The sequence below is a fragment of the Hyaloscypha bicolor genome (genome assembly GCF_002865645.1).
Source record: "Hyaloscypha bicolor E unplaced genomic scaffold K444scaffold_98, whole genome shotgun sequence".
In the NCBI taxonomy this organism is placed as follows: domain Eukaryota; kingdom Fungi; phylum Ascomycota; class Leotiomycetes; order Helotiales; family Hyaloscyphaceae; genus Hyaloscypha; species Hyaloscypha bicolor.
In genome coordinates this window covers 324,153-396,241 of record NW_020194600.1, presented here as the reverse complement: position 1 = coordinate 396,241, position 72,089 = coordinate 324,153, and the positions used below count along the sequence as shown (strand labels likewise).

Genomic DNA, 72,089 nt, shown 5'->3' with positions numbered 1-72,089 from the left:
TTACTATTACTCAAGCTATAGAATAGGGCTTATATACTAAAATTAAAGTACTTTAATAAAAGCAAGAATTAGTAGATATAATTAACTAATATATCCTATAGTTAGAGTAATATAAGAGTACTTTTAGGGATATCTTATAATTTACTATATCTTATAGAAACTCTATTTATAAGTCTATTTTATCTTTTTTAGTAATTTCTACTAGAGAACTTCCTGAAATAGAATTAGAACCTATTTTTTTTCCTAATATAATAAGCTTTAAGAATAATCTCGATACTATTTATTAGAAGCTACTATATAATATCCTAAAAATATATTTGGACCAAAAAAAGCTTTTTAAAGTCCGGATACCTAACTTATATTATAGAAAGTTCCTTAAGAAATAGAAAATATTTATATTTTTTGGAAAGCGGTTTTTAGGACCTAATCTTAAACTTATAATAAATACTCTTCTAGAGTTAACTCTACTATAAATGCCTTTAGGAATAAACCTTATAATATTTAGAAGGCTATAATAAAGCAAAGCCTACTATTATATAAGATCTATTAGAAGTAATTTAAGGCCTATTTAGCTAATATATTTTAAATACCTCAAACCTATTAATAAGATATCTTTAAGGAACTCTAAGATCTTTATTAGAAGAATAGTAAAATAGTTACTAAATTATATACTCGGATAATTAGTCTCAAAATTAACTAGAACCTATATCCTAAAAGAGACTAGATCCGGACTCTTAATACTACTTTATCTAATTATAAGACTTATTAGATACTTGTATTTATTCTTTTAGGAGATAAGGCAGTATCTATTTTCGAATAGCTTAAAAAAGCTCAGAAAGCAAAATATATTACTTATTCTAAATTAAGAAAAGTAAAAACAGGAAGTCTAGTAAGAGTAACTCTGTTTTTAAAAACCCTAATTTAGTAAATTCTAATTTGCAAAACCATTAAAAAAGAAAGAATAAGTTCCGAAAATTATATAAGAAATCCTTAGGTAATATTTTAGTCTCTTTAAGGCCTTAATAAAGTACTAGTTCTATTTCAAGTATAGTTTATTAGACTTATAAATAGAAAAAATACTTTTTAGGAAATATAAAGTATTTCAAGTATATTAAATAGATTTGGTAAAACCCTAATAAGACTAAAACTATAGAAGAGTTAAGGTATCTATAAAAGTAGGTTAATACTATAGCTATAGAAAAACGCTCTAAAGAAAACTTTCCTAAGAAATAGAAAAAAGGGAAAGCCAAATCTTAAATATTAATAATTTAGGCTATAATAAAAAAGGTATATTACTTTATATAACTATTTAAGTAAGATTAATATAGCCAGAAGTAGGTACCTTAGAGATATATAGTAGACTCAATAATACCGGATTAGATTATAACTTTTTTAATAATAATTAGACTTAAAACCGGGGCTTTATTATCTTAGCTAAATATAACTAAGAATTTATAACCTTTTATAGAAACCAATTTAAGATCTATTAAGCCTATAATCTTAAGATATTTATTATAGATAATTATAATAAGATGTGTTTTTTTAAGCTCTAGTTCTATAGATATAAGAATATTAGCTCTTATAGCCTTATCTTTAGTATAGAATTTTATAAAATAATTCTTATATAATATATAGACTATATTAAGAAATAAGAAATATATATATCTATATGGCCTAATAATATTAAGATCCTAATATTAAAAGAATTTAGTAAGAAGCTTAACTAGTATTCTAAGCTAGTACCTTAAGTCTTATTTTTAACTAAAGGCAAATATAATTATTCTAGATAATAGGCTTTATATATTTATAATAATTACTAGATCTCTATTTTATTATATAATTCTAGTAATACTAAATAGGAGTTTTTAATATAGTAAATTAATATTTTCTAGAAAAGGGCCTTAGAGATATTTATCTATTTCCGGAATAATAAATATAAAGACTTTTTAGAGGTTTTTAACTCTAATAAAGCTTTAGAACTTCCTGATTTTGGTAGTATTAAATACTCTATTAATATAGATAATACGGTTCTATATAAGCCTTTATATAATTTATTAGAGACCTAACTAGAAGTATTATATCTATATTTATAGAATATGTTTTATAAATATTAGATAAGGCCTAGTAAAAGCCTAATAGAAATATCTATTTTTTTTATTCCTAAAAAGAATAGAGAATTATATTTTTATATTAATTATTATAGATTTAATTAAGTTATAATTAAGAATCGGTATTTGCTTTCTTTTATTAATAAGACTCTTAACTAGTTTCAAGGAACTAAGATTTTTATAAAACTAGATCTTAAAAATATATATTATTAAATAAGAATTTATAAAGAATATAAATAGAAAACGGCTTTTAGGACCTATTATAGCTATTTTAAATATCTTATAATATCTTTTGGGCTAACTAATATACTAGCTATATTTCAAATATATATTAATATTATATTTATAGGACTTCTAAATTATTTTATAGTTATTTATTTAGATAATATTAGGTTCTTATTTATTCCCGAAATAAAAGTAAATACTATAATTATATTTGCCAGATACTTACTAGACTATATAAAAATAACCTATTTTATAAACTTAGTAAATATAAGTTTAATATTAAGGAAATTGAATTTTTGGGCTTTTTTATTAGAATAGAAGGTATTTATATAAATCCTAAACGGGTCTATAGTATTATTAAATAGCCAGAACTAGAATTATTTTATAATATTCAAATATTTCTTAGATTTACTAATTTCTATTATAGGTTTATTTACTATTATTCTCAGATAACTATAGGCTTAATAGACCTTTTAAAAGAAATAGAAAAGGGCCAGAAATCCGGTTTCTTTATATAGATAGATAAAATAGCTAAAAGCTTTAAGACTTTAAAAAAAGCTTTTATTATAATACCTATTCTAGTCTATTTTAATTTTTCTAAAAAGATTTATATTAAAACTAATATATTGAAATTTGTAATTACTAGTACTATTTTATAATAAGTTAATTCTAATAATAGCCTGAAAAAATACTAGTATCTAGTAGTATTTTAGTTCCGGAAACTCTCCGGAGCCAAATATAACTATAGTACCTATAATAGAGAGTTATTTATAATTATTAAAGCCTTTAAGTATTAGTATTATTACCTTAAAAAGTTCAGGTTTATAATCGAGATTATTATAGACTATAATAACCTCTAATACTTTATAGAAATAAAATATCTAGAGAGCTATTAAGTATATTAGATAATATATCTTATAATATATAATTTTAATATTATTTACTATAGAGGTACCTTAAACCCAGTAAATAGATCTAGTAAAAGACCTAATTATAAAAAAGGTCTTATTAATATAATTTAGCTTCTAATCTTTTATAATAAATTAAAGAGAGCTTTTATAATTATAATTTAGAGGTTTTTATAAACGTCTAAAAAGTTTCTTCTTTAGAATAAGTATTATTTAATATTTACTATATCTATAGTAGCTAAAGAGAAATATTTATTATAAGACAAGTAAATAAATTATTTTATAAATCCCTTAATTATAGAATTAGTTAAGAAATAAGATATAGGAAGATGCCTTAAAGGTTCTATTACTATAGCTAAGGTAATAAGAATATCTATAACTATATTATTTAATAGAACTAAAGACTTTTCGGTTTCTCGAGTTTTTGAATTAGATAAATATAACTATTAAAAGAGCTATAGTATTAGTTCTTCTATTTGAATTTCTTCTAGATATTATTCAAATAGTTTAGAAAAATAATTCTTAATATTAGAATATTATAAAATAGAGGCTTAGTAAGAAAGATATTAAGAAAAAAGAAATCTGGAAAAATAATTCGAGTCTATTTAGGTACTATTTAAGAATTATTATATCTAATAATTCTGCTTTATATTAAGAAGTTATAAAGCTTTATTATAATAATCTAATAGCTAGATACTATAAAATAGAAAAAACTCTTAAGCTTTTTAGAAAATCCTAATATTAGGAGAATATAAAAAGAAATATTTATAATTATTATTAAGAATATAATATCTATTAGAAAGTTAAAATAAAGAGATATTTATTATATAGTCTACTTAATAGTTTATTATAGCCTGAGAAACTCTAAAATAAGATTTCTATAGATTTTATTATAGGTTTATTATTATATAAGAACTTAGTAAAAGATTTCGATTTTAATATAATTCTTATAGTTATTAACTAGTATTTTAAAATAATAAGATATATTATATATTATAAAACTATTAACTTTCCGGAGCTTACTAAAATTATATAGGAATATATTTTCTTAATTTTTAGTTCTTCTAATAGAATTATTTCTAATTAAGAAATAGTATTTACTAGCTAGTTCTGGTTTGTTTTTTATTTCTATTTAATATATAAATAATATTTAAATATAACTTATTATCTTTAAATAAATAAATAAATAAAAAAATAGAACTAGACTCTAAAATACTATTTAAGATATTATTATAATATCTAAAAAAATAACTAGTTTAAAAAATTATCTTTTATAGAATTTATATATAATAACTTAAAATATTAGGTTTTATAAGATATATCTTTTTATATATATTATAAATACTATTTTTAATTTTTATAGAATTCTAAGAACAGAATTATAAAAGAAATACTAGCTATATATAGGAAACTAAAAACCCTTAAAATAAAATAGAGAAAGCTTAAGAATTTATAATATTATATATAAAATAACCGGGAAATCTACTATAATAAATACTAGTTAGCTAAATACTATTTTAAAGAAGCCTAAATAATATTATTAATAAGAAATATTAAACTTAAAATAGAAAAGCTTAAGCTAAAATTTATAAGTTTATTTAAGATCCTTAAATATATTAGTAATTTAGTATATAAGTTAGAACTATTAAATATATATAATTATTTATATTTAATTTTCTATATTTTTTTTTAAAAAAAATATATAATAAAAAAAAGTTAAAAGCTATATTTATATCTTTCTAAAGAACTTCCGGAATTAGTAAATAATAATAAAAAATAAGAATAGAAAATAGAAACTATTATTAATTACTAATAAAATAATAGAAATAAGAAGTAATAGTATTTAATTAAATAGAAAGCCTAGTCTAAAGATTATAATATCTAGTTATTTACTTTTTCTAATTTTAAAAATTTTAAGAAATTTCTGAAATTATATAACTAAAACTATAATTTAGAATCCAAAATTATCTTTTAATAATCTCTTAAAATTAAAAAGAATTCTAAACTACTAAGAAAAAGGCTATTTAAAAGAAAAAAAAGACCTAAATAGCTAAGAAAAGGTCCGGAATAATAATAGAAATATTCTTTTCCTAAGTTTTTTATTTATAAAGGTTTTCTAGAGTTTTATTAAGATTTATAAGAATTATATTTAAATTATTAAAAAAAGATTTAGAATTAAAAAAGGTTTATTATAGGTAAACTAGCTATAGGTATCTTAAATAAATAAACTCTAATTCCTATAAATTCCTAATTCCTAAAATAAGAATATTAAATACTAGCCCTATTTAGGACTTAGTAAAAAATTAGCTAATATTTTCCGGAATCTGCTTATCTCTTAATAGAATATAGTTATATTATAATAATATTAGTATTAAGGATATTAAAAGAAATAAATAAGGAATTTATAATAGCTATATATATCTTATAGAAAGCCCGAATTTCTAAAGTTAGGTCCCGAATAGCTATAAATATTATATTATTAGTATTTAAAATACTAGTAATAGACTATTTAATAATCTTAGTAATAAGCTCGGTAATAAAATTAATATTTTAAAGATAAATATTATAGTATTCTTTTAAGGAATTAGTAAATACTTAAATATATTAGAAAAAACTTATTTTTAGGATACTAATCCAAATAGTATTATTATTTACCTTATTAAAATAGAAAGAAGAATTCCGAAGCTTATTAGTATTCTTTTAGTTTTCGAAAACCTAATTAATAATATTATTTTTATTAATATAATACTATTTAGGATATATTTCAAGAAATTTCTTAAAGGTTATAATAGTATCTTTCTAGAACCGGCAAGCCTCTAATAAGTAATAAGAAATCTGAAATTATATTAGCTTTAATAGATATTAAAGCTAAAGAACTTACTAATATATAAGACTCAGAATTCTTATTATAATAATTATAATTCTTCTTATTAGATACTATAATATATAAGGTAAAAGAATTAATAAATAAATACTTGAAATATTTCAAGTATTTACTAATAATAGAAAAGAAGGCTATAAGGTTATTTTTATATTTATTATTATAGAAACGGATAATAAAGCCAGAAGAAGATATTATAGAATTAATTAAAAATAATTAAAGAAAACTTAAAAAAGAATAAAAAAAGAGGCTAGAAAATAATAATAGAAAAAGTTATATATATAGTTATTAGAAAAGAAAAAAGTATATAATAATATAAAGAGGTTCTTTTATAGAGATAAAGAACTACCTGGATTAACTACTAGTTTTTATACTAGTTCTAATTAGAAACTAGTATAACTAATTAATATATGTTTCTAGAAGCCTGTAAATAATCTCTAGGACCTCAGAAATATTTATATAGGTTTTTTATATAAATATTTATTAAATACTTTCTATATAGCTATTTAGATTATTCTAATACGAGATCTAATAAATAGTATTAATTTTATAGAATAGTATCTTAGTACTTTAGATCGAGCTAATTAGAATATTCAGATCCCAAACGAAATTATAATTACTAGCTAGCTTTTATACCTGAAATATAATTACTTTTTCTTCTCGCTTACTTAGCCCTAATCTAATTAAACGATTTTTATATCTATTATCCAGATTATATTAGTAAAACTACCTCCCAAGATATTAGAAATTTATATTAATTAAATAAATAATTAATTAAATATTTACTAGAATAGATTAATAGATCTTAGGAATAAGATTCTAGAAAAAAAATATAGTTATAATATATATAAGGTTATATATAACTTAAGAATATATAATAAACCTCGGATATTATAGGTATTAATTAGGGAATTCGATAGTTCTTTAATATCTCAACTAACTATTATTTATATTATATATATTAGGCTTATAAATTACTAATTATATATATACTATTAGGGCCTCTTATTTAGAGAGGGCTTCTCTAAACCTTATAGGAGGAATAGAGATTAGTTCTATACTAAATTTAATACTATAGTTTTATAATATACTAATTTATTCTATTATCTTATTACTTACTAATAAATATCTTATAATAATTATAAAAGCTTCCTTTAGCTTATTCTAAAAAATTAGAAGCCAAGTTATATTAATAGAACTTTCTTTATAATTAGGTCTTTTATTAGATCTATTTACTAGGTTTAAAGCGCCTTTATAATAAATAATATTAAAATTATATATTATAAGATATATTACCTAATATATTTAATAGCTTTCTAAATACTTTATTTCTATAAAATATTAGAGGTTATTATGGTTTATAATAACCTTAATTATAAACCTGGATTTTTTAAGATAATAGTACTAATATTTAAAGGCTTTAATAATTATAAGTAGCTTCCTATTATAAGTACTATAATTATATTTAGTTCCGGAAAGTTTCCGAGATTAGAATATTACTAGATACTAGTATTTTTTCGGGCTATTACTAGAATTAACTTATTATAAAATAATACTAGTAATTATAAATTTTAATATATTAGTTTTAATATAAATCTTCTTAGAAAGGTTAAAATAGACTAGAATAGGTATTATAGTAAAAGCTTTTTTTAAAGTCTTAAAGCTTTTAGTTACTTTATTTATTTATATAAAGAAACCGGATTTCTGGCTCTTTTCTATTTCTTTTAAAAGATCTATTAAATCTATAATTACCTGAAAATAATAATAAATAAACCTATAATAAAAATTAGTAAATCTAAGAAATACTTAGATATTATAAAATAATTCTGGTTCTAGCTATTTAATAATACTATAAACCTATTTAGGATTCGTATAAATACTTTTTATTTTAATAAGGAAGCCTAAAAATTTGATTTCCTTAATATTAAACTTATATTTACTAAGTTTATAAAATAGATTATTTTTATATAGCCTAGTAAGTATCTAATATATATAATTATAGTATTTATTCTTATTTCAAGAATAAATAAGAATATTATTTAAATAAATAATTATGAAATAATCTAGAAGCCTTATAAATATAATAATAATATATATTTAAAATGTGGCTAGTATATTAGCTAGCCTAAAAGGTATTATAAAATATTTAAAATAGCTATAATAAGTCCTAAAAGCCGTTTTCTACTTATATTCTTTATAAATTCTTATTTAATAATATATATCCTTAAGATCTAGCTTTATAAAAATCTTAGCTTCTTAGAGCCAGTTAAGGGTCTTATTAATAAGAGAAAGCAGATACCGATTCTTAATTATAACTTAATTAAGTCTATAATAATTAATATAAAGATATAATTCTTTATTTTTCTTAGAAATAAAAAGAATAAATACTTTTACTAGACTTTTACTAGGCCTTATCTAATATTTATAAAATATATTCTATAAATATAAATATAATACTTCTAGTTAGGTTTCTAATAGATTATATAAAGGCCTATATGGGACTATATTATTTATATTAATAGAGTATTTAATACCGCTAAAATTAGGAAATTCTAAAGCTTTATTAGGATTAAAAACCTCTAAAAAGTTTTTATATTTATTATTCCGGAAATAAATAGATATTTCTAAGGCCCCTTTCTAGAAAATATTAATTTACTATATTAAAAACTCCTATTTAATATTACTAGAACTATATAATAAAATAGAGATCTAATAACTATTATAAATATATAAAGCCTATTATCTAGAATAGTTATATTTGCTTTTAGTTAAGAATAAAACTTAAGATACTAGCTCAGGGTACTAGTTAAGCTTCTTATTAAACTCTTTTAGTATTAGGATCTTAATATTATTAGGCCATATAAGTATATATATCTATTATTTCTTAATATAGTCTATATATTATATAAAAGTTATTTTATAAAATTCTATACTAAAGATAAGGCTATAAGAACTAATATTCTTATACTTATAAAACCAGAGCTTAAAAGAATATATCTCGTTATAATTATTTATAATAAATACCTTAAGATTATAAACTTAATAAATCTTAAATTAGTTCTTATAAAAGATTATAAATTCTTAATTATATTTAGCTAAGGTAATAAAGCCTTGGCTTTAAGCCTAATTATTATTAAAGAAGTTATAATTTAATCCGGTATTACTAAGTTTATTATATATTTTTAAAATACCTATTTCTAATTATATTAATCTTATTTAAATAGTTATATAAAATAAATTTTTTTTTTATTATAGCTAAAATTATTAATATTTAAGATTTAGCCTTTTCTTTTTCCTATTTTTTAAAAAGATCTTTTCTAAAGCGCTTTTCTATAGCTATAATATTAACCTGCTTTTATAAATACCTTAACTTTTTTATAGTTTTAGTCTTATTAGAGTTTTATTAAGCCTATTTAGTATATTTAAAATATTTTATATTTCCTAAGAAGTATTCTTTCTATTTATAAGTCTAATAAACTATACCTAAAATAAAACTAGTACTTTATTAAGGCCTTAAAAAGGCTAAAATATTACCTAAGAATTTCTTATATAATTTTCGGAACTTATTCTTCTTTTTTTAATAGCCTTATAAATTAGAATTTACTAAGTCAGGGTTTTTAGAGATAGAATTATTCTTACTAGACTTTCTTATTTTTACTTTTTTTAATTTAGGATAAGTAATATATTTTATTTTCTGAGCTTTCTTAAGCTATTCGGAAATAGATATTACCTTATTTCTTAAGAGAATAAATATAAGTATCTAATAAGTCTTATAATTAGATAAAGTAGTATTAAGAGTTCGGATCTAATTTCTTTTAGGATATAGGTTCTAGTTAACTTCGAGACTAATTATCCGAGTATATAACTTAGTAATTATTTTATTATTTTTCTAATAAAGATCTCGAAGTTTTTTAAAGATATCTTATTAATAGATTTAAGATATTTAAAGTATATTAGTTAAATAGGCCTTAAATTACTTCTAATAAACTTTATATAATAATAGGCTTTGCTTTATTATAGCCTCTCAAGTATTATAAGGTTTGTCTCTAAAAGTACTTATAGTAAAGTTAACTCTAGAAAAATATCTATTATAAATCTAAGATTAGGTTCTAAAAACCGCCTTATAGGAAAATATAAATATTCTCTATTTCTTAAGGAACTTTCTATAATATAAATCAGGTATCCGGATTTTAAGAAGCTTCTTTTAGTCTAAATATATCTTTAGGATATTATATAATAGCTTCTAATAAATAGTATTAAGATTATTCTCAAAGCTTATTATATTAGAAAAGGAAGTGGGTTTTAATTCTATTTTAGGAAATTCCCTAATAGAAATTACTAAAGAAAATAGAATAGACTTATAAATAGAGTTTCTATAAGATATAATAAACCGTAAGATATTTCTAAGAATATCCTTATATTACTCTAACTATAGAATATATTAGTTAATTATATTTACTAATTCTTGCTTTTATTAGAATACTTTAACTTTAGTATATAAGCCCTATTTCGTAGCTTAGGTAATAGTAACTCGGGTATTAATCTCGATATCTTAATTATTATTGGGATTATTTCCGTTATTATTATTAGCTCTCGGAGGCTCCTGAGAGGCCCTATTAAAAGTATTAGATAAGCCTTTACTATTATCTATATTAGGGTTAATCTAGTTAACTTTTTCTATAGAAATAGCTTTAGTAAAGAGTTATATATTTCGCAGATTTCGAGATATAATTATTTATGAAACTATTTTCTTTAAGAATAAAGAGATTAGCTTATAAGATATTTATTAGTAAGTAATAAGATAATAGAATAAATTAGTAAGTTATAAAACTATAATATTAAATTTAGTATAGAACTAATCTCTGTCTCTTCTATAAGGTTTAGGAAAGCCCTCTTTAAATAGGAGGCCCTAATAATATATATATAATTAGTAATTTATAAGCCTAATATTTATAATATAAATAGTAGTTAGTTATAAAGTCAGAGGGCCTCCGATTTCCCTAATTAATACCTGTAATATTCGAGGTTTATTATATGCCTTTAAATTATATATAATCCTATATATATTATAATATTTAAAAGTCTTTATATTAATATTATAACTTATTTTTTCTAATATATTCCGGAGTTTATTAATAAATAAATAGCTAAAATAATAATATAAATATTATAATTTAATTTTTATAAAAAAGCAAGAATTATAAATAAAGATTTCGAAAATAAAGTCTTATAATATAATTTTTTAAAGCAGAAAAGAGTATTTGAAATATTATATTATAAATATATAATTTCTAATAAAAGTAATAAGATAATTAGTAAAATTATTAAAATAAATTCCTAACTTATTTATATTAGCCAAGCTAAGTAAAAATAAAGTTTTTAAAAATATAATATAGAATTATATTTATCTAATTAGTATATTTATTATTATAGATTTAATAGAAAATGTAAATCTAATACTAAACTAGATATTAATTTGGCCTTTAATAATTTTATTAAGTTTAATATTATTATTAGTTTATTATAAAGCTTAGAATTATTTAGAACTAGTAATTAAATATCTAAAAACTCTAATATTAATTATAACTTTATAAAAATAATAAGTATTATATTTTAATATATTATTAATTATAAAAGTTTAAATATCTTTTATTAAGAATTTAATAAGCTTTAAAATATAATTTTTATCTATTATTTAATATATAAAAAAAAGAAAAATAAGATTATTTATAAAAGTATTAGCTATAGTTATTAGTAAAATAAAAGTAATAAAAGTAATTAAAAAACTCTTAATTAAATTAAAATAGAAATCTAAATAATATTTCTCTTTTTTATTTATTTTTATTAGTAAAGTTATTATAATTTCTAAATATCCGGTATTTAAAATACCTAACTAGATATTAGATATTTTCTAGATATATATAATATAACTGCTTTATTAGGGAAATATACTTGAAATATATTAGAGATATTTAAAAAACTAAGTCTCTTTAAAACTAATATATTATAAAATATATATATTTCTTTATAGCTATTATAAATATAATATTTATAACTTAAAAAATAAAATAAAAGATCTTTTATAAAAATAATTCAAAGCTAAAAAAGAGAAAACTAGAATATAGGAAGCTATAAAGAAGTATATATATTCTATAATATACTAGTTTTAAAAGAACTTAGTTTTCTAAATATTTCTAATATATTTTAAATATATTTTCTTAATAAAGTAGCTATATTATATATATCTAGAAAATATCTAATATCTAGTTAGGTATTTCAAATATCGGATATCTGGAAATTATAATATTACTTTCTTCTTTAGAATAAGCTCATTTCTAAGTTTTATAAAAGCTATTAATTTATTTAATTTCATATTATTTTTCTTTCTAAAATAAACTAGTATTTCGGATATAAATATTATATATAAAAAGCTAATATCTTTACTATATAGCTTAGAAGAATTTTTTATTTTTTATATAATCTAGCTAGTATTATAAGTTTTATAAAGGTTCTAATATATTAATATTATTATTATAAAAACTTTATAAAACTAGAGAATTATTATTTAGTACTAAGGCTAGATATTATACTAGATTCTTATTCTAACTAATTTATTAGATTTTATACTTTAGCTTATTTCTTACTAGCTTAATTATAATAACTCGTTTAATACTATATTCTTATTTACTATTTTCTAATATTAATAGAGGCGGTTTCGAATTTATATAATTTAGTAAAGAATTCTAGGAATTCTTTTATAGCTTCTTTATATAGAAAACTAAATATATCTTTATAGTTTCTAATAGCTTTAGAAGAAATAAATAGTTATATTATTCTAGAATCTCAAATAAGCCCTCTATTTAGTTCTCTAGCTTCTAATTCAGATAATTAGATTTCTAGTATTTTATAATAACTTATATTTTATTTCCGACTTTGAAATTAAATAAATAATAGTATTTATTAGCTTATATTATATATTATTTCTATATTTACTTTATATAATCTTAAGTAAATTATTATAATTTATATAATTAATTTATTAATACTTTAGTTTTCTTTCTATTTAGCTTTTTTTTAGATAAGCTAGCTTTAATAGAGAAGTTCTAGTCTAGAGAAATATAAGACTTATAATTCTTTTTAATTATAAATAGAAATTAGCTAATAGTTTTATATTAAAAAAAGATTTATTAATAATTAATTATAATAATCTAATTATTCTAATTATTCTAGTAATAATTAATTATAATAATCTAATTATTCTAATTATTCTAGTAATAATTAATATATAAATAGAATTTCTAATTAAAATACTAATTAATAATCTCTATTTATTTATTTATTTAAGAATAATTAGCTATTAAGAGTTTAAGCTTTATACTAATTTTTATATAGAATTCATATTAAAAATTAGATATAAATTAGGGTTTCTAATCTAATATAATTATTTCTGAAATACTTATTTAATATATTATATAAAATAAAAATAGAAGTATTAGTTATTTAATTATAATTATATTTTATATAAGAATTATAATTAGGTATTAAGATAAGTAATTTATAAATATAGTAACTATATTATAGTTTAATTTGCTTTCTAGATAGTTTTTAAAGTCTATAATAATATATTACTAAAAGTAATTAGGAACTAGAAAGAAATAAAACAAATTAGGCTTCTTATTTCTAAATATATATAATCTCTTATAAATATAGTAATTACTATAGTATTAATTAATATCCTTACTTATAAATAACTAGTAATATTACTTTTTTAGTAACTAATAAAGCTTTATATATCTAGGATATCTAGAAAGAAATTTATTATATATTTTATAAATTAGAATAATTTATAAAAATAATCCGAGAATTATTTTATTTTCTATAATATAAAGTCTTTTATAATATAAAAAGAAGCCGTTTTATAATATTCAGATATTATTTTTAATTTAAGTTATTATATATAGCTTTTCTAGATTTAGTAATATATAATTATTCTATAGAACCTTATTTATAAATTATAAACTATTATATTTAATAAGAGCTTCTAATAATACTTTTATAGAAATAACTATAATAAAGTTTATTAGTATAGCTTTTAAGAAAATACCTTTTTCTAGGGAAATTATATTTCTAATAAAAGTATTCTTTTCCGGAAAGTTTTTAATATATATTTGGTTTTTAGAACCGAATTTCGAATTAAATAAGCCGACTTTATAAAATATTACTATAAGCTATAAGTTATAAATAATTTTTAGATTAATTTTATTTTTAAAAAAAAGTACTTGAGTTTATAGTTTTTCTTTAATCTAGTTCTAAATATTTATTTCGTCTTATTTTTATAATAAAGTATTTATTTACTTATTTAATTTTTTAGAATAATATATAAGCTTAAAATAATAATAAAATAAAAGCTTAGTTTATTTAGTTTATTAAAAAAAGAGCTTTTTAGTAATTAGAATAGATCTTAAAAAAAGTATTCTAAAAGCCTTTTAGCTTAGTTTTTTATTTCTTTAATATTTATATTATAATAAGTATTTCCTTATTATATATATTATAATTAAGCTTTACTAGAAATATAGTTTTAGAAAAATAAGCTATAAAATACTAAAGGCTTATTTCTAAATCTTATTAAAAAAGTAGGTCTATAATTACTTTTTTAAATATATTTATTTCTATTATTATAAATAGATCTAAATTATAGTATTATAAAACTAGAATAGAAATTATAGCTTTTTTTAGATAAGTAAAAGCCTTTTAATATTATTTAAATTACTTAAAAAAAATTCTTTTTTATAAATAAAATAAAAGATCTAGTAATTCATTTATATTTTCTAATAAAGTATTTATAAAAGTTATAAAAGCTAAGAAAAAACTATATATTCTTAATTATCTTTAGAAATTTCTAATTATATATTACTTTAACTTTATTAGAATTTATTTTAATACTAGATATAAAAATAATAAAGCCTAAATACTTTATATATATAATTTTAAATTCCGATTTTTTAATATTTATTTAAAGGCTAATAAAATATAAATAATCTAATACTTTTTATATATATTATTTATATTTTACTAAATTCTTTAAATAAATAAGAATATTAATATATAGCCGGGCTATTTATAAGGCCTTTTTAAAGAATATTATATTTATATATTCTATAATAAATATAAAATATTATTAGTTCCTAAAAGTTCAAATCTATAACTATATAATAAAAAGTTTAGTAAATATTTAATTTAATACAAATCTTAGCTTTAGATAATTAATTTAAAGTTTTATTAATAAATAAAAGAAAATATTAATTCTTTTAAATAATATTATTTAAATAATAGAAATTAATATAGAAATATAAATCTCTATTTATTTTCTTTATAAAAAGAACTAGTAAAATAAAAAAAGTCTAACTAATTTTAATAAAGCCCTTAATTAGATTATTTTCTAAAAAATATTTAATTTCTAAAAGCTTTTAAATAAATTATTACTAGAGAAATTAATATTTAATATTTTTAATTTCTTTTAGGTATTTAATCTAAATCTTATAATTATATAATTTATAAAAATAAAAAAATTAGATTTTTTTTTTAAAGAAAACAGAAATATATTTTTTAAATTTCGAAAATAATATTTTTTAGTACTATTAATTTTCCGGACCAGAAATAGCTTTTTTTTTAATCTTTAAATTCTTTATTAATTTTATAAATAAAGATTTAATTAATAATAATATTTTTTCTTTTAGTTATATAATTAAATATTATAAAAATAAAAATAACTAGATCTAATATTTACTTTTTATTAAGAATTTTTTCTTATTTCTTTAGCTTTTATTTAGGTATTATATTTTAATTAGGCTATAAAAGCTTTTTTTTATAGTTTTATATAATTCTTTCTAATTAATTTAAAAGAAAAAAAATAATTTAAAAATAATTTTTTTTATAAAAATAGCTTATAATAAATTTTTTTTTAATATTTCTTATTAGATTACTTCTCTAGCTATTATTAAGAAATATTAATAATATAACTAAATTATATAAATTTAGGCTTATTCTTTAGTTATATAAGCCTATATTTTTTATAATTAACTAGAATATTAATATATATAGTTCATTTTTTACTAAAAATAATATTATAATTTCTAAAATTTAAAATAATTATAAATATATTAATATTTCATTTATTAATTAAAAATAAAACTTTTATATATTTCTTAATAAACTTAACTAGCTTTTTATTAAAATTATATATAGTATAAAGTAAAAGAAAAGATTATAATTCTATTTTTAAGAATTATTTTATAAGCTAAATAAGCTTTATATTAATAAAAGTATAATTATTAGCTCTAGTATTAATAAGAGAAAAAAACTTAATTCCTAATTTATTTATACTAATAATATAAATTATTATAAAAGTATTTCTTTTTATTAAATAAGTTAAATTAATCTCTATTAAATTTATATTATAAGTTCCTAAAATAGAGATTTTCTTTAAAAATACTTATTTTCTAGTTTTATATTAGAATTAGAATTCAAATTCTTTAAATATTTTACTAAAATAAGAACTAGATATTTTAATAAAATAGAAACTGAACCTAATTTAATTCTAGAAAAAGCTATTTTAATTTCCTTATTATATCTAATTAGATAATATTTAATATAATAGCTAAACTTATTATAGTTATAATATTTAATAATTAAGAAATTTTTAGTCTTTATAAAACATTACTTATATTTATAAGAGAATATATATTTAATAAAAATAATTAATATAAGCTTTTTAAATTCTTTCTTAAAAAAATTTTTTTTTAGAAATATAAAAAAATATAATATTAGAAATAAACTTAACTAGAATAGCTTTTATTTTTTTATACTTTTTAGTTTTCTTATATATAGCCTTAATTTATTAATTATTAGTAATATAATACTAAATAAAGTAAGTAGTATTTATAAAAGAATTATTATAATATATATATACTAACTTTTAAAGCTTTAATAAAAACTTCTTATTTAGTTTATATTTAATATCTTAAAAACTAATATTATTTTTTATAAATAATTATAAAAAGAAAATATAGAACTTTTAAAATATTTTATATTTTATTAAAATTAGAATATGGCTTTTTTAAATAGAAATATAATTCTAAAAACTAATAGTACTAATTTAGATTATTCTTATTTATATAAGAATTAATTAAAGTAAGAATATTATTAGTAAGTTTATTAAAAATATAAATAATTTTAAGATTTTTAAAAAAATATAAATTAGTATTTCCTTATAGCTTATTCTTAATCTAAACTAGCTAGTTATTAAAAATAGTATAATTTCTAATAAAGAAAATTAGATCTAAAAGCTTAGTAATTTTAGTATTTCTAAAAGAAATATAAAATATAAAAGATTCTAAATAGAAATAAATAAGAAATAGTTCGGAATTCTTTAGAAAGAAATTCGAAATAGCTAGAACTATAAAAATAGTAAAAGTAAATAAAATAAAAATAACTAAAGCTATTATAAACTAATTTATTATAATTATATAGTATTTAATATTATTTTTAAACTTAATATTATAGAACTTAATATTTTTAAAAAAGCTTTTAGTATTTTTATAGCTTATCTTATATAAAATAGCTTTTTTAAAATTCTTCTAATAATTAATAATAATTAAATTAATATTAAAAAATAAATAATTAGCTTTTTTAACTTATTTATATAGTTCTTTAATAATAATAAGCTAATTAGTATATAGGAGCTTTTTAATAAAAAGAAAAGCCTTTTTCTTTATAGATTTATCTAAAAAAAACTTCTAGAAATATTAATAGAATATTTAATTTAAAATAAGCTATTAATAGAATAATCTAAACTAATAGAAGTCTTAGAAAAAATTAATATTATTTTAGATTATATAATATTCTAGGAAATTAATTTATTATATTTTTCTTTTATTATTTCTTTTCTAATAGTTTTATTACTAATATATATATAAAGCTTATAAGATTATAGAATAAGACTTAAAAATAATAGTTAGATTACTAGCCTATAAATATCTATTATTCTAAAACTTAATTAAAGAATAGCTTTTATTTAAGATTTTTTAATTTTCGGGATTTTAAAGAAATTTCTAATATATTATTAGTATATATTTATAAAAATATAAATACCTAATTTCTCTAAAAGTTCTAAAGCTTTTTGCTTTTATTATTTAGAGTTTATTATTTATATTTCTGAAGTTTTATTATTTTAGTAATATTTATATTTCTAATAATTCTAAATTAGTTTATTTAAAATTCTTTATAGAATTAAAAGAAATAAACTTTAAATACTATTATAAATATAGTATTTAGGGTTTAGAAAATAAAATAAAAGGTCTCTTATAAAGATATTTTAAAACTAAAGAAGAAAAAACTAGAATATATATATCTTATAGTATATTAGTCTCGAAAAAGCTTAGCTTTCTAAATATCTCTAGTATATTTCAAATATACTTTTCTAATAAGGCAGCTATATTATATATATCTAGGAAATATCTAGTATCTAGTTAGATATTTCAGATATTAGATATCTGAGAATTATAATAATAGCCTCTTATATTCTTGTTTTCTCTTTTTTAGCTTTAAATTATTTTTATAAAAGATTTTCTATTTTGTTTTTTAAGCCTTAAATATTATATTTATAATAGTATTTAAAGCTTATTTTCTTTAATTTTATAAAGAATTTCAAATAAATTAATTTAGAATTATTAGAAATATAAATATTATTAAAATAATAAAATTTTAGAAATATAAATAATAGATTTTAAAATAATAAAAATAAAAAGCTTTAGAATCTTTAGAAAAATCAGATATTTATACTTTTATAAATATATATTAGTAATATATTAAAAACTTTTCTAAAAATCCGAAAATTAAAAAACTTTAAATAAAGGCTATTTTTTTAATTAAGTTTTAGAATAATAAATACCTATAGGCTAGTAATTTAATTATTATTTTTAAGCCCTATTCTATAACCTTATAAGTCTTATATATATACTAGTAATAAAATTACTAGAAAAAATATAATAAAAAGAAAATATAATAAATTAATTTTCTAGAATATTATATAATTTAGAATAATATTAACTTTTTTTAAGGCTTTTATTAATTTAGATTATTCTATTAGTAACTTTTCTTAAATTAAATATTCTATTAATATTTCTAGAGGTTTTTTAAATAAATCTATAAAAAAAAGGCTTTTTCTTTTATTAAAAAGCTTCTATATACTAATTAGCTTATTATTATTAAAGAACTATATAAATAAGCTAAGAAAGCTAATTATTTATTTTTTAATATTAATTTAATTACTACTAGTTACTAGAAAAATCTTAAAAAAGCTATTTTATATAAAATAAACTATAAAAATATTAAAGGCCTTTTTAAAAATACTAAGTTCTATAATATTAAGTTTAAAAATAATATTAAATATTATATAACTATAGTAAATCGGCTTATAATAGCTTTAATTATTCCTGCTTTATTTACTTTTATTATTCTTATAATTCTAGCTATTTCGAATTTTTCTTTAAAGAATTTCGAACTATTTCTTACTTATTTCTATTTAGAATCTTTTATATTTTATATTTTTTTTTAGAAATACTAGAATTATTAAGTTTCTAGATTTAATTTTCTTTATTAGAAATTATATTATCTTTAATAACTAGCTAATTCAGATTAAAAATAAGCTATAAGGAAATACTAATTTATATTTCTTTAAAAATCTCAAGATTATTTATATTTCTAATAAACTTATTAATAATATTTTTATTCTAACTAATTCTTATATAAATAAAAATGATTTAAATTAGTATTATTAGTTCTTAGAGTTATATTCTTATTTAAAGAAACTATATTCTAATAAAATATAAAATATAAAATATTTATTATAACTTTAATAAGTTTTAAATATATTCTAATTAAATATTTTAAAAGTTTTATATATATTTTTTATAATTATTTATAAAAAGTAATATTAGTCTTTAAAATATTAAATATAAACTAAATAAAAAGCTTTTATTAAAGCTTTAGAAATTAGTATATATATATATTATAATAATTCTTTTATTAATATTATTTACTTTATTTAAAATTATATTATTAATAATTAATAAATTAAGGCTATATATAAGAAAACTAAAAAATATAAGAAAATAAAAGCTATTTTAGCTAAGTTTACTTCTAGTATTATATTCTTTTATATTTATAAAAAATATACTTTTAAAAAGAAATTTAAAAAGCCTATATTAATTATTTTTATTAAATATATATTTTCTTATAAATATAAATAATATTTTATAAAAATTAAAGATTTTTTAATTATTAAATATTATAATTATAACAAATTTAATTATTATATTAAATATTATCTAGTTAAATATAATAAGAAAATTAAGATAGCTTTTTTTAAAAATTAAGCTAGACTTAATTTCTATTTTATTAAAATACCTAATTTCTATTCTAATAAAATATTTAAAAAATTTAAATTCTAATTCTAGTATAAAACCAGAAAATAAATATTTTTAAAAAAAGTTTCTATTTTAGGGATTTATAATATGAATTTAATAAAAATTAATTTAATTTATCTAATAAAAAGAAATACTTTTATAATATTTTATATTATTAATATAAATAAATTAGAAATTAAATCTTTTTCTTTTATTAATATTAAAGCTAATAATTATACTTTTATTAATATTAGAACTAATAATTATATTTTTATTAATATAAAACTTATTTAGCTTATAAAATAATTTTTAGAAATAGAATTATAATTCTTTTTTTAATTTTATATTATATATAGTTTTAATAAAAAGCTAATTAAATTTATTAAAAAATATATAAAAGTTTTATTTTTAATTAATAAATAAAATATTAATATATTTATAATTATTCTAAATTTTAAAAATTATAATATTATTTTTAATAGAAAATAAATTATATATATTAATATTCTAATTAATTATAAAAAATTTAAGCTTATATAATTAAAAAATAAATCTAAATTTATATAATTTAATTATATTATTAGTATTTCTTAATAATAACTAGAAAAATAATCTAATAAAAAGTATTAAAAAGACTCTAATTAATAAAATTCTATTATAAGTTATTTCTAGAAACTTTTTATTTTTAAATAGTTTTTTTTCTTTTAAACTAATTAAAGAAGATTATATAAAACTATAAAAAAAAGCTTCTATAGCCTAATTAAAATATAATATCTAAATAAAAGCTAAAGAAATAAGAAAAGATTCTTAATAAAAAATAAATATTAGATCTAGTTATTTTTATTTCTATAATATTTAATTATATAACTAAAAAAGAAAATAATATTATTAATTAAATCTTTATTTATAAAATTAATAAAAAGTTTAAAGCTTAGAAAAAAAAAGCTATTTCTGGTCCAGAAAATTAATAACTAGAAAAAATAGAGTTTTAATAGCTCTAAAAAATATTATTTCCGAAATTTAAGAAATATATTTCTATTTTCTTTAAAAAAAAATCTATTTTTTTTTTATAAATTATATAATTATAAAATTTAAATTAAAGGCCTAAAAGAAATTAAAAATATTAAATATTAATTTCTCTAATAATAATTTATTTAAAAGCTTTTAAAAATTAAGTATTTTTTAGAAAATAATCTAATTAAAGACTTTATTAAAATTAGTTAAGCTTCTTTTATTTTATTAGTTCTTTTTATAAAGAAAATAAATAAAGATTTATATTTCTGTATTAATTTCTATTATTTAAAAGAATTAATATTTTCTTTTATTTATTAATAAAACTTTAAATTAATTATTTAAAAGTAAGATTTATATTAAATTAAATATTTATTAAGCTTTCTATTATATAGCTATAAATTCGGACTTCTAGGAACTAATAATGTTTTATATTTATTATAGAATATATAAATATAATATTCTTTAAAAAGGCTTTATAAATAGCCTGGCTATATATTAATATTATATAAATAATATATTTTTTAAATATTTAGATAACTTTTAATAATAATTTTATTTATTTAAAGAACTTAATAAAATATAAATAATATATATAAAAAGTACTAAACTATTTATATTTTATTAGTCTTTAAATAAATATTAAGAAATCGGAATTTAAAATTATATATATAAAATATTTAGACTTTATTATTTTTATATCTAGTATTAAAATAAATTCTAATAAAATCGAAATAATATATAATTAGTAATTTCTAAAAATAATTAAGAATATATAGTTTTTCTTTAGCTTCTATAACTTTTATAAATATTTTATTAGGAAATATAAACGAATTATTAAATCTTTTACTTTATTTATAAAAAAAAAATTCTTTAAATAGTTTAAATAATATTAAAAGGCTTTTATTTATTTAAAAGAAGTTATAATTTCTATTCTAGTTCTATAATATTATAATTTGAATCTGCTTATAATAATAGAAATAAATATATTAAAAAAAAATATAAGTCTATTTTCTTAATAAGACCCAGAAATAGGCCTTTAATATCTTATAGCTTATTTTTCCAAAACTATATTTTTAATAGAATTTAATTATAATATATATAATAAAGAAATATTTATTATAATATAAGTATTAGAGAAATAAAAAGCCAAACTAGAAGACTTTTAAAATATTTCCTTTAAAATCTATTTTAATTATTATATTTTAAAGTATTTTATAATTATTAAAAAGCTTTTTTTTAATAAACTAAATAGATTAAGCTTTTATTTTATTATTATTTCAAACTTATATATTATTTTAGAAAATTAAATAAGTAAATAAATACTTTATTATAAAAATAAAATAAAATAGATATTTAGAACTAGATTAAAAAGAAGTTATAAACTCAAATACTTTTTCTTAAAAATAAGATTAATCTAGAGATTATCTATAACTTATAACTTATAATAATACTTTATAAAATTAGTTTATTTAATTCGGAATTTGGCTCTAAAAATTAAATATATACTAAAAACTTTCCGAAAAAAAATACCTTTATTAAAAATATAATTTTCCTAGAAAAAGATATTTTCTTAGAGGCTTTATTAATAGATTCTATTATAATAGCTCTTATAGAAATATTATTAGAAGCTCTTATTAAATATAGTAGTTTATAACTTATAAATAAGATTCTATAAAATAATTATATATTACCGAATCTAAAAAAGCTATATATAATAGCCTAAACTAAAAGTAATATCTAGATATTATAAAACGGCTTTCTTTTATATTATAGAAAACTTTATATTATAAAGAATAAAATAATTCCCGGATTATTTTTATAAATTATTTTAATTTATAAAATATATAATAAATTCTTTTTTAAATATCCTAAATATATAAAGTTCTATTAGTTATTAAAAGAATAATATTACTAGCTATTTATAAATAAGAATATTAATTAATATTATAGTAATTATTATATTTATAAGAGATTATATATATCTAGAAATAAGAAGCCTAATTTATTTTATTTCTTTCTAGTTTCTAATTATTTTTAGTAATATATTATTATAAACTTTAAGAATTATTTAGAAAATAAATTAGGCTATAATATAATTATTATATTTATAGATTATTTATTTAAATACCTAATTATAATTCTCGTATAAGATATAATTATAGCCAAATAGCTAGTATTTTTGTTTTTATTTTATATAATATATTAAATAAATATTCTAGAAATAATTATATTAGTTTAGGAATTTTAATTTATATTCGATTTTTAAAATAAATTATATACGAGAATTAATATAAAGCTTAAGCTTTTAATAGCTAATTATTCCTAAATAAATAAATAAATAGAGATTATTAATTAGTATTTTAATTAAAGATTATATTTATATATTAATTATTATTAAAATAACTAAAACAAATAAATTACTATTATTAATTATTAATAAGCCTTCTTTTAATATAAAATTATTAGCTAGTTTCTATTTATAATTAAAAAGAGCTATAAGTCATATATTTTTTTTAGATTAGAATTCTCTTATTAAAGCTAATTTATCTAAAAGAAGGCTAAATAGAAATAAAGCTAAAGTATTAATAAATTAATTATATAAATTATAATAATTTATCTAAGGTTATATAGAATAAGTATAAAAATAATATATAATATAAGCTAATAAATATTATTATCTAATTAATTTCAAAGTTAGAAATAAAATATAAGTTATTATAAAATACTAGAAATCTAATTATCTAAATTAGAAGCTAAGAAACTAAATAAAGAATCTATTTGAGATTCTAGAATAATATAATTATTTATTTCTTTTAAAACTACCAGAAATTATAAAGATATATTTAGTTTTTTATATAAAGAAGCTATAAAAAGACTTCTAGAATTCTTTATTAAATTAAGCAAATCCGGAACTACTTTTATTAATACTAGAAAATAATAAATAAAAGTATAATATTAAATAGATTATTATAATTAAACTAGTAAAAAATAAGCTAAAGTATAGAATTTAGTAAATTAGTTAAAATAAGAATCTAGTTTAGTATCTAGCTTTAATACTAAATAATAGTTCCCTGGTTTTATAAAGCTTCTATAATAATAATATTAATATATTAGAACTTTTATAAAACCTATAATATTAGTTAGACTATATAAAAAATAATATTTATCTAGAACTATATAAAAATAATAATAAATTCTCCTAAATTATAAATTAAAAATACTAGTCTTTTATATATAATATTTATATTTAAAATACTAGTTTATTTTAGAAAAGAAAATAATATAAAATTAGATAAATTAATAGCTTTTATAAAGCTTAGAAATAAACTTATTTTAAAGAAAGAAATAATATTATAATTTCTAGATATCTAATATCTGAAATATCTAGTTAAATATTAGATATTTCCTAAATATATATAATATAACTACTTTACTAAAGAAATATATTTAAAATATACTAGAGATATTTAGAAAACTAAATTCTTTTAAAACTAGTATATTATAAGATATATATATTTTTTATAGTTTCCTATATTTTAGTTTTTTCTTTTTTAGCTTTAAATTATTTTTATAAGAAATCTTTTATTTTACTTTTTAAGCCCTAAATACTATACTTATAATAAAAGCTTTAAAAGTATTATTTACTAATTTATTTTTATTTTTAGCTTTAATAATATATTATATATAAATATTATTAAAATATTTATTAAAATTATAAATATTTCGGAATCTAAACTAATAAATATTTCTATTTTTAAATTAAGTCTTTTTAGTTTTTTATTTTTCTAATATATATTTCTATAAATAATACTCGGGTTTCTTATATATAAAGTATAATTTCGAAATATAATTATTATAATTACAAGATTTAAAATAATTATTATAGGTTTCGAAATTATAGCTAGATTTATATTAATAATTTCCGGAAAAATAATAATTTAAAAGATTTTAAAAATAGTATTATTAATTAGTAAAAAAGATTTCGAAATTAGCTTATTAATAAATTAGTCGAGATTTATAAAAAGATCTAAAATTATATATTTATATATTCGGGAATTTTAGTAAAATATAATAATTTTATTATAAAAGAATTTAATATTTTATAAATTAGATATAAAACTATATTATAATTAATATAATTTATTAATTAATAATTAAATAATTTTAAATATTATCTTTTCCCGGGAATTTAGCTATTATAAAAACTAATATAATAGTATTTTACTTATTTAAATTTCAATATTTGAATTTAGAACCTTTAAAAAAGTTATAAATATTAATATAAACTTCTTTATATATATATTAAAAGAGCTAGTTATTATAAAAGTAGTTTTAAGCTAGTTTCTTTAGTATAATAAGAAAAACTCGTATTAGTATCTTTTATAAAAGCTTTATATATTAGTAAATATTAAGGAAAATAATAAATTTATAATTAAAATTATTATTAAATCTATTATATTTTTATTTTTTAATATAAACTTTAGTAATTTTTCTAATAAATCTTATAATTAAAATTAAAAAATAATTAGAAAATAAATAAATATAATTATAGTAATAGTAATAGAACTAATAAAAATATATTATTTATTTCTAAAACTTTTATATTAGTATATAAATCTAGTAAAAATATAAAATATAATAATAATAAAAAAAAGTAATAATAATAATATAAAAATATTAAAAATAATAGATTTTAGATATTTATTTTTTATAAGAATAATAAAGTCTAATAAAATTAGTTTCTTTATAAGATATAGTTTAATTATTAATAAATTTTTATTTATTTAAATATATTATATATTTTTCTTAATAATAAAAAATAAAATAATTATAATAGTAAAAATACTAATATTTTATTATATATATATATTATTATATTTTTAAATTTCTAATTTTTTATAAATATAAAATAATTTTATAAAATAAATAAATAAAAATTATTATATTTAAAATAAAAAATTTATTTATAATAAAAAGTTTATTTATAATAAAAAGTTTATTTATAATAAAAAGTTTATTTATAATAAAAAGTTTATTTATAATAAAAAGTTTTATTTATAATAAAAAGTTGTAATTTATAATAAAAAAGTTTATTTATAATAAAAAAAGTTATTTATAATGAAAGAAGTTTATTTATAAATTAAAAAGTTTTATTTATAATAAAAAGTTTATTTATAATAAAAAGTTTATTTATAATAAAAAGTTTATTTATAATAAAAAGTTTATTTATAATAAAAAATTTAAAAAGTAAAATTTAAGAAATAAAATTTTAAAATTTTAATTAAATTTAATAGTTTTAAAGCTTAAAAGTTTTAAATATTTAAATAATTATAAAATTTATTTTTTTATAAAATAATAAAATAATAAAATAATAAAATAAATTATAAAACTATAATATTAAATTTAATATAAAACTAATTTCTATTCTTTTTATAAAGTTTAAAAAAGCCTTTTTTAAATAAGAAATTCTAATAATATATATATAATTAATAATTAAAAGATATAAAATATAAAATATAAGTAATAAAATATAAAATATAAGATATAATTATATAATTTTATATTTTATAATTATATAAATAATATTTTATAATTATATAATAATATTATATATTTCTAATAAATTAATACTAATTAGTTTATATATATAAATTAGATAATAAAAAGAATTAAACTATATTTATTTAAAATTTAGTTTTTTAAAAATAAAACTATTATTTTATATTAAAAAAGAATTAATTATTAATTATTTTTATTTATAATTTAGTTTTATAAAAAGAAAAAATATTACTTTTTACTAAAATATTATAAATATTTAATTATTTTATAAAATTATCTTTTTTATAAAAAATTACTTTTTTTATAATTATTTAAATATCTAAGGCTTTTAAGCTTTAAAACTATTAAATTTTTTTAAAATCTTAATATTTTAAAATTTAAAATTTATTTTTTAAATTTTTTATTTTAAATATAATAATTTTTATTTTAAATATAATAATTTTTATTTATTTATTTTATAAACTATTTTTCTTTTTATAAAACTATTTTCTTTATAAATTATTATATTTTAAACTAGATATAAGCCTATAAAATCTATAATAATAAAATTTATTATAATAAATAATTCTTTTATTAGATTTATTTAATTTAATTATTTTATATTTATAAGAAATAATAATTTTAAAAATGTAATAATAAAATAAAAACATAAAATTAATTTAAATATTATTATAATATAAGAAATATTTAAATATTTAAATATTAAATTATTTTAATATATTTTTTATAAAATAATTAATAATAATTCTTAGAATTTTATTTATTAAATAAACTTTAATAAGCTTAAATTCCCGGAAATATAATACTTATATAAGGTTTTTTAATATAATAATATATATATATAATAAAATATTAATATTTTTATTATTATATTTATTTTATTTTCTATTATTAAAAAATATATATATATTTAAATAAATAAGAATTTATTAATAATTAGACTAGATCTTATAAAAAAATTAATCTTATTAAATTTTATTACTCTTATAAAAAACAAGTATTTAAAACTTATTATTTTTTATATTTTATATTATTATTATTATTACTTTTTTTATTATTATATTTTATTTTTTTATTAAATCTATATATTAGTATAAAAGCTCTAGAAATAAATAATATATTTTTACTAGCCTTATTACTATTATTATAACTATATTTAAATATTTTCTAATTATCTTTTTTAATTTTAATTATAAGACTTATTAGAAAAGTTACTAAGATTTATATTAAAAAATAAAAGTATAATAAATCTAATAATAATTTTAATTATAAACTTATTATTTTCCTTAATATTTACTAATATATAAAGCTTTTATAAAAGATATTAATACGAGTTTTTCTTATTATACTAAAGAAATTAGCTTAAAACTACTTTTATAATAACTAGCTCTCTTAATATATATATAAAGAGAATTATATTAATATTTATAGCTTTTTTAAAGGCCCTAAATTCAAATATTGAAATTTAAATAAATAAAATACTATTATATTAGTTTTTATAATAGCTAAATTCCCGGGAAAAAATAATATTTGAGATTATTTAATTATTAATTAATAAACTATATTAATTATAATATAGTTTTATATCTAATTTATAAAATATTAAATTTTTTTATAATAAGATTATAATTTCTTATTAAGGTTTCTAGATATATAAATATATAATCTCAGATTCTCTTATAAATCTTAACTAGCTTATTAATAAACTCTAGTTATTTATTATTATATATAAGAATAAATAATAAACTAATTTCGAAATCTTTTTTACTAATTAATAATACTATTTTTAAAATCTTTTAAGCTATTATTTTTCCGGAAATTATTAATATAGATTTAGTTATAATTTCGAAACCTATAATAACTATTTCAAGTTTTATAATTATAATAATTATATTCTAAAATTATATTTTATATATAAGAAACTCAAATACTATTTATAGAAATATATATTAGAGAAATAAGAAACTAAGAAAGCTCGATTTAGAAATAGAAATATCTATTAGTTTAGATTTCGAAATACCTATAACTTTAATAAATACTTTAGTAATACTTATATATAATATATTACTAAAGCCGAAAATTAAAAAAATAATAAGAATAATAAAAACGAACTAGTAAATAATACTTTTAAGGCTTTATTAGTAAAAATAAATAAAGAAAAGAAATACTATTTAGATTTCTACTTTATTTTAGTTAAAAACTTTTTAGCTACTTTTATTATCCCTGTTTTATTAATAATTATAGCTAATACTTTTATAAATAACTTTTTATTTTTATTTTTATATATTAAATAATAAATAAAAACTATATTTTAGAATTTATTAAATTCTTAATAGAAAATATTTAGACTTTTATAATTAATAATATATTAAAATAAATATTTATTACTTTTATAAATTTATAATTAATACTAGAACTTCTAGATATTTAATTATTAGTTCTAGCTAATTTCAAGCTTTATAATAAATTAATAATAGTATTAAAATTAATATCTAGTTTAATATTAAATTTATATTTTTTATTAAATCTATAATAATAAATATACTAATTAGATAAATATACTAATTAGATAAATATACTAATTAGATAAATATACTAATTAGATAAATATACTAATTAGATAAATATAATTTTATATTATATTTTTAAAAACTTTATTTTTATTTAATTTAATTAATATAAATAAGTTAGAGATTTATTTTAATAATCTTACTAATTATTTTATTATTTCTATTAGAAATTATATATTTATAATATAATATTTCGAATACTTTTTCTTGCTTTAAAATATTATATTATAAAGCTTTATTTCCGAATTCTTTATTTATAATTTTTATTTTCTTATAGAAATTAAATTATAATATTTATATTATTAATTTAACTATTTATTTATTAGTAAACTCCGGAATATACTTGAATAAATAGGCTATAATATTAATATAAAAGCCCTTAAATATTTTATAAAATACTATAAATAATACTAGAAATATAGCTAATTATTTAGATAATTCAAGTTTAATTTAAGAAATAATATTAGCTTTAATTATTTTATTATTATTAATATTTTTTATATTTCTAATAAATTTATATTTTATATTATTAATAAAGGTACTCGATATTAAACTAGCTAATAGTTTTAAAATATTAATATAATATATATCTGAAATATATTTAAATAATATTAAATTAATAATTATTTAGAGTTTATTTAGTTTATAAATACTATAGGAACTAAGGTTAAGATTATTTCTATAGAAGTTTATAATTCTATTAGAATTATAAAATACTATTATAGCCTAATCTAATATATCTATTTTATTATTATAATTAAAATTAATAGAATTAATAAGAATAGTATATTTCAAATAGCTTTTAAGGCTATTAATAATTTTATGAGACCTAATAGTATTATTTTAATTCTTTTAGTTTATAGTACTTTATCTTAAATAACTAAATATAATATCCTATTACTTATTATATTATAATAATTAATAGTATTTAAAAAAGTAATAATAGAAATTTAAAAGCTTTAAGCTAGATATTAAATTATAAATACTTTAAATACTCGAAATAGTTCTAATATTACTAATATTTATAAACTATTTCTAAATTCGAATATTTTTATTTAATATAAAGAAAATACTAATTAATCTAGTAATTAAAATAAATTATATAAGCTAGTAACTATTAATAAAAAGAACTATATACTAGCTCTATTATATAATAATATTATCTTTTATTTAACTTCTATAAAGCCTTTTTATATAAGAAATACTAAAGTTATTACTAATAGCCCCGAATTTAAATTTATTTCTAAACCTTATAATAAGATTAAAAGTAATATAAATATAATTTCTCTTACTATTTCTGCTATTTTACTAAAATATAATAAAGAATACTTTTATAAGATCCCGGATATTATAATAGAATAATAGAATAATAACCTATATAAGAACTTCTATTAAGTTAAAATTACTAGTTTTTTTAGAAAAGAATCTATTTGAGATTATTTCTAGATCTTAGATATTAAAAGAAATATATATTTTTAATTCCTGATTTATTAATAAGATTAAGAATAAGAATATAGAAAAAGAGCTTAAGAAATTAAAACTATTTATCTAAGCCTATAATAATAGTAAGAAATATATAGTATTAATATAATTATTTACTATTTAATATATTAGCTAGAGAATTATTCTTAGTATTATTATTATTATTATAATAAATATTATAGAATTATATTTATATAATGTCTTATAAGCTTATATCTAATTAATAATCTTATTTAATTATAATTTTTATATTAACTTATTTTATAAGCTTATTAGAAAGCTAAATCTAAAGAATAATTCTATTTTAAAAGTTATAAAACTATTATATAATATATTAGAAGCTGGGAATTATTTCTATTATATTAATAAGCTTTCTATAAAATAATTAACTTATAATTCTTGCCTTTTTTATAATAAGTAATTCTTTGGGATTATTAGCCTTTAAACTAATAATATTTTATTTATTAGAACTAATAATTTTATAAAAGCAAAGTAACTAAGGTTTTATAAGGCTAAGTTCTTAGCTAAGAAATATAAATTCCTTACTTTTAATTATAATCTCAAGTTTAATAGAAGTATTATTTATATAAATATTACTAGAATTACTTTTATATAAAAATACTAATATAAAAACTTCTAAACTATTTCTATAAAAAATATTATTACTATAAGTAATAAGAATACTATTTATTAAAATCTTTTTATTAAAAACTAATATATTATCTAATATACTAGAGAAGTATATATTATATTAGTTTATTAATTAGAAGCTTTATATAACTTATTAATTACTATTTAAGCTATTAAATTCTCAGAAACTAATATAAAGATATTTAATAAGTATATTTAATAGCAGATTAAGAATATTATTAAAAAACTAAGATTTATAAAACTAGTAAAAAGATTCTTATATTTAATTATTTTTATAAATATTTTATTTATAAATAATAAAGATCTTTTTTTCTAAATTAGATATATTCTAGTTCTAATAAATAAAACTAGATATACTAATATTATTTACTAGTTCTTTACTAAATATAAAAGAGTTACTAGAAGTATTCTAGCTTTAGAACTCTATAATATAACTTATAATTTTAATATAAGTATTACGAGTTACTTAGACTAATAGATATATATATATAGGAAAATAGCTTTATTATATAAGTAAATAGACTAAAAGATATAATAATAAGATTAGAAGCCTTATTAGTTATTCTATTATATGAGAGTATAGTATGTATTATATAACTAGCTATATATGTAATATATACTATAATAATAAGTACCTTAATTAAATCTATAATTAATAAAATACTAGAAATAGAACTATTACTAGTTATTTATATGAATTTAAAGTTATTATATAAATGCTTTATTAAATTAGGTATTACTTGAGAGAAATACCTAATAATTAATATAATATATTTTTACTAGATATATAAATAATAAAAGATTATAGAAGTTAAATAAATTAAGGAAAAATTAAATCCTATTAACTTTATAATAAAATCGAAGCTATTAAATGCCCTTAAATACTTTATTAATATAAATATAATATAATTAAATATAGAGAAATAAATTAAATATAAATAAAATAGGAAATAAATATATAAGATAGAAGAATATATATAGAGATTTTCTTAGTATCTAATATTTAGGTATCTAAATATCTAGTATCTAAGTATTTAATACTAGGCCGGATTAGGAAATTAAGTATCTGGATATCTAGATATCTAAATATCTAAATATTTAGATATCTGAGTATTTAGATATTTAAATATTTAAATATCTAATATTAGATTAGGTTAAAGAATACAAATATATAAAATAAAAGAATATTATAAGAAGAGAAGTTATATATAAAAGGCTATAGCTTTTAATATATAATTAAAACCTTAAAAGTAATATAAATATATAGAGTATTTAGAAATTCTAGAATTAGACCGAATTAGAGAATTTATATATAATTAGAAAAAAGTATTATTTTTCGCGTTTTTAGAAATATTCTAATATTAGTATAATTATAATTATTAATAGTTATATAATATAGAAATAACTAGAAATAACGAGATATAAATAATAGATAATAATTATATATTAATATTATAATACTATAATTCTTATTTCTAAATAATAATTACTTTATTAACTTATATAAATAGTATTTTATAATTATATAATAATATTATATATTTCTAGTAAACTAATATTTAGTAATTATAATAATAAAAGATCTTAAAAAAAATATTTAAGCTTATTTAAATATTAATTAATAATCTATATAAATTATAATATAGCTTTATTTCTATTTTATAAAATACTAAATTCTTATATAATAAAATTATTACTTTTTATTAAAGCTTATTAATATACTAATACATAATTTTAGACTCTTTTAATAAATTTGGCTAATTTATTAATAAGTTCTAATTATTTATTATTACTTATAAAAAGAAGTAATAAATTAATACTAAAATCTATTTTACTAATTAATAATATTATTTTTAAAACTTTCTAAACTATTATTTATCTAAAAATTATTTATCTAAAAATTATTAATATAAACTTATTTATTAGCTAATTCTTACTTTATTTAAGTTATCTTATTATATTTATTAGTTATAATAACTCTAATATATTACTAATTCTAATATTTTATATAATTAATTAAATATTAATATAATTATATAAGATATTATAATAAAAAATTTATATTATTATAGAGCTTAATTAGCCTATTAAAATAATATAATATAGGCCTTATATAACTTATTTTAGTCTTTATACTATAGAAATAAATATTAATTTTTAAGCTAAAATTATTATATTATATTTATTTTTATTATATATTAAGAATTAAATATAAAAATTATTCTTTATTTTATATAGTATTAGTTTCTTTAGCCTTTTATTAATATTATATACTAGCCTATATACTAGTTTCTGTACTTTAGATATTAATAGTATTAATTTTATATTTTCTTTTTCTAGGCTTCTTTTTCTAAATAAATAACTTCTATTTTCTAGTCTTTTTTATTTCTTCTTTTATTTTCTTTCTCTTATTTCTTTTAGCTCTCTCTTATTCTTTTCTTATAGCCTTTTTAAGCTTCTTTTATTTCTTATAAATAATATTCTCTTTTCTTTTTATTTCTTTTTTAATCTTATTAAGTTTAGCTTAATAGTAGTATTTAGCCCTTTTAAGCTTTTTTTAAGCTTTAGTTAAAATATTCTCTTTCTTTTACTTTTTATAAGCCTTAATTTAATATAAACTATTTTTAGATAAAATAACTTAACTCTTTTCTAGTAGCTTTATATATTTTTAAAGGTTTTTTTTATTTATAAAAAGAGAAGACTTAGCCTATATACTCTTTTTATTCTTTTTAGTAAGGTTCTTATATATAATTATATCTAAATTAGCCTTAATCTGGGCTTCTTTCTTGAACTTATAATTAGATAATTATCTAAAAAATAAAGATATTTCATTTTTATACTTTTCTAAAAAGATAGTATACTTATATATACTTTTTACTTTATAGAATATCTGGAAAAAAGAAGTTCTAATATATTACTAATTATTTAGTTCGTGAATTCCTGAGTTTTCTTTATTATAATTAATAAGCCTAGCTTTAGAAAAGGGTTTTACTAGATTATTTATAGTATTTCTAATTTTATTTTCGATTTTTAAAGCCCTAGAAAGTAATAGAAGCTCTAAATCATTTTTATTATTCTTATTAAGCTCGCTTAGGGATTTAGAGGCATTATATAATTCGGGCTATTATTTCTATATTATTAATTTCCTAAGCTTTATTTGAAATTATAGTTTATTAAATAAAGATATACGAATTTCAAGTAATAAATTAGTCTTACTATAATTATAAATATATTCTCCTATATTCTTATTACCTAGTTTCTTGGCTATTTGCTTTTTAAAAGCTTTTAAAACCATATTAGAATTAAATAAGTAAATCCTAGTTTTTATAAAAGCCAAATATATATTCTTTTTAGTAAAAGCTAGAGCTCTAATTTACTTATAGTACTATAGGAAAGTTATTTTCATAAAGTTATTTCTATTCTTATAAACCTCGTCTTTAATTATTTTTAAATACTAGTATTTTTTTTACTAGAAATATATAATATCTAATAATTAATATAGGTATATAAAATATATAATTAAATAAAAATAAATAATATTTAAAGACTTTATAGCTTAAATAAATTCGTATATTATATAGCTTCTATATTTATTAAATATTAGAAAATAATATTTGTTCTTAACTTATAACTTAGCCTAGTAATAGAAATACTATAGCTATTTATAAGCTAATTTATTATTTATATATTTATTTTTAGAGATTATAATTTTGATATTTAGGGCTAGATTATTATTAAAAAACTTTTATATAAATATATTATTTAGTATAATAATAAATAAATTATATTTCTAGAAACTAGTAAATATATATTTTATAGCTATAACTAGCTTTCTTTATATAGAATTCTTTATAAATATTTAAACTTAGTTAATATAATTATATTTTTAAAGATATTTTTAATAAAATAGTTTTTTATTTATATACTTTATATTCTTATAAATAATTATAATAGTATTTTATATATATTTTATCTGAAATCTAATCTTATTTATATTATATTAATTATTTTTATTTATATTATATTTCTTTTTTATAGCCTTTAGATTATTAAAATATTTCGTAATAATTTCGAGAATAAAAGTATTCTTTCTTTTATAATCTATAGGCTTAGTATAAACTATATAATACTAGTTTAATTTCCTCTATTTTTCTATTTAATAAAGAGCTTATATATTTCTAATTCGGTTTATAAGAAAAAGTATTTAACTTATAGCTTTTAAAATTAATATAGCTATTATAATAATTATATTATATTATAAAAAGTAATTTCTCTTAATATATATATTTATATATTATATTAAGCTTGCTTCTTAAGTCTTATTTAAATATATATTATATTTTCTATTTTTTAAAAGAGGCTTAAACTTCTTATATTAATTAAAATATATTAAATAAGATATATTAATATAGAAGTAAAGGTTTATAGATTTGTAATTTTAGTTTCTATAAGATTCTTTTAAGTATATATAGCCTTCTTTATTTACTTCTCTTATATTATATATTAAATTATCTTATACTATAGAAATTTTTTGAGCTTTTAAACTACTTTCTTATTTTTCTTTCTTATTATATAATATATGGCTTTAAATATAATAGTATATTTAATAATTTAAATAGGAATAAAATAATATTAAAGAATAAATTAAATGCGATTTTTATATATAAGATTATATTAAGGCTATTTAATAAGCTCTAATAATTTATTTAATTAATTATTATTATAATCGGATATACTTTAATTAAAAAATACTTTATTAGATAATTACTAGTTTAAGTAAAAGCTATAATTATATAAAAAAATTATTTTAATTAGATATATAATTATTTTTTAATATAATAAAAATAACTAAAAATTAATATTAGAATTACTATAATATTAGACTTACTATAACTAGTAAGCTTAGTAAGCTAGCCCGAACTAGATACGGAATTACTTATAAGTAATTATAACTTTAGAACTCGTAATAAGTATTTTAAGTTCTATAATTATAATAATTATATTTTAAAGTTATATTTTATATATAAGAAACTCGAATACTATTTATAGAAATATATATTAGAAAAATAAAAAGCTAAAAAAACTTAATTTAAAAATAGAAATATTTATTAATTTAGATTTCGAAACTTTTATAATTTTAATAAATATTTTAATAATATTTATATATAATATATTACTGAAATTAAAGAAAAAAATAATAATAAAAGTAATAAAAATAAACTAGAAAATAATACTTTTAAAGCTTTATTAATAGAAATAAATAAAGAGAAAAAAATTATTTAAATTCCTATTTTATTTTTATTAAAAGCTTTCTAGCTACTTTTATTATTTTTATTTCTATTATTTCTATTATTTCTATAACTAATACTTTTATAAATAATCTTATTTCTTTTTCTTTTATATATTAGATAATAAGTAAAAATTATACTTTAAAGCTTATTAAATAAATAAAAGATATTTAGATATTTATAATTAATAATATTAGAGCTTCTAGATTTTTAATTACTAGTTTTAACTAATTTCAAACTTTATAATAAACTAATAATAGTATTAAATTTAATAAAACTATTAAAAATTAAATTAATATCTAGTTTAATATCGGATTTATATTTTTTATTAAATCTATAATAATAAGAATACTAATTAGGTAAATATAATTCTATATTATATTTATAAAGATTTTATTTCTATTTAGTTTAGCTAATATAAATAAGCTAGAGATCTATTTTAATAATCTTATTAATTATTTTATATTTATAATATAATATTTTAAAATATTATATTATAAAGTTTTATTTTCGAATTCTTTATTTATAATTCTTGCTTTTTTATAAAAGTCGAATTATAATATTTATATTATTATTTTAGTTATTTATTTATTAATAAGCTCTAAAATATATTAGAATAAATAAGTTATAATATTAATATAAAAGCTTTTAAATACTTTATAAAATACTATAAATAATATTAGAAATTCAGATAATTACTAGAATAATTTAAGTTTAATTTAAGAAATAATATTAGCTTTAATTATTTTATTATTATTAATATTTTCTATATTTCTAATAAACCTATATTTTATATTATTAATAAAGACACTTAATATTAAGCCGGCTAATAGCTTTAGAATATTAGTATTTATATATTTGAAATATTCTAAAATAATATTAGATTAATATTTATTTAGGCTCTTTTAATTAGATTATAGTAGATATTAGAAAATAGTTTACTAGTAAAGAGTTTATTTAATTTGCAAATACTATAGAAATTAAAATTAAAATTATTTCTATAAAAACTTATAATTTTATTAGAATTATAAAATATTATTATAGCTTAATTTAATATATTTATTTTATTATTATAGCCGAAATTAATAGAATTAATAAAAATATTATATTTTAAATAGCTTTTAAAGCTATTAATAATTTTATAGAATCTAATAATATTTTTTTAATTTTTTTAATTTTTTTACTAATTATATTATAATAATTAGTAGTATTTAAAAAAGTAATAATAGAAATTCAAAAGCTTTAAATTAGATACTAGATTATAAATATTCTAAATACCCGAAATAGTTTTAATATTACTAATATTTATAAACTTTTTTTAAATTCGAATATTCTTATATAATATAAAGAAAATACTAGTTAATCTAGTAATTATTAATAAAAAGAACTATATACTAGCTTTATTATATAATAATATTACTTTTTATTTAATTTTTATAAAGTTCTTTTATATAGGAAATATTAAAATTATTATTAATAATTCCGAATTTAAAATTATTTCTAAATTTTATAATAAGACTAAAAGTAATATAAATATAATTTCTTTTATTATTTCTATTATTTTATTAAAATATAGCAAAAAATACTTTTATAAAAACCCGAATATTATAATATTTCTATAAAATAATAACTTATATAAGAACTCTTATTAAATTAAAATTACTAGTTTTCTAGAATAAAATATATTTGAGATTATTTTTAAATTTCAAATATTAAAATAAATATATATTTTTAATTTTCGGTTTATTAATAAAATTAAAAATTAAAATATAAAAAGAGAATTTAAGAAATCGAAACTAGTTATCTAAATCTATAATAATAATAAGAAATATATAATATTAATATAATTATTTATTATTTAATATATTAGCTAAAGAATTATTTTTAATATTACTATTATAATAATAAATATTACGAAATTATATTTAATTAATAATCTTATTTAATTATAATTTTTATATTAACTTATCTTATAAGCTTATTAAAAAACTAAATCTAAAGAATAATTCTATTCTAAAAGTTATAAAACTATTATATAATATATTAGAAACTAGAAACTACTAGTTTAAAACTTATTATTTCTATTATATTAATAAGCTTTTTATAAAATAATCGATTTATAATTCTTGCCTTTTCTATAATAAATAACTTTTTAAAAGTATTAGCCTTTAAACTAATAATACTTTATTTATTAGAACTAATAATTTTATAAAAATAAAATAACTAAAGTTCTAAAAAACTAAATTCTTAGCTAAGAAATATAAATCTCTTACTTTTAATTATAATCTCAAGTTTAATAAAAATATTATTTATATAAATATTACTAGAATTACTCTTATATAAAAATACTAATATAAAAATCTCTAAATTATTTCTATAAAAAATACTACTATTATAAGTAATAAAAATGCTATTTATTAAAATTTCTTTATTAAGAACTAATATATTACCTAATATATTAAAGAAATATATATTATATTAGTTTATTAATTAGAAGCTTTATATAATTTATTAATTATTATTTAAGCTATTAAACTCTCAGAAACTAATATAAAAGCATTTAATAAATATATTTAATAGTAAATTAAGAATATTATTAGAGAACTAAAATTTATAAAACTAATAAAAAAGTTCTTATATTTAATTATTTTTACAAATGCTTTATTTATAAATAATAGAGATTTCTTTTTTTAAATTAAATATATTCTAGTTTTAGTAAACGGAATTAGATATACTAATATTATTTATTAGTTCTTTATTAAATATAAGAGAATTATTAGAAGTATTCTAATTTCAGAACTTTATAATATAACTTATAGTTTTAATATAAGTGCTTTAGTTAAATCTATAATTAATAAAGTACTAGAAATAAAACTTCTATTAATAGTTTATATAAATTTAAAGTTCTTATATAAATATTTTATTAAATTAGGAACTACTCGAGAGAAATATCTAATAATTAATATAATATATCTTTATTAAATATATAAATAATAAGAAATTATAGAAATCAAATAAATTAAAAAAGAATCGAATTCTATTAATTCTATAATAAAATCGAAGCTAATAAATACTCTTAAATATCTAATTAATATAAATATAATATAATTAAATATAAAAAAATATAAATAAAATAGGAAATAAATATATAAAATAAGAAAATATTATAAAAGAAGAAGTTATATATAAAAGGCTATAGTCTTTAATATATAATTAAAACCTTAAAAATAATATAAATATATAAAGTATTTAAGAAATCTAGTATTAGACCAAATTAGGAAATTTATATATAATTAGAAAAAAGTATTATTTTTTATATTTTTAGAAAAGTTCTAATATTAATATAATTATAATTATTAATATAATTATATAACCTTATATTATATAAGTAATTTAATAAATAAACTAGACTTTATTAGGCTTAGTGAATTTAGGAATTATATATTAATATATTAATATTATAATTTCTATTTTTAAATAATAACTTTACTAATTTTAATATATTAATATTATATATTATTAGTAAACTAATATTAAATAATAGCTTTTATAATAATAATATTAACTAAATTATATAAAAAATAATACTTATTTAGAATTATATAAAAATAATAATAAATTCTTTTAAGTTATATATTAGAAATATTTAAAAAGCTAAGTCTTTTTAAAGCTAGTATATTATAAAATATATATATTTTCTTATAGATTTCTATATTCTAGAGTTTTTTTTTAGCTTTAAGTTATTTTTATAAAAAATCTTTTATTTTATTTTTTAAGTCCTAAATATTATATTATTAATAATTAGTAAATTAAGCTATATATAAAAAACTAATAAATATAATTAAAAAAAATTACTATTTTAATTAAATTTATTTCTAAGAAAAATATTTCTAAAAAAAATATTTTAAAAAAATATTTATTACTTTTATTAAATATATATTTTCTTATAAATATAAATTATATTTTATAAAAATATTTATTACTTTTATTAAATATATATTTTCTTATAAATATAAATTATATTTTATAAAAACCGAAAATCTTTTAGTTATTAAATATTATAATTTATTAAATATTATAATTTATTAAATATTATAATTTATTAAATATTATAATTTATTAAATATTATAATTTATTAAATATTATAATTTATTAGATATTTAAATACTATATTAAATAAAATATAAAATTATAATAAATAATATTTTTTATTTTTTAAGTTTTTTTAAATTATTTAAAAAAAAATTATTTTATTTCCTAAAAAAAAAAGTATTTAATAAGTTTTATAATTAAATAAAATAATACTAAAAGTTTAAACTCGATTTTACTTAAAATATAAATTCTAATTAATTTTAAAACTAATTATTTAAATATATAACTTATTTTTTAATTTTTTAATTTTTTAATAAAATTTTTAAAGTTTCTTAAAAGTATTTTATTAATAAATTTAAAATATTTAAAATATATTAATTAATTAAATATTAAACTATTTCTAATAAATTATATATAATAATAAACTTTATTTTATTATAGTTTTTTTAAAAATATTATAAAATTTATTTTTAAAAATACTTATAATAATATTAATTCTAAAAAAATATTTATTCTAAATTTAAAATTAAATTCTAAAAATTACTTTTTAGAAAAATATAAATATTTTCTATTTTTTAAAAAACTTTTTATAATATAAATTAAATATATAAATCTTAAAAAACTTTTCTTATTTTAAATATATTTTAAAAATATTATATAATAGCTTTTAATAAATAATATTGAAATTACTTTTAAAGTTTATTATATTAAAATAAAATAAAAATTATTAAAAAAAAGAAAATAAATTTATAAATAAAGTTTTTATAAAATATAATTATTAATATAATTATTTCTTTAGAAATTATATATATAATTATAGGATTCGAAATATAAATATAAATAATAAAATATAAAATATAAAATATTATTTTATATTTTATAAATAATTTAACTAGTAAACTAGATTCTATTAGATTTAATAAATTTAGGAATTATATATTAATATTATAATATTATAATTTTTATTTCTAAATAATAACTATTTTATTAATTTATATAAATAATATTTTATAATTATATAATAGTATTATATATTTCTAGTAAATTAATAATAATAAATTAAAAAATATTCTAAAAAATATTCTTATATTATTTTAATTAATTATATTTACTAATTCTTGCTTTTATTAAAATACTTTTATTTTAAATATTAATTCTAATATTTTAATTATTATTAGAAATATTATTATTATTATTATTATTAGCTTTTAAAGATTTCTAAAAGGCTTTATTAAAAGCATTAAATAAGTTTTATTATTATTTATATTATAATTAATTTAATTAACTTTTTTTTATAGAAATAGCTTTAATAAAATATTATTATTTATTAAATAATTTTCTTTAAAAATAAAAAAATTAGAAACTAAATTTAATATAAAACTAATCTTTATTTCTTTTATAAAGTTTAAAAAAGCTTCTAATAATATATATATATATATTTAATAATTTATATGTCTAAAGCTTATAATATAAATAGTAATATAAATATAATATTAAAGAGCTATTAATTTCTCTAATTAATTCCTGTAATAATCGAGGTTTATTATATGTTTTTTAATTATATATTATTTTACTATTATTATTATTTTATAAGTAAAAAATACTATTATATTAAATATAATTAAATAAACTAGAAGATTTATAAAATTAATAGCTATAGTTTATATAATAAATAAAATATTTAAAGAATTAAATATAGTAACTCAAATATCTAATATTAATTAGATTATTTAATTTAAAAATATTAATATTAATATCCGAATATTATTTGCTTATAAGTATATTATGTAATCTTTATGCCTCTAATTTATATTTCGAGGTTTATAAGGCAGTATTAAATATAAAGAAATAATTAATACTAGAGCTAAAGTTAATATTCTTCCTAAAAAGTATGGGATGGGCAAGCCAGCTCCTCATCTCTGAACGTCCAACCCAGAGAGAAATTTACCATCTTTTGCTCGGGGCGATCATTCTGACCTCCAAATTCGAAACAACTGCATTGGCGAGAATGGAACTGGCGAACCTTTTTGGGAGCTAAGTCATACATTCAAGTATGGAAAGGGTGCGGATGCTGGATATGAACACATCTTGAGCACTCATCTAAGTTTGTTGAGCCACGGGAGAACAATATGTGCAGTTATTCGAGCTTTGAGTGACTTCTTGGCGCAGTAATACACTGTTGATTGACATGCATGACCGCAAAGAATGCACGACGAGCGGAGCAACTTAGGAAATTGGAAGAAATCATTGGGGAGCGAGCATTGGACCTATCAAAGATGACCTGGATGGTTCCTGGTTCGGTTTGTAGATAATTACAATGTTTATGGAGATGTCACTTCTCTTTATCTGAGGTACTAGACGGCATCTGTGTCCTTGCCTAAATCATATTCTAGAGCTTTGCTGGTATGAGGACGGACGCTCTAGAAAGCACAGCTGAATGGAGACCGTGTCGATTATTCAAGTCGTGTAGTGAATAAAGCATGGCTTAACAGTATTTCCAACATATCCTCCAGCTATAAATACATGCCCTTTTCCATCCTCTAATCAACAAATCGCTCTTCAGAACTAAGCCAAAACACCAGGAATTCCCCAAAACCCCTTCCGAGAACAGCTTATACCCTATCTAACCCATCATAAAAACAAGATGTTCCCCATCACCATCGAAGAAGCACCCACCTCCGAAATGACCAACACAGTTCATCTCCGAGGCAGCCATGACTCAGACGCAGACAACGAACACTGTTCTGATTCGAGCTGTGCCCGCGCATCCACACCCTCGTTGACACGCTCCGCATCCACGACATCGGATAAATCGCTAGCAAGGAGTGGGGAATTAGAGCGTAATCCGAGTCCTACATACTCAAGTAGCGACTTTTATTCTGTTAGTGATGAGTGCCTGAGTGGTTCTTGAAGGGAGTTTGAGGAAGGAAGTAATGTTGAGCGGCGGAAACTGGGGTCATTGGCTGCCGAGTGGGGACGACATTGTGGACTTCGTTGAGCTTCAAGCGGAAGATGGAGAGTAATTGAAATTCACAATCGTTGAACTTGAAGTCGAAGACGCCTTTCTCCGTTCCTATATTTCCCAATGACGATTAATCCTGGGCCGTAATTCACATGCTCCTTTACCAACACTGCCCGCTGGCTCATCGCACCTTTCACCAGCATTTAAAAGTAGACCGAAGGGTTCTATCATATGGGAAATCTCCTCCGTCGTTGCTCAAACATGAACAAAATCCTTCAACTCGAGCGCCGCTGCTGCTGCGCCCACTCGCTGACCCTCGCTCTCGATACCCCATGCTAGTCCGTCGTCCCTTAATCTCTGCCGTATTAGGTAGCGATACTGGTCCAGGTGAGTGTCCCAAATAGGACTTTCGCTTGTCTTTCTTTGGGTATCGGATCATTAGGATACTTCTTTGCCATTTCGTCCAAATGATCCCTCAAGCCCTTGATCAATGCGTCGCCTTCCGTATCTGCACCGTCTTCGGGCTCCATTAGATTCCGGGCATTAGCGTAGCTCCGATGCATACTGTTGGACGATTCACCGTTCTGGGATTCTGGTTTGGCCTCCCAGTTCGTCGCAAACACCACCTCTTTAAGCTGACAGGTACATTTGAGAATGATCATCGTTGGGTAGTCAACGAATCTAGCGGTTGGTGGTATTGGTATGACTAGGCGTCGAACCTTTTGGCCAGCAGCTCTTGCCGCGGCTGAGTTGCTGGGAAACCCGCTTGTTACAGCAATGTAAAATCCTGCATCGATTGGTTGCACTTTGTTGTGGGGTAAAATGCACAAAGTGTCTTCCGCGTGATTCATGTATATTATAGTGTCAGGGACATGATTGATATCACCGAGTGGCCGTTGTAAAAGCCTAGCATAGTGCTTCAGACCTTGCTCTCGGGATTCCTTGCATACATGCAACACAGCTGGGTTAGGTCCCAGAGGTGTAAAGCCAAAGTCAATGGGGGGTCTGAACTCAAAGTCAAAGATGGACGATGGTTGAGAAGGTCTGTGCGGATTGCGATAAGCTCGAACTTCAACCTCGACAATTCGTGGCTCCTTGCATGTTTTGTCCCAGATCATGGTCCGAATCTCGAACAGCAGTTTCGGGAACAAAGTGAAGCGGGCTCGCTGCTCGGTCTTTATCGTCACGCTACTACCGCCCCTAGCATCGTCCTGCATATCTGGCATCTCGTTGATGTCGGAGCCTACTTTGCCATCACCGGGCTTGAACTGCACATGAAACTATCAGTTCCGATGCAATGAAGCTCTGCACGGTTCGCATACCAGCTCCGGCATTGTCTCAACCTTTAAGTCCGTTGGGAAGTCGTCGTGAAGACACCCAAGCCCCCCGAGATCCTTATTAGGTGGTGACTCGCCTGCAGCGTTGACGTTTGAGCTGTCCATCAAGGTCATGTTCTTAGCTTCACCGACAGAGGAAGCTGAAGCTGCTTCACTCTAGAGCCTGGGCGAACATTACTACAGGTTGGTCAAAGCCACACGATCGATGCACATGCTCTCATGGACATACCTGGCAGTGTTTCTACAATTCTTTTTCTCTCTAGTTGCGATACTGCACAAACGGAGGTCGATGTTGGGGAAGGAGAAAGCTACGACGTCGCAAATGCAAGCGGGCTTAATGATATAGGTGGAGTCACGTGATACTCGATGACCCCTCTTTCCCGATCTGGAAGTCCTCAATTTTCAGATGGCTCGTAAGTTGAAAAGAAAATCAGTGTGCCCCCTGCCAACCTCTGCAACATCCCTGTTTTGCTCGCGTAGCATTCCTAAAACATGGGTATACGCCCAAAGGGGAAATGACAGGAGGCCAACTCTGATTAGAATGCATAAGCACCCTCTCTGGGTAAACCCTAGAACGGGTGCTTATGCAATTGAGAATTGAATTCCCTTCTAAGCCCCTTCCCCCACACTTCACAAACTAATTTTTATAATTTTATCGTAAAATAAGGCTTTCTTTTTCGGCTATTCTTTAGCCCCCGGCACGCGCACAAAAGGTGGGCAAGACGCACGTCCCTCTGTCCCTTGTAATCGCTTAGGAAGTATATCCTCAAGGATATACGTGCGTAAGGTATACGTGTGTATACGCTCCTGTGAGGCGCCGAACGGGGTGCCCCTAGCCTATTAAGGTCCTAATATTAGTAGAGAAATAAGCTTTAGAACTCCCAGAACTAGCGCTCTGTCTAGTTTCTGTTCCAATCTTTACTTAACTCTTGCAAGTCATGTCTGCGTCGGCCTTATCTAAGCGCCTGGATCCTTCTTTGGTCATTGGAAGGAGTAGTGAGTTCTCTGCCCCCCGCCACCACTTGTCCACTTGTAGTTGTTGCTGACTGCAGATGTGCCGCTCTACTAGCAGCCCCCAAAGTACATGCTCGCACGGTTCTCAGCGGGCAAGTGGGATTTAGCCGATTTAGCGAATGCACGGTTTCCTGCAGGATCAGTAACCCTATGGGAAGCCCCTTAGTCAAGTCCCCGAGCACACACAGGAAGGATTCATACCTAGGTCAAGCATTAGTGCAACTCCGTTAAGGGTCACGGACTTACGGCTGCTCGTCCGCATAAGCGCCTGGCGCAACGTTGCCAAGGCGGTTGAATCTCATCTCGGCTGGTGTGACAGATACTAAGCACCCCTATTGGTACGCACGTCGACCCTGAAGATCTATTGAAAGCGGGATGCTGAAGAAATGGTCATTGCGTTGCAGTCAACGGGACGACCCGCCCCCAAAGTTCCTGGGTCTATTCATGCGCTCCGTTAGCATACCAAATCCGGAAAAGCTCTTTTCACCTCGTGGGGCAACCGTCGTCCTTTGAAATCGTTCACGATATTGTTGAATACCACCCTATGCAACCATCTTTCTTCAGAGTCACCCACAGTATTATTGATTTCCTGCATGTCAACCCATACTTATTCCCTCACCGCAATTCGTATCCTTACCCACATTCACGTTGGGAAGGGTCGTTCACTTATGTCGTCAATTATAATGTAACCGCAGCTCAGCAGCTTTCCAGTGAAAGCTGCAAGCCCGGCGCCTATTTTTCCGAAAGAAGGTCTAGCATAGCTTTCAGAACCTCCATCGAGTACAAGAGAAGTTTTTTCAGCAATTCAGATAGTTTGCAGAGTTGGCAGGCATCCCATACTCCACAATTGCTCGGTTGTTTCCACTATTGGACCCAAGAGCTATAGTTCTTTGCAAATTAACGTTAAGCAACGTACTAGACTAGCTTTTGAATTTGATGGAGGTGATAATGCCTCTGGAAATATACTCTGCGTACTTGCTTCAACAACAATAAGTGATTTAGCACGATAGCTTTCGAAAGTCACGAGATTTTTCCCCGCACTCATGAGTATTGGCTAATTGCGAGGTCTTGTTCACAAGTGATTTCGACCCCATTCAGGCGGATGATTAATTAGTCGGTCCTTTTAGTTCTCACAGAAAGCCACGATCTTTCTCGTGCATGTATTCTCTTAGTCATGTTACTTTTCATATCTCTCAAAGATAGTAGTCCAATCATCAGCTAGCTTTCTCAAGCCACCCAAGATCCAAACGGGCCTGAGAATACTGGTAGTTACGAACCTTTTCCGTTCTCGAACAGGGTCTTGTCCGGATTTGAACGGCTGCATGCTTGCCGTGCGTGGAGGAGCCAGTAGCTGATCCATATTATCAATTAGCGAGAACACCCTTGTATTTTCCATAATATGGATCAACTTTCCTCACTAAAAACCACACTATATCTACTAGCTTTAATAATATATAGACACCAGTCCTCGTTACACCCTCCTTTCAACCCCGACCTCCTCCCAACGGCCCGCCAGGCATACTTCTAGCATATGCTTAACCTTTACTACTAAGAAACACATTAGTAAGTTAGAATATATCTTGCTTTACTATTACTATTACTCTAGCATAACCTTTCTTGGCATATAGAACTCATATACTTAGCATATACTTAATCTTTATTACTCAGAAGTATATAGGTAAATTAGAACATATCTTGCTTTACTATTACTATTATTTGTAATATATACTCGGCATATAAAACTCATATACTTAGTATATACTTGACTCTTATTACTAAGAAGCAAATAAGTAATTTAGAATATATCTTGCTTTACTATAGCTAGAATTAGTATATGCTCGGTATATAGAACCCATATACTTAGCATATGCTAACCCTAACTTGTACGGCCTTTATGCTTTAATATATCCCAATACGGAAGGCTCTCACTGCCCCTCAACCCCCGGACTAACCCGGACCCTAATCCCTGACCCTAACCCCTGACCGTAAGCCCCCTCGCAAGCTCGGGGCTAACCCGAACCTTCCTATAGTAGTCCCTACATATGCAGAGTATAAGGAAAGCATATGCTCCGTATATGCAAAGCACATGCCTAAAATATAACTGCCACAAAATCTATTTATTTGCTCGGCTAGCTGTCTCGCTTCTTTAAGCAATACTATGGTTCAACTAAAACCCCTGCATGGAGAGGGTTTCCACTGCTCGCAATATGCTAAATCAGGAAACTGTCCATTTTGCAACCACCAACAACCTACTTGATAGGCTGAGTAGCACCAATATAACAATGTTAGCGAAAGATTCGCTGGAAGCTGGCCAGCAAGGCGCAGCCATCAGATGTCAGACTAGTCTAGGGCTGCAAAGTCATGCAGTCAGCGTGTCACACACACCCCCAAGCCCTATCCTCATCTGTCAAGATTAGAGAAGGCGTACAAGGAGAGAGTCTTCCGAATGCAATAGTGCGGTACGACTGAAATCAAATATGTAAAGATGACCGCTATTCCCCTTTAATGCCAAGTTTGCCGCGCTTCAAATAGAGAACAAAATTGATTGACAACCGTAACAGGAATGCCCAGCATGACGCCTTCACGTCTGCTAGCTTCTTTTCTTCTAGGTATTTTAACCTTTGCTACGCAATCCATTACTCAAGTCCCGCCAATTATTTCAGGAGAACCTTCACCTCTTATTGCGGATGATGTCGTAAACATCACTACCTACAGCCTTCCGTCGAATAACACGTTGAGCACTTCTCAAACAGCTGAGGTTGTTCAAGGAGCAAAATTGTTGCGGCGTATAAAACAGAGTGACTATTTGCGAATTCTTCCACTTGGCGCTTCGATCACTCAGGGGGTTGATTCCACCACCGGAAATGGGTACCGCAAGCCTCTTAGAGATCAATTGCGGTCGCAGGGTTGGCTGGTCAATATGGTTGGAAGCAAGGCTGACGGATCGATGGTGAACAATGTAATTTCCCAGATACTCCCCCAGGCTTGGCCTGGAATTCATTTGCTAAAACCTTCTGTCTAGGAAAACTCCGGATATCCCGGCTTCATTATCTCTCAAGTCCAAGGAGTTGCACAAAATGCAATTACCGCAGGCTACAAACCAAATCTTGTCCTTCTTAATGCTGGAACGAACGACTGCTTGCAAAATATTGATCCTCCCGATGCACCCAATAGACTCCAGAGTCTCATTCAGGTACGTTGATCTTCTTACAAGTGTTCTTTTTCGAATGGAGAGTTTTAGAAGCGTGAATGGCTCTCCTAATTGATCCGCTTCCCTAAAAGTCAAGAATCAATGGAGCTAATTTAACAACTAGACGTGTCTGAGCGGTATGCCTGGTGTCTCTATCATTGTCTCAACCCTCATTGTCAATGCGAGTCCCTCTGATAATGCTGTAAGTCCAATTCAGCATCTCAATTATCTTCCCCAGCTTAAACTTGGGTTATCATCCCATTCACTGTTCTTTCGGTGTATACACAACCCAGCAGTCAATACCTCTCCATAGACTTTTGATAACGCGTTACTAAGCCCTGAGCACTTTAGTGTGTGAATTCGGTCAATGTTGGAATCAGAGCCATGGTCGCCAGTCTTAATAATCCAGCTGTCGTCCTAGCTGACATGAACGATGGTTTTATCACCCAGTCGGATCTTTCAACAGTCGATGGCATACATCCAAACGATTTTGGATATGAAAAAATGGCGGCGGTCTGGTGGAACGCATTCCAAGATCCTTTTTTTCAAGCCCAGATCTCACCACCTCAGAACAACGGGGCACCCGACGGCACAGCCAGCAACTCCCATGTCTGTCCTAAAGTACTAGGTTTCTCTGACGGAGGGTCTGGTAACGGACATCAAACACAAGGAGGTAGTGGTTATGATGATGGACCATACGCGCACCATTTCAATTCCCTTGGCTCGGTTGCCGTGGGAGGCACCCTAAACCTGTGCCCATACAGCAATGGTGTTGCAGACTTCTCTGGAGTTGCGTTTGCGCAAATCATCAACGGGGGTGGAGCACCCCGTGGCGGCGAGTTGGACGAGCTGATCATAGCATCCTACACGCTCGTGAACGGGAAAGACGCCCATTATTCCTATATTTACCTCCTGAACCAGGGAGGTAATCCTCCTCAATTTGGCGCAGCAACGGCGTTTAATCCGGGATTCAATTGCACGCCTGCAGGTTAGTCTCAAGTCCTGATATGATTGACCTGACGCGCAAATTACTAACGCATTCGCAATAGGGATACATTGGGCAGATATTGTATGTCCCGGCCCTTGAAATGGCAGAATGTGCTGACCTATGTGTGCGATGTAGAATAATGACGGTTTAGGTACGTTACAAGCTCGCATATTCGATGACTGTATGGTAGCTAATGTCGAACCAGATGACTTCCTTTGTGTAGATGGTAGTGCCAACGTTCGCGCTTCGAAGAATAATGGAGATGGAACTTTCACATATCTTGGATCAGTTCGTCTTATAGTTACTCGTTTCATTGATCCTCCTTTTTGCTAAGTTCGGCTAGATCATGACTGCTCCCTCAGGTTCCAATGGGATTTCGGTGCGCTTTGGTGGTAATCCTTCCCTCCGAACGTTCTTCGCTAGGACAAGGCAAAGCTGATCATTCGTTTAGATATGGATGGAGACGGCAGAGCGGATTACTGTTTGGTTTCCCCTAGTCTTCACTGTTGGCGAAATGGCGGTGTAGGGGATGCCCCTGCCTATTGGCAAGAGATGTCAGGCTCTAACACCTTCATTCTGGGTTCTCAAAATGATACGGAGCCAGTCGACACAAAGGATTTCGTGTCGGGAATCATGCTGCGTAATTCTTACTCCGTCCGTTCTTGCATATCGAAAGCTGACTTATCTTAACAGGAGATCTCAATGGCGAGTAAGTTTTAGAACCAGTAACCGGTGGTGTTTCTCGTCGTGTTGATTTTCGCACAGCTTTCGAGCAGAGAGACTTTACATGAACACCCAAGGCGCCATCACCACTGTCATCAACAATCGTGGTACAGGCTACGGAATGAAACCAGATTGGCAATTCATGGGCCTCACGCATGCAGGCATGGGTGTCAATGGGGCCAGGCCGAATATTCGGTTTGGAAGGCTTTTTGGAACAGGTCGACCTGATGTAAGTGTCCTCTAATGTTCGAGATGCGTATGACTAACGTTGGGGCAATTAGTACATTTGGCTGAAGTCTTGCACAGCCCTAAATGGCCAGCAATATATTTGCATGAATGTTTTTCAGAACGAAGACACTGGAGGTATGCATCTGAAGGGTGATGGGTTAGTTGATGTTCCACTCTCGCTCCTCCTATTCTTTCTCTAGATGCCATGAGTTAGTTTGATGACTCGAATTGTGCAATCGCTGCACCAATAAGCGCCTGCAGGCTCGTTATGATGAAGGCCAATTTCAAGTTCAAAGTATTATAGTGCTAATCAACTGCAGCGTAATGTACTGCGATATGCGTGGAACGGGCAGCGACGATTACGTGTGGTAAGATCTTATGTTTCCTTCTGTCGACTTAATTAGTTTCTACTCTTGACGCTTTAAAGTCCTTATTTCTTTCAAAGATTTCTGTTTTCGAGGAGTTCCAGTGGATCAAGACGTCCGGTTTTTACGCTTTGGTGTAAAATGAGCTCCTGACAATCATAAGAAATAACTAACTTATTACTAGGGTTTCGCCAGATGGCCAAGGTTATTTCTTTGGCAATCAACATATCTGGGATCCCCAACAATGGATCCAAGGGTCGACCAATCTCTTCGGAAGTCACATCTATGATCGAAGAGGCATCCGCCTAGCCGATATAGATGGGGACGGCAAGTGTGATGTCGTGTTGTTGAATCAAAACGATGGGACAATGACGTGGATGAAAACGTCGTATGCTGCCAGCACAGGAGCTTTTACATTCACGGCTATGGGCGCGATCAGTGGCCCGTCCTGTGCATATCAGGCTCGGCAAAAATACCTGAGGCATCGATACCGGTATCGATAGTAGAGGTATTTTTCAGGTATTGCAAGGAATCGATAGTATTAATACCAGAATCGATTCTTACCCCAAAAATTAACTCTTTCTTTTATTATTTAAATTATATAATAATATATTATTATATAATTACTTTAATTTCTAGTCTTTCTATTAAAATAAATACTTACTATTATTAATAAAAGTTAATAATATCTTAAATTTAAAATAGCCCTCGTATTCGGAGAATTAAGCCCCGTATTCGTATTTCTTATCAAGACGCTAAATATATAAGCGAGCCTCACGAAAATCTCAAAAGCTCATTTTTACTTAAAATAGCCGCATTGAGATAAGTTTTGGTCTAAAATATAAGATAAGTAGCTAAATAGAAAGCCTAAATCAAGTAGAATATTTGCGCTACCAAAAGTTTTCTTATAAGAGAAGTGGTTCTAAAGTTAATTGCAAGTAAAGGGGGGGAATTGGGTTCGGGGAATCGATACTACTATCGATACTATCGATACCTTACGATTCTGGCATCGATACCTATCGATACCGGAAATTAAGGAATTTTTGCCGAGCCTGGTGCATATGGCTGGGGCGGGATAGGTCTTTCCGACCTCGCCGTTCGATTTGCCGATATCAAGTAAGAAGAGTAACCATTCGCTGAGTAAAGCACTGACATTTGGACCCTTTAGTGGCGACAAAAGGCCAGACTACCTTTGTATGCAACCAGACGGCCGAACTCTGGGATTTCTGAATATGGGCATCAATAACTGGGTGAATGTCGGCCAGGTCAAAAAGACGGAAAATTGGGATCGGGCAAACATTCATTTTGCTGACGCTAACGGCAAGCTCTCTTTTCCTTCTTCTCCCCAAATCAATGGAGGTAGGAACTTCTTTGGATGGTTCATTGCTAACACATGGCTTGATGTTTCCAGGAGATGGGCGAGCAGATTTCCACTGGGCTGACAAGTTCACCGGTGATGTGACTGTTTTCTACAACCAAGGACAAATTCCAAGTTCTGGCAGTTCATTTACGTGGTCCGATGCAGGAGAAGTTTGGCGAGGCTCAGCTTTCAATGACAGGGGCACCAATTTCCATTTCCCAAATCTAAATGGACTGGGACGTGCAGATATGCACGATGTTAATCCTCGCGTCAACTCTGTACGTGTGCTACTCATCACCCTCCAACTCCGTTAAGGTACCCACGCTGATGCGATACATTTTGCGTATACTTAGGCTCGTACTTGGTTCAATATCTGCCCGGGTTCGAGAAATGGTGGGTCAGGTGATGATCCTGGCTGCTGCGCCGACCCAGGGCTACCTGTCTACGTTGCCTCCGGCAGCAGTGCTGTCAATGTAGGCACTCCAGGCCCGGGATTTTCAGAACCCTCAGATACCTTTCTTCCGGGCTTCGAAACGCCAGTCTATGGCCTAGGAGATACGCTTTTGTTCGATACGCCTATATTTTCGGAAATCAATCTTAATGTGATTGTAATCGGTAGGGAAACACAATGGGCCGATAGCAATTGCGGGACAGTCTCTGCCCCTGATGCTGATGGAGACACTCTCGGATGCGTTGCCCTCGGCATTGCATGGCTCACCTATTCGGTATATTTGTTGGACGGTGGACCAGGAGTCGGTACTCCCGCTCGCAGTCTGTCCTCTTCAAAGCATCACTTCCAGGTACACTCACACTGGGAACCCGTGGGAAACTGCACGACAAGTTGTATGTTGCTAGGTCATGCTCCACAGCATGTCTGGACTCCTGTCGGGAACGGAACCTACAATGGCATACACCACGAACTCCACTTCATGCACACAGACAAGTTCACGGCTCACAGAGCTTTCCCAGGAGTCGTCAAGCCTGGCGACGACAACTCCACTCTTACTCCTCGACAATGGGTTTCGATCAAGGGCCAGCTCATCAGCACCCATGGTGTTAGCCCTAACACATTCTTATACAACTTGCGCCTTCAAGAGCTTAACTATGCGGCTACCATTAATGAATACCCTTCTCCAGATCATGAAGCGGCTCCAGAGTGGATGGGACAATCTGTTGAGGAGTCTGTTGCATTGTCAAACAATAGTGGTTTCTGCTTTACACTCATACATGGAGGTGCGGTCGTTGATTCGTCGGTACTAGGCCTTTCCCAGACCGGGTCAGAGTGGGGGTCAGACTGGAACTCAGCCGGCGACATCGAAGACGCCCTCGCAAAATGCGCAGCCGACAACTTGGATGGCAAACATATCGGCAACGGTGTCCTGGTCTGTGGACATAACTTGACACGGATTGACCGGTCTTTGGAAGACGACCCGGATGGAACTTCAGATCCAACTGGTCTCAAGGCCCGCAGCCTGAACAAACGGACAGGGTCTTCGGAAAACTACGCAATACGCAATATGGCTCAGGTTATTGCCGGTGCCGACCCTGTGACGATCATTAATTGGCAGAGTGCTCCGTACATCAACGGTGCTAATGGACAGAATTTGCAAGCAGCTACCGGCGACGATCACGCGTACACGCTTGCCAATCCGGGTATTTGTACTGATGCGAGTATCAGAGATGATGCTGAGCTCGATGGTCCAAATGCTGTCGCTGTAGATGCAGAGCACATCTTTGAGCGCAACACCGTACCGGCGATTTTCGAATTTGCCCAGACTCTAAGTATGGATCTTCAGGATGGAAACGGACCTATTACACCGGCAGGTCTGGTGCCTATTCCTTTCACGATCATAGAGAATTTTGCAGCCGTTGATTACAGGCTATGGCCTAATGTTCCAGCCGATGCACCTTTTGGGAATCTCTTCGATGACCTTGCCGACGCCCTAGGTTCAACCAGTAATCCTGACGTGATGGCAAACCTGGAGCATGTCCTGAATCTTGTGAAAACACGAGTATGGCGCGCTCTTGATGTCACATCTAATGACGTCTGGGGTCCACTCGTAGCAACCCCGACAACACGTAACACTCAAGACGCTCTGGATCTCATGCGGTCGGTGAGTAATTTCTGTGCAGGTACTTCAACGTCGAGCAAAGGTCAGAGGCTGATTCAAACTTCCGTCTGCAGGGCATTACCGTGTTCAACTATATCGACGACGGCCCAGTACAGAGCAAAATGGGGTTAATCCACGATGCTCTAAAGGCCTCTTTTAACACATTTGACACTATCTTCAACACCTATGAGCAACCACACATTCCAAATCAACAGCCAACTCAATTTGAAGAAATTTACGTCGTCTTTATCAATTACTTCACCCGGAGAATGACAAGCCATTACCGAAATTACGGACAGACAAGGCTCAACCAATTGTCAGCAGGGTGGAACAACGTGTTGGCACAAAACCCCACACCACAACAAGCGGCAATTGCACAAAGCTGTTTAAAGGATATAAAGGCTCTCTATGATGAGGTTACTGCTCTAGTTTTTGACAATTCAAATTTCTCAAAGTAGTGTAGTCGTCATGAGTTGTTTATTGAGGAGATTTTCTTTGGTTTAGTAGTTATCATTACTTTGAAACTTGGAATTTTTGGAGCTTGTCTTCAACGATTTCATCTTCGTACTATCGGAAGCAGTTAGAATGATGATTGGCCAGGGTGTGGAAGTCATCAAGGACATGCAAGCGAGGCCCATGTGTCCGGTTTACTATCGGTATTTAGCACTCTAGCTACTTTTATATTTGATAATCCATCCCTTCATTTTTGGGACCAAAACATTTGAGCCCGTATCGCTAGCACATTCGCTTCAGCCCCTTTCTACGCCTAACACGTGATCCAAGCTTCGTCAAATCACGAACCAAGCAAACTTTGCCTCATAATGAACTTGAATATCGATCTGACATTACTCCGTGTCTGGATCAACATGCAAAGCTCAATCTCAAGTGTAACTAACGACCTTAAATACGCTTGTATCACATGACTTCTCCTTCCCGCCCCCGCATTCAATGCCTTTCGCACACCAATCAACGCATCATAACTCCATGTAACTATCCTTGCGCGCTCCAGGATACAAAGCGGATTCGATCATTCGACCCGTTTCACCAACAAAAGCAAAGACAACGTGCCACAGCTCATGACGCGATTTGTCAATTAGCTTTCACCACCAAGCGGGACCTTATTGCTTCCATATTGTCGTACGGATACGGGTACTAGCTCAGCTTACTCAGCAGCCCCTTTATTTAGCTAGATCCAGAGGTTCCCTTTAGAGCTTCTTTTAATCAGACAATGTGGGAGGGAAACTGCGACAAGACAAAAGCCCACATAAAGTACACCAGAGCGCAAAACGTGACTTGACAGCAAAATAACAGGATCAAAGGCATAAATAGTAAAGCATAAATAGTATACAGTATACAAAAGCTCAATTAATTAAATATGAAGGATGGGTTCTTGTCTAGAACTATAGAAAAGCCAGCTTTCTTATATAATTCCCGCAAGTTATATATAAAAGGCCCTAGTCTTTATTATATAACCAAAACCTTAAAACTATTAAAACAAGGCGTTTTTAATAGAATATAGCTTGCTATACTATATTTAACCCTCTATTTATTTGTACTTATTTCCTAAGTACTAAAAACTAATAGAAAATTCCTATTTAGAATCCGAAATAATAAAATAGTTAGGATCTTCTTTTACTAGTATTTCTAATTTCTTTTTAATATACCTAAAATATAATCTATTATTTTTAAATAGTTTTATTTCATATTTTTAAACTTGCTTAAAAGTAATTCAAATCCGTTTAATTATATTTTTATATTAAATATAATATAGTTCTTTTTATTATTTAATATTTGTCTTTAATTATTAATTAATCTTAGCCTTTCTAATTAGATACTAAGGTAGCTTATTATAATAAATTATATTATAAATTATACTAATATATTTCAAATAAATAGCTTTTTAAAATTTTATATTATTTTTAAAAATTTTAAATTAATTTTTAGTAAAAAAAAGAAAACTTTTAATAAAAAACTTTAATAATTTTATAAAAGATTTTATTCTCGTATATTTTATTTTAAATAATAACTAGGTTTATTAAAATTATAATAAAAGGCTTTTTAAATAATAAATTATTATTAAGCTATTTTTTAATTATTATTTTATATAATTATTAGTATAGCTATAGTTATATAATATAGAAGTAACTAGAAGTAACGAGATATAAGTAATAATTATATAACCTCGTATTATATTAGTAACTCGACTAGTAGCTAGTTTCTATTAGGCTTAGCAGATTTAGGAATTATATATTAATACTATAATATTATAATTCCTACTTCTAAATAATAACTTTACTAACTTATATAAATAGTATTTCACGACTATATAATAGTACTATATATTTTTAGTAAACTAATACTAATTAGTTTATATTTAGATTAGAATAAGATCTATTTATATATATAGATTAGAAAGAATTAAGCTATATTTATCTAAGATTTAATTACTTAGGGGCAAAGCTATTATTCTAGTTAAAAAGGAAATAACTATTAATCCTATTACTTATAATTCGGTTATATAGGCAGGAAAGATATTTAATCTTACTATAGTCTAATTATATTATATTAAAGAAGGAAATATCTATTAGTCCTATTATTTATAATTCGATTATATAAGTAGGAAAAGTACTTAATTTTGCCAAGTACTAAAATAGTTAGTTATTTAACTATTTTATTCTATTTCTATTTAATTCCTATAAAACCCTTTTAAAAACTACTTTTTTTAAATTCCTGAGGCTCTTAAGCTTTAGAATTATTAAGTTCTCCCGGAATTTCGATATTTTACTTCTTAAATTTCACTTCCTAAATTTCTCGTTATAAACGAAATTTTTACTTTAAATATAATATCTTTTATAAACTATCTATTCTATAAACTATTTTTCTTTTTATGAATCTATTTTTCTTATAAATTATTATATCTCGAACTAGGTATAAGCCTATAGAATATATAATAGCCGAATATATTATAGTAAATAATTTCTTTATTAAATCTATCTAATCTAATTACTTTATAGATAATAATAATTTTAAGGAATTAGTAAAAAAGTAGAGATATGAAATTAATCTAAACTTTACTAAGATAGATAAGATAACTAAGTTCTTAAATACTAAGCTATTTTAATATATTCTTTATAAAATAATTAATAATAATTTTTGAGAGCTATTTAGATATAACTTTAAGAACTTTACTTATTAAGGAAACTTTAATAAATTTGAACTTCCGGAAATACTATATTTATATAAAATCTTTTAGTATAATAGTATATTTATATAATAGAATAATAGTACTAATACTATTATAAATACTTTATATATAATTATAAAAGAAAATAAATAGTATATATAATTAAATAAGAATATATTAGTAGCTAGACCAGACCTTATTAAGGAACTAATCTTATTAGGCTTTATTACTCTTATAAAAAACAAATACCTAGAACTTATTATTTTTAATATTCTTATATTATTATTTTCTTTATTACTTCTTTTATTATTATATCTTATATTTCTACTAGATTTATATACTAATATAAAAGCTTTAGAAATAAATAGTATATTATTATTATTATTATTATTATTATTATTATTATTATTATTATTATTATTATTATTATTATTATTATTATTATTATTATTATTATTATTATTATTATTATTATAACTATATTTAAATAACTCCTAATTTCCTTTAATTATAAGACTTATTAGAGAAGTTATTAAGAACTATACTAAAAAGTAAAAGTATAATAGATCTAATAGTAATTTTAGTTATAAAATTACTATTTTCCTTAATATTTACTAATATATAAAGCTTTTATAAAAGGTACTAATACGAGCTTTTTTTATTATACTAAAGAAACTAGTTCAAAACTATTTCTATAGTAACTAGCTCTTTTAATATATATATAAAAAGGCTTATATTAATATCTATAGCTTTTTTAAAGGCCCTAAATTCGAATATCGGAATATAGATAAGTAAAATACTACTATATTAGCTTTTATAATAGCTAAATTTCCGGAAAAGATAATATTTGAGACTATTTAATTACTAATTAATAAACTATATTAATTATAGTATAGTTTTATACCTAATTTATAAAATACCGAATTTCTTTATAATAAAATTATTATTTATTACTAAGGCTCCCGGATATATAGATATATAATCTCAGATTTTCTTATAAATCTCGGCTAGCTTATTAATAAGCTTTAGTTATCTATTATTATATATAAGAATAAATAATAAGCTAATCCCGAAATCTTCTTTACTAATTAATAATATTATTCTTAGAACTTTCTAAGCTATTATTTCTCCGGAAATTATTAATATGAACTTAGCCATAATTTCGGAACCCGTAATAACTATTCTAAGCCCTGTAATTATAATAATTATATCCCAAAGTCGTGTTTTATATATAAGAAACCCGAATACTATTTATAGAAATATATACTAGAGAAATAAAAGACTAAAAAGGCTCGATTTAAGAATAGAAATATCTATTAGTTCAGATTCCGAAATACCTGTAACTTTAATAAATGCTTTAGTAATACTTATATATAGTATATTACTAAAGCTAAAAGTAAAAAGAATAATAAAAGTAATAAGAATAAACTAGTAAATAATACTTTTAAGGCTTTATTAGTAGAAATAAATAAAAAAGAAAAATACTATTCAGATTCTTACTTTATTTTAGTTAAAAGCTTTTTAGCTACTTCTATTACTTCTACTTTACTAATAACTATAGCTAATACTCTTATAAATAACCTTATTTCCTTTTTTCTTATATATTAGATAATAGGCAAAAACCGCGCCTTAAAACCTATTAAATTTTTAATAGAAAACGCCTAGACTTTTATAATTAATAATATATTAAGATATAATACTTATTACTTTTATAAAGTTATAATTAATACTAGAGTTTCTAGATACTTAACTACTAGTTCTAACTAATTTCAAGCTCTTTAATAAACTAATAATAGTATTAAACTTAATAAAATTACTAAAGATTAAATTAATATCTAGTTTAATATTAGATCTATATCTTTTATTAGATCTATAATAGTAAGTATATTAATTAGATAAGTATAATTTTATATTATATTTTTAAAAATTATATTTTTATTTAGCTTAGCTAATATAAACAAGCTAGGGATCTATTTTAATAATCTTATTAATTATTTTATTATTTTTATTAGAAAATATATATTTATAATATAATATTTTAAATATTCTTTCTTGCTTTAGAATACTATATTATAAGGCTTTATTTCCGAATTCTTTACTTATAATTCCTGCTTTTTTATAAAGATTAAATTATAATATTTATATTATTATTTTAGTTATTTATTTATTAGTAAGCTCTAAAATATACTAGAATAAGTAGGCTATAATATTAATATAAAAGCCCTTAAGTATTTTATAAAGTATTATAAGTAATACCAGAAATATAGTATAATATAATAGGCTATACTTATTAAAAATCATGTTATTTTAGTAATTTTGAGGTTTAGATTATATAGTAAAGGCTGCGGTCTTTTATATATAACTTATAGAAATCATATAAGAAAGCTAGTTTTTTTATAGATTTAGAGAATAATTCTTTATAAATATTTAATTAATTAAGCTTTTATATACTATATACTATTTATACTTTTAATTTATTAATTTATTATTAAGTTATATTTTATATTCTAGTATACTTTATATAAGTTTTTATCTTATTATAGTTTCTCTCTTATAATAGCTAATTATTTAAATAATTTAAGTTTAATCTAAAAAATAATATTAGCTTTAATTATTTTATTATTATTAATATTTTCTATATTTCTGGTAAGCCTATATTCTATATTATTAATAAAAGTATTTAATATTAAGCTAGCTAATAGCTCTAGAATATTAGTATAATATATACCTGAAATATACTTAAGTAATACTAGATTAATAACTATTTAGGCTCTTCTAATTAGATTATAATAAATGCCGGAAAGTAGTTTACTAATAAGAAATTTGCTTAGCTTATAAATACTATAAGAACTAAGGTTAAGATTATTTCTATAAAAGCTTATAACTTTATTAGAATTATAAAATACTACTATAGCCTAATTTAATATACCTATCTTATTATTATAGCTAAAGTTAATAAAATTAATAAGAATACTATATTTCAAATAGCTTTTAAGGCTATTAATAACTTTATAGAACCTAATAGTATTATTTTAACTCTTTTAGTTTATAGTACTTTACCTTAAATAACTAAATATAATATTCTATTACTTACTATATTATAGTAATTAGTAGTACTTAAGAAAGTAATAGTAGAAATTTAGAAGCTTTAAGCTAGATATTAAATTACAAATACTTTAAATACCTAAAATAGTTCTAGTATTACTAATATTTCTAAATTATTTCTAAATTCGAATATTTTTATTTAGTATAAAGGAAATACTAGTTAATCTAGTAATTAGAATAGATTATATAAGCTAGTAGCTATTAATAGAAAGAACTATATACTAGCTCTATTATATAATAATACTACTTTTTATTTAACTTTTATAAACCCCTTTTATATAGGAAATATTAAGGTTATTACTAATAGCCCTAAACCTAAACCTATTCCCGAACCTAATAATAAGACTAAAAGTAATACAGGTATGATTTCTCTTACTATTCCTACTATTTTACTAAAGTATAATAGAGAATACTCTTATAAGATCCCGAATATTATAGTATTTCTATAAGATAATAAACTATATAAGGATTTCTATTAAGTTAAAGTTATTAGCCTCCTAGAAAATGGCATATTTAAGGTTATTTCTAGATCTTAGATACTAAAGAAAGTATATATCTTTAACTTCCGGTTTATTAATAAGATTAAGAATAAGAATATAGAAAAAGAGCTTAAGAAATCGAGACTAGTTATTTAAACTTATAATAATAGTAAGAAATATATAATATTAATATAATTACTTATTATTTAATATATTAGCCAGAGAATTATCTTTAGTATTACTATTATAATAATAAATATTATAGAATTATATTTATATAATATCTTATAAGCCTATATCTAATTAATAACTTTATTTAATTATAATTTCTATATTAATTTATTTTATAAGCTTACTAGAGAGCTAAATCTAAAGAATAATTCTATTTTAAAGATTATAAAACTATTATATAATATACTAGAGACTAGAAACTACTAGTTTAAAACTTACTATTTCTATTATATTAATAAGCTTTCTATAAAATAATTAACTTATAATCTTTGCCTTCTCTATAGTAAGTAATTCTTCGGAATTATTAGCCTTTAAACTAATAATATCTTATTTATTAGAACTAATAATTTTATAAAAACAAAGTAACTAAAGCTTTATAAGACTAAGTTCTTAGCTAAGAAATATAAATCTCTTACTTTTAATTATAATCTCAAGTTTAATAAAGATATTATTTATATAAATATTACTGGAATTATTCTTATATAAGAATATTAATATAAAAACCTTTAAATTATTTCTATAAAGAATACTACTATTATAAGTAATAAGAGTACTATTTATTAAAATCTTTTTATTAAAAATTAATATATTATCTAATATACTAGAGAAATATATATTATATTAGTCTATTAACCAGAAGCTTTATATAACTTATTAATTATTATTTAAGCTATTAAATCCTCGAAAACTAATATAAAGGTATTTAATAAATATATTTAATAGTAAATTAAGAATATTACTAGAGAACTAAGATTTATAAAGCTAGTAAAGAAGTTCTTATATTTAATTATTTTTATAAATGCTTTATTTATAAATAATAGAGATCTCTTTTTCTAAATTAGATATATTCTAGTTCTAGTAAATAGAACTAGATATACTAAAATTATTTACTAGTTCTTTACTAAATATAAGAAAGTTACTAGAAGTATTCTAGCTTTAGAACTCTATAATATAACTTATAGTTTTAATATAAGTACTTTAGTTAAATCTATAATTAATAAAGTATTAGAAATAGAACTACTATTAGTTATTTATATAAATTTAAAGTTATTATATAAATACCTTATTAAATTAAGTACTATTTAAGAGAAATACTTAATAATTAATATAATATATTTCTACTAAATATATAAATAACGAGAGATTATAGAAGTTAAGTAAATTAAGAGAGAATTAAATCCTATTAATTTTATAATAAAATCGAAGCTATTAAATACTCTTAAGTACCTTATTAATATAAATACTATATAATTAGATATAAAGAAATAGGTTAAATATAAATAAAGTAAAAAATAGATATATAAATAAAAGAATATATATAGAAATTCTTTTAGTATTAGATATCTAGATATCTAGTATCTAAGTATCTAGTACTAGGCCAGATTAGGAAATTAAGTATCTAGATATCTAATATCTAAATATCTAGTACTAGGCCGGATTAGGGAATATAAATATATAAGATAGGAAAATATTATAAGAGGAGAAGTTATATATAAAAGGCCGCGGCCTTTAGTATATAACTAAAATCTTAAAAGTAATATAAATATATAAAATATTTAGGGAATCTGGTACTAGACCAGATTAGGGAATTTATATATAATTAGAGAAAAGTACTATTTTCTGTTTTTTGCATTTTTAGAAAGTTTCTAGTATTAGTATAGCTATAGTTATTAATAGTTATATAATATAGTTATATAATATAAAAGTAACTAAAAATAATGAGATATAAATAATAATTATATAACCTTATATTATATTAGTAACTTGACTAGTAGCTAGTTCCTATTAGGCTTAGTATATTTAGGAATTATATATTAATACTATAATATTATAATTCCTATTTCTGAATAATAACTTTACTAATTTATATAAATAGTATTTTATAATTATATAATAGTATTATATATTTCTAGTAAACTAATAATAATATAATAATTACTATTATTAAAAATATTAGTAATATTTTTATTATAAAAATAAAAAATAAAAATAGCTAATTAAATAAAAAGAATTATTATAATAAGTTTTATTATTTTTCTAATTATTTAAAATTAGAGTTTAGTTATTATAAGTATTATATAATTATATTTCTAAAATTACTAAAAATTATAAATATAATTAGATATTATAAATATAATTATTTAATTATTAAAAACTAGAAGAAATATTATATAATATTATATAATATATATAAAAATAGAAATATATAAATATATAAATATAGAAATAGAAATATAAAAATATTATAATAATTTTTTAAAAGAAAATTTGAAATAATTTAATTAATATATATATTTCTTTTTTAAAGTTTTTTTTATAAATAAGTCTTTTTATATTAATATAAACCCCGGGAAAATATTATATATTTTTTTAATAATTATTAGTTTACTAGTAATATATAATACTATTATATAGGTATGAAAATACTAGTTATATTAGTTAGTAAAGTTATTATTATTCAGAAATAGAAATTATAATATTATAATATTAATATATAATTCCTAAATCTACTAAGCCTAAAGAAGTCTAGTCTACTAGTCGAGTTACTAATAAGATGCGAGGTTATATAACTATATCCTATATCCTATATTTTATTACTTATATTCTATTACCTATATCCCGTATCTCATATTCTGTAACTATATATATAATTCCTAAAGAAATAGCTATACTAATACTAGAAACTCTTTAAAAACGCAAAAAATAATATTTTTCTCTAATTATATATAAATTCTCTAATCCGGCCTAGTACCAGATTTCCCAAATACTCTATATATCTATATTACTTCCGAGGTTTTAGTTATATACTAAAGGCTATAGCCTTTTATATATAACTTCCCTTCCTATAATATTCTCTTATCTTATATATTTATTTCTTGTTCTATCTATACTCGATTTATTCTTCTATATCTAATTATATAATATTCGTATTAATTAGATATTTGAGGGCATTTATTAGCTTTAATTTCGTTATGGAATTAGCAGGATTTAATTCTCCCTTAATCTATTTAATTTCTATAATCTCTTATTATTTATATATCTAGTAAAAATATATTATATTAATTATTAGATACTTTTCTCGAGTAGTTCCTAATTTAATAAGGCATTTATATAACAACTTCAAATCCGTATAAACTACTAATAATAGTTCTATTTCTAGTATTCTATTAATTATAGATTTAACTAAAGCGCTTATATTAAAGCTATAAGCCATATTATAAAGTTCTAAAGCTAGAATACTTCTAGTAATTCTCTTGTATTTAGTAAAGAACTAGTAAATAATATTAGTATATCTTGTTCTATTTATTAGAACTAGAATATATCTAATTTAGGAAAAGAAATCTCTATTATTTATAAATAAAGTATTCGTAAAAATAATTAAATATAAGAATTTCTTTACTAGCTTTACGAATCTTAGTCTTCTAGTAGTATTCTTAATTTACTATTAAATGTACTTATTAAGTGCCTTTATATTAGTTTCCGAAGATTTAATAGCTTAAGTAATAATTAATAGGTTATATAAAGCTTCTAGTTAATAGACTAATATAATATATACTTCTCTAGTATATTAGGTAATATATTAGTCTTTAATAAAGAGATCTTAATAAATAGTACTCCTATTACTTATAATAGTAGTATTTTTTATAGAAATAATTTAGAGGTTTTTATACTAGTATTCCTATATAAGAATAATTCTAGTAATATTTATATAAATAATACCTTTATTAAACTTGAGATTATAGTTAATAGTAAGGCATTTATATTTCTTAGTTAAGAACTTAGTCTTTTAAAGCTTTAGTTACTCTATTTTTATAAAATTATTAGTTCTAATAAATAAGGTATTATTAGTTTAAAAGCAAATAATTCTAAAGAATTACTTGCTATAGAGAAGGCAAGAGTTATAAGTTAACTATTCTATAGAAAGCTTATTAATATAATAGGAATAGTAAGTCTTAAACTAGTAGTTCCTAGCTTCTAGTATACTATATAGTAGTTTTATAATCTTTAGAATTGAATTATTATTTAAATTTAGCTTTCTAGTAAGCTTATAAGGTAAATTAATATAAAAATTATAGTTAAGTAAGGTTATTAATTAGATATAAGCTTGCGAGATATTATATAAATATAGCTCTATAATATTTATTATTATAATAGTAATATTAAGGATAATTCTCTGGCTAATATATTAAATAATAGGTAATTATATTAATACTATATATTTCTTACTATTATTATAAGCCTGAATAACTAGTCTTGACTTCTTAAACTCTCTCTCTATACCCTTATTCTTAATCTTATTAATAAACCGGGAATTAAAGATATATATCTTCTTTAGTATCTGAGATCTGGAAGTAATCTTAAATATGCCATTTTCTAGGAAGCTAGTAACTTTAACTTAATAGGAGTTCTTATATAGGTTATTATCCTATAGAAATACTATAAAATCCGGGTTCTTATAAGGATATCCTCTATTATATTTTAGTAAAATAGTAGAAATAGTAAGAGAAATTATACCTGTATTACCTTTAGCCTTACTATAAAGTTCGGAAACAGGTTTAGGTTCGGGGCTATTAGTAATAACCTTAATATTTCCTATATAAAAGGGCTTTATAAAGATTAAGTAAAAAATAGTATTACTATATAATAAAGCTAGTATATAATTCTTCCCGTTAATAGCTACTAGCTTATATGGCCTATTCTAACTATTAGATTAACTAGTATTTCCTTTATATTATATAAGAATGTCCGAATTTAAGGGAAGTTTATAAATATTAGTAGTACTAGAACTATTTCGGGTATTTAGGGTATTTATAATCTGGTATCTAGCTTAAAGCTTCTGAATTTCTACTATTACCTTCTTAAGTACTACTAATTATTATAATATAATTAATAATAGGGTATTATATTCGGTTATTTGGAGTAAAATACTATAAACCAAGAGAATTAGAATAATACTATCGGGTCTAGTAGAATTATTAATAGCCTTAAAAGCTATTTAAAGTATAGTATCCTTATTAATTTCATTAATTTTGGCTATAATAATAAAATAAATATATTAAATCGGGCTATAATAGTATTCTATAATTCTGATAGAACTATAAGTTTCTATAGGAACGATTTTGACCTTAGTTCCTATAGTATTTATAAGCTAAGCAAACTCCTTACTAGTAAACTTCTTTCCGGTATCTGCTATAATCTAATCGGAAAGGCCTAAATAGGTATTAATCTAATATTACTTTAGGATATCCCAAATATATAATATACTAATATTTTAAAGCTATTAGCCGGCTTAATATCTAGTACCTTTATTAATAATATAAAATATAGGCTTACCGGAAATATAGAAAATATTAATAATAATAAAATAATTAAAGCTAATATTATCTCTCAGGTTAAACTTAAATTATTCCGGTAATTATCCGAATTTCTGGTATTACTTATAATACTTTATAAGGTACTTAAGGGCTTCTATATTAATATTATAGCCTGCTTATTCTAGTATATTTCGAAGCTTACTAATAAATAAATAACTAAAATGGCGGTATAAATATTATAATTTAATCTTTATAAGAAAGCAGGAGTTATAAGTAAAGAATTCGGAAATAAAGCTTTATAGAATAGTATTCTAAAGTAGGAAAAAGTATCCAAAATATTATATTATAGGTATAAAGCATTTATTAGAAGTAATAAAATAATTAGTAAGATTATTAAAGTAAATTCCTAGCTTATTTATATTAGCTAAGCTAAGTAGAAATAGAGTTTTTATAGGTATAATATGAAATTATACTTGCCTAATTAGTATTCTTACTATTATAGATCTAATAGAAGATATAGATCCGATACTAAACTAGATATTAATTTAACCTTTAGTAGTTTTATTAAGTTTAATACTACTATTAGTCTATTATAAAGCTTGAAATTAGTTAGAACTAGTAATTGAGAATTTAGAGGCTCTAGTATTAATTATAACTCTATAAAAGTAATAAGTATTATATCTTAATATATTATTAATTATAAATATCTGGGTATCTTTTATCTATTTAATAGGCTCTAAGATATAGTTTTTGCTTATTATCTAATATATAAGGAAAAGAGAAGTAAGGTTATTTATAAGGGTATTAGTTATAGGAATAGTAGAAGCAGGAGCTATAGAAGCGGCTAAGAAGCTCTTAATAAAAGTAAAATAGGAATTAGAATAATATTTCTTTCCTTTATTCGTTTCTGCTAGTAAGGCTTTAAAAGTATTACCTACTAGTTTGTTCTTACTATTCTTATTATTTTCTTCTTTTTCGAATTTAGTAATATACTATATATAAGTATTACTAAAGCGTTTATTAAAGTTATAGATATTTCGGGATCTAAATTAGTAAATATTTCTATTCTTGAATTAAGCCTTCTTAGCCTCTTATTTCTCTAGTATATATTTTTATAAGTAGTATTTAGGTCTCTTATATATAAAATATGACTTTAGAATATACTTATTATAATTATAGGACTTAGAATAGTTATTATAAGTTCCGAAATTATAGCTAGGTCTATATTAATAATTTCCGGACAAATAATAGTTTAGAGAGTTTTAAGAATAGTATTATTAATTAGTAAAGTAGGTTTTAGTATTAATTTATTACTTCTTCTTATAAGTAGTAATAAATAATTAGAGCTTATTAATAAGCTAGCCGAGATTATTAGGAAGGTCCGAGACTATATATTAGTATACTAGTAAGCCTTAATAAGAGGTAATAATCTTATTATATAGGAATTCGGTACTTTATAAAGCAGGAGTAAGGCCATACTATAATTTATATAAGTTATTAATTAGTATTTAGATAAGCTTAAATATTGTCTTTTTAGGGTTCTTTACTATTATAATTACTAAGGTAGTAGTATTTCATTTATCTAAATTTCAATAATAGAAACCGGAGCCTTTAAAAAAGCTATAGATATTTATATAGGCCTCTTTATATATATGGCTCGAGAGCTAGTTAATTTTTTATTTTTTTTTCCTTTTAATATACTTTATTAGTTTAGAACTATATAGTATGGCTAGCTAGCTAGTATATATCTCTATAGTTTATATATAGGCCCAATTTCTAATATAGGTATAATAAATAGTTAGGGACGTACCCCTAGAATAGTAATAGTAAGGAAATAAAGAAATAAAGAAAATAAGTATAAATTACAATTCCTCTCCTATTATTACTTTATTTCTATTACTACTCCCTATTCCTACTCTCCTATTTCCACTTCCCCTATTTCCACCCCTATTTCCTCTCCTATTTCCTCCCCTATTTCCTCTCCTATTTCCTCTCCTATTTCCTCTCCTATTTTCACTTCTTCCACTTCTATGCTTTAGTTCAAATACCATTTTCTTATATATAAACCAGTCTCTTTTAAGAATACTAGTATATTCGGTATACTAATTTCTATATATAATAGAACTTATAGGTTAAAAGTACTAGTATCTAAGCTACCTTTAAATAGACTAAATAGTCTAAATCATTCCTCCTTATATAGCTCGCAATATAAAAGGAGGTGCTTTATATTCTTAGTCTTACTATATTTGCATTTATTATTAGATACTATATTTAGCCTATATAAATAGGACTTTAGGTATCTGTGGCCTAGCTTTAATTAGAAGAAGGTACTAGCTAGTAACCTTAGAGTTCCTATAGGTAGCTGTATTTTCTTGAATACTTTCTATAGATATATATTACTATATAATTCTAGCTAGGTCTTTGGTTTAGTATAAGATTCCAAAAGTAGTCTATACTTTTATTTCTTAACTTTATTAATTTGGATCCCTAGGAAAGCAAAGGAGGTTTTTACTAATTCAGGTTCTAATATAGGAGAAGTAGTACCTATTTTAGCTAGTATGTCTGCTTCTTCGTTTCTAATTATATCTATATAGCCAGGAACCCAGATTAGTTCTATACTAGCTCCTTTAGCTATAAGGGCTTTAGTGGCTAGTATAGCTCTAATCTATTGGCTTTATTCCGGCTTATTAGAAGAAGTTTTTAATCTTAGTAAACTAGCTTGGTTATCTATATAGATATTATAAAGCTCTTCTTTCTTTGCTTTACTACTAGTATATTTAATAGTACTTGTAACGCCTTCTAGTTCTCTATTATAGACTATAGTACTAGCTCCTATATTTCGGCTTTCTTTATATTTAGCTATAACTAGTATATAAGAAGTTTCGTAACTATAGATAATGAGCCCTAGGCCTATTCCGATTTCTTTCTGAGTTTGAGATTCATCTATATATATAAATAGTACGGAGCTATTATTATATAAAGTCTTTAAGTAAAGATTATATAATATAGTAGTCTCTTCTTTAGGCTATCTTAATATAGTGATTTTATAAGGTATCTCTCTATTTCAGGAAGCAAAATAAAAGTGCCTTATAATCTCTAAATTCTTAGAAACTATAAGTTCCTTAATAGAATTAACTATAATTTTAATTTGAGACATTTTAGCCTTATAATCTCGAACTAGATCTGTATTTAGACTATAAATAGAATCTATATTAGAGTCTATTAATTCTAATTATTTAGATCTTTAAAAGAATTTCTTAAACTCTAGTCTAATAGGATACTTTAGACTTAATTTAAGGATATAGAAGGCATATTAATAATAACTATGGTTTAACCTTATAATAGGTAGTAGTAAAGCTAATTCGACCTCTATAGGAATAATAGGAGCAGTTTTAAATACTACTAAGGTTTTCCTTAAAGCTAGGTTCTAAATAGCCTATAAAGGCCTAATTTGAGCTTTACTTTTAGTCTTCTACTATAGTAAGGAACTATAGTCTATTATACTAGTAATATAAGCTAAATATAGCTATCTAATTACAAATAGAAATAAATTATATAATATATTTATAAGTCTCTAAATCCTATAAAAGGCTTGTTTTGCTTTAGAAGCCCTATAGGCTATATGTTTCTTAAATCTGAGATTCTTGTTAAGGTATATTCCTATTTACTTAATTACTTTACTAGGGGAAACTAGTTCCCTATTAAGTAGTTTTAAGCTAGGTTTATTCTTGGAATTATTAAAGTAAATAAGCTCAGTTTTATCTATATTAAAGCTAATAGCGTTTTTGTCTCCTAATTCGACTAAGTCCTTTACTTCTTATTCTAAAGTCTTAGTATTTTTTTTAAGACTATTAGAAGTAGTAATAAGAGATATATTATCTAAATAGGACTTAAAACTAATATTTACTAATTTAAATAAATCTCTAATATAGATTAGAAATAGTATAGGTAATATAGGGCTTTCTTATAGAATACTAGTAAGTATAGACTTAAATACTTTAATACTATTATTGAAAGCTAGTTTTAATACCCGGTTATCTAAGAATAATAATACCCAGAGAATAAGGCTAGTAGGTAATAATAAACTAATTATAATCTATAATAGCCTATTCTTGGATATGTAATTAAAGGCGTCTTTAATATCTAGGAAGAAAGTACTAGTTTTTAGCTTATAGGACTTATTAGTCTCTACTTTATTCTATAGTAATAAAGCAGTATTAATAGCTGACTTATATAGCCTATCTCCTATTTAG

General features: G+C 21.9%; 2 protein-coding genes across 2 annotated transcripts; one reads left to right on the top strand and one right to left on the bottom strand.

Annotated features, from left to right (window-relative positions):
- Positions 1 to 44,301: 44,301 nt before the first annotated feature.
- Positions 44,302 to 45,841, bottom strand: K444DRAFT_664654 (uncharacterized protein). Its single transcript, XM_024886990.1, has 3 exons — positions 45,773 to 45,841; positions 45,529 to 45,706; positions 44,302 to 45,474 (listed from the first exon to the last, which is right to left on the bottom strand). Exons 2-3 carry the CDS (start codon positions 45,655 to 45,657, stop codon positions 44,572 to 44,574), a joined length of 1,032 nt encoding a protein of 343 aa, XP_024735057.1. The 5' UTR covers positions 45,658 to 45,706; positions 45,773 to 45,841; the 3' UTR covers positions 44,302 to 44,571.
- Positions 45,842 to 49,129: 3,288 nt separating this feature from the next.
- K444DRAFT_592028 (carbohydrate esterase family 3 protein) lies at positions 49,130 to 56,236 on the top strand (the record flags this gene model as incomplete). Its single annotated transcript, XM_024878219.1, has 16 exons — positions 49,130 to 49,516; positions 49,580 to 49,750; positions 49,872 to 49,996; positions 50,143 to 50,735; positions 50,887 to 51,023; positions 51,079 to 51,127; positions 51,187 to 51,358; positions 51,501 to 51,687; positions 51,740 to 51,843; positions 52,007 to 52,054; positions 52,236 to 52,489; positions 53,089 to 53,167; positions 53,220 to 53,410; positions 53,463 to 53,689; positions 53,765 to 55,525; positions 55,597 to 56,236. The coding sequence occupies 16 exons, from the start codon at positions 49,130 to 49,132 to the stop codon at positions 55,978 to 55,980; spliced, it is 4,869 nt and encodes a 1,622-aa protein (XP_024735056.1). The 3' UTR covers positions 55,981 to 56,236.
- Between the last annotated feature and the right edge of the window lie 15,853 nt (positions 56,237 to 72,089).

Bases quoted from the DNA above. Each gene is read 5' to 3' on its own strand.
- K444DRAFT_664654 (XM_024886990.1), bottom strand. From the start codon at position 45,657: ATGACCTTGATGGACAGCTCAAACGTCAACGCTGCAGGCGAGTCACCA. The intron at 45,475-45,528 runs GTATGCGAACCG...TTTCATGTGCAG, and splicing joins TTGAGACAATGCCGGAGCTG to TTCAAGCCCGGTGATGGCAA.